The sequence below is a fragment of the Canis lupus genome, chromosome 5 (genome assembly GCF_011100685.1).
Source record: "Canis lupus familiaris isolate Mischka breed German Shepherd chromosome 5, alternate assembly UU_Cfam_GSD_1.0, whole genome shotgun sequence".
Taxonomy (NCBI): domain Eukaryota; kingdom Metazoa; phylum Chordata; class Mammalia; order Carnivora; family Canidae; genus Canis; species Canis lupus.
Window position 1 is genome coordinate 50297194 of NC_049226.1, and position 50750 is coordinate 50347943.

The window sequence follows — 50750 nt, forward strand, 5'->3', positions numbered from 1 at the left end:
ATACTATCTCTGTTCATGATGGCATAATCTTATATATAGAAAACCCTAAAGATTCCACATACAGAAAAAACCTACCTGTCAGAACTAATAAATGAATTCAGCAAAGTTGCAGGATACAAAATCAACATACAAAAATGAGTTGCATTTCTACATACTGACAAGAAGAATCTGAAAGAGGTCCTTTTTTTTTAATCCACTCTGACAGACTTAGTCTTTTAATTAGTGCATTTAGACCATTGACATTTAAGGTGGTTGCTGATACAGTTGGATTAATCTACCATATTCATTACTGTTTTCTACTAATTGCTCTTGATTTTTGTTTCTTTCGTCTTCAACTCTCTTTCTACCTTTTTCTGGTTTTAATTGAGCATTTTATATAATTCTATTTTCTCTTTTGTCTTAGCATATCAATTATAGTTCTTTTTTTTTTTATTAAGTAGTTGCCTGGGGTTTTCTTTTTTCTTTTTTGTTTTTTTTAAGATTTATTTATTTATTTATTTATGATAGACAGAGAGAGAGAGAGAGAGAGAGAGAGAGAGGCAGAGACACAGGAGGAGGGAGAAGCAGGCTTCATGCCGGGAGCCCGATGCGGGACTTGATCCCGGGACGTGACTCCAAGATCGCGCCCTGGGCCAAAGGCAGGCGCTAAACCGCTGAGCCACCCAGGGATCCCCTGGGGTTTTCAATATACATGTCCAACTGATCCAAATCCACTTTTAAATAACATTGTACTGCTTCATTGGTAGTGAAAGTACCTTTAATAGTTTTCCTACTGCCTTCCCATACAATATTTCATCATTCATATCACTTAATAATAAGCTATAATCACTGAATACATCATTGCTATTTTTATTTTGATCTGTTACTAGATCAATTGAGAATAAGAAAAACGAAAGATTTTTTGTTTTTTATCTTCACTTAGTTCTTCCCTAATGCTATTCCTTTCTTTATGTAGACCTGAGTTTCTGACCTCTATCTTTTTCCTTTTTTCTGAAGTACTTATTTTAACATTTCTTGTAAGGCTGTTCTACTGGCATCAAATTCCCTCAACTTTTGTTTTAAAAAATTGTTACTTTTTCACTTGGAAAAGCTTAATAATTTAGGATTTACTTTTATAAAAAATAGGAGCAAATATTAAAATGTTATACTTGCAATTTGAATACTATAATGTAAACACGAGGCACAAAATATCCAATGTTAAATACTGATTTCCTTTACCTGATTCTATATAAATATTGTGTCTTTTATATTTTATAGAAAGTAACTTTTAGAGTTCTGTAAATATTTATATTATGTACTATTATTCCTCACCAAAATATTCATGAAATCTAAAAGGCTGGCATTAAGGTAGTTATTTTTTTCTTCTTGAGTATTCTAAAACATGCAAGTTTAGATCAGCCTTCAGACTTCCAGGGCACTCATGATATACTAATACAGGACACACGAGAATTTTTTTTTAGCACATTTAAGTTTGTTTTCAGTATGACAGAAATGCCTTCAACTTTCAGATATTGGGAAAAAACATCCAAAGCAAATAAAAAAAGATACAACGGGTCAAATTATTTCTTAGTAAAAAATAATGTATCACAATTTTAAAAATAAATCCTTAAAAGCATTTGAAAAATATTTGTGTCTTCTAATTGTCAATGTACTCATGCGGTGGAAGAAGATTAAGACAAGTAATAGAAATTTCAAAAATCTCAAACTATTCTAATTCATAGAATAAGGAATTTGCAAATTAAGAAGTTATCATTGTTGTTTAGAAAATAGGCCTTTCTCTTAATCTCAAATTCACTTTAGATGCTTGACATGTGATTTAATATCTAAAAATACTCTAGCATAATTATTTGTTAGTATTTATAGAGTGTTACTTCTCTGGATAGACAGGATTCACAACAGTTTTTCAACTAATGCTGAACAAAACTCACTTGATAACTGTTAATCAGTAATGCTGGTTAACTTATTAGTGGCTTAACACTTTACTCAAGAACTAAGGCCTAAGGACCAATGAAAAAAATAATTTGATAATTTTTCATAGTGCAATTCGGTCCATTAGTAAAATTAAGAATTTGATATATATTCCACTTAGTTGCTTTATGTGTTTCCATGTATGTGATTTGACCAATTAAAACATGATTTGATCAACCGCAAAGCCATGTCAAGTCAAGTCTTTTTCCTTTTCTTGATTTCTTTCCTTTTTTTTTTTTTTTCTTCTTTTTAAGAGCAACTCAATGATTTGGGAGATTGGTTAGTATAAGAGAACATAGGAGAGAAACACAAAGTTGCATTTAACACCAATACCAATATTTATCTTGGTTATAACTAAGGATCTTAATAATGTTTGTGTTATTCCCTATTATTTAGAACATAAATCAAAGCCATTAACTTGAACCTGAGGTATACACAACTTTATGCAAAATACTTTTCACAAGTAACATTACATTTTAAAATATTAGAAACCAAATATCTATACCGATTTCTATTTTGACTTAATGGAACAAGAAGAGAATGATATTCAGCTAGGGAAGGTTATATTAATATTAATACGTTCTTAAAGTTAAAAATGTCTTCCTCTTCCTTTATATTTGCCAAATGCTACACAATGCCCTGAAAGTATTCATTATAGGAAAAAATGTCAATCATAGCATTGAGATTTTACTTTGGAAGGAACTAATGAGACGGAAAATAGAAGGTGAGACTTAATCTTTGTTTTCAAATAAGTGGTCTTCATTTTTCTTCTTATAGAAGTTTAAATCATAGTATTATAAATATCACTAAACCATCAGTTTTTGCGGATTTCAAGTAAAGTCCAACACTTCCTTATACAGTCTGTGAGAAGATGTCCTGATTTTGGAAACATAGAAAAGCGACTTAAATTCTGTTCTGTTCTATTGCATTATTTTATGCAGACTGTGTATCTATATGTTGAGTACTAACGTGTGCTATACTACTAGAAAACTATGCGTCATGATTTGAGTATCTCACAAATGAGGAGACACAGGTAGGCACACACAGAATGACACCGAAGGTTGGAACCTGGGGCCCTACCACTGTCTTGGGGCTTCAGAGGAGGAACCTCAGGTGGCAAACTAAAAAAGGAGAAGGACTAAGACATCTTCTTTCAATGCTGACTAAGCATCTGTTACAGACTAGGCTCAGTGCTAGGGGCTTTGATGCAATGCTTTTATTTTTTAATTAAATAATTAATAAATTAATTATTTTATTTATTTATTTTTTTAGAGGCAGGGGGAAGGGGCGTGGGGGGCAGGGAATCCTGTAGAGGAAGAGGCGGGGAGAGAATCTTGCAGTAGGCTCCACACTCAGGATCCTGAGGTAAGGGACTTGAGCAGGAATCAATGGTCAAGGTCCATGGTTTAACCAACTGAGCCACCCCGGCGCCTCTTGCTGCAATGCTTTTTAATCTTCAAAAAGTCACAAATACAGAATCTTGTTCCGATGTGTGGCAGACTGGTGGATTTATTTATTCACCACCTATTCGCCACTTAACCTCTGGGTCTCAGTTTCCTCAACTGCAAGGTGGAACCCAGAAGAGCATCTTGCCTAATTGTGTCAGAACGACAGGATTCATGTACAGAGGCGAGTGTGCCGCCTGGCATTTAGTTAAGAGCCCGAGAAGTGCAGGTGCTGCTGTTAGCATCGCCGTTCACCTGGCGGGATTCCAACCGTTGGATGGGAGAGGGAGACTGAGCACCACTGAGCTCAAGTGCTGTGGTGCTCTCGGGGAGGCGCTGAAACCACAGCAGCCCGGGGGCTCCGAGACGGGCTTTCTAAACAGAGAAGAATCGTGCTCCCAGCCTGGCCTTTTCCGAGAGCGATGCGGGAGGATGTGGTCCCAGGCTTCTGGAGGTCAGCCTGGCTGGCGTGGGGTCTGGGCTGCAGGGAAGGAAGGGGGGGAAACAGGCTCACTGGGCGGGCGTGAGGAGGCTGGTGCAAAGAGCTGGGACTGAGTTCTCACGCGAGGGCGGTGGGGCGCAGGGGCGGGGCGAGCGGGGCGGGGCTATGTGGGCGGGGGCGGGAGGGGCGGGCGGCGGCGGGAGGGGCGGGGCGAGCGGGGCGAGGTGGGCGGGGCGGCAGCGGGGGGGGGGGGCGAGCGGGCGAGGTGAGCGGGGCGGCAGCGGGATGGGCGGGGTTAGATGGGGGGCGGCAGCGGGGGGCGGGGCGAGCGGGCGAGGTGAGCGGGGCGGCAGCGGGAGGGGCGGGGTTAGATGGGGGGCGGCACCGGGGGGCGGGGCGAGCGGGCGAGGTGAGCGGGGCGGCAGCGGGGCGGGCGGGGCTAGGTGGGCGGCCGGCAGCGCGGGGCGGGGCGAGCGGGGTGAGGTGGGAGGGGCGGGGCGAGCGGGGCGGCTGCACGAGGGGCGGGTCGGGGCGAGATGGGCGAGATGATGGGCGGGGCGGGGCGGGCAGGCGGTCCTGCGAGCTCAGCAGCAGGGACAGGCAGGGACGTCTCCGGCTCAGCGCTCAGCAGAGCGAGAGGACGCGAGAGCCATGCTCGCGGCGGTGGGCTCCCTGGCGGCCACCCTCTGGGCAGTGCTTCATCTCCGCACCCTCCTGCTGGGTGCCGTCGCCTTTCTGTTCTTTGCTGATTTCCTCAAAAGACGGCGCCCAAAGAACTACCCGCCGGGCCCCGTTCCCCTGCCCTTCGTGGGCAACTTCTTCCATCTGGACTTTGAGCAGTCGCACCTGAAGCTGCAGCGGGTAGGAGCGGGCGAAGGTCCGGGGCCGTGCCCTGAGCCTGACCTGCAGGACAGGGGCCATCCCGGGGATCGTGGGCGGGAGGCTGGGTGGCTGTGCTGCTAATTAGGTACCGCGGTGAACCCTGCTTTGAGCCTCGGTTTCCCCACCGTCGACTGGCATGATTACACTTGCCCCTTCTAGAAGTGAAATAGTATTCACTGTTTACTATTTAAGGGCGCCAGACATACTACATTCTTTAACCCATTTAATTGTGTATCTTGTTAAATGTTAATGGAATATCCTATTTATAATGTGATCACTTTGTCCTCTTTAATATTTTTATCCTTGGAGATTAAAAACAACAACAACGCTGTGCTTACCTTCTCGAAGGCTATATTTCCTGAAGGTAAAATGATAATAGTACCACATAAATCCTCACCACTTTTCAGTAGCTGAGCTCCTCCCTTTCAGTCTCCTCGCTGCAATCTGTTCTCATTAAAGTAATTGTTTTAAAATGTCCCTCTGCTTAAATTTTATTAGTGCTTCCCATTGCCTTCCAGAGTTAGGACTTCTTAGGGAGCCTCTTTCCACCGTTTTAGAATCATATCCCACCAAGGTTTCCTAACTCTGGCCCTTCTGATTTCCTTAAAATTCCCTCCAACATCCAACCCTTTCTCAAAAATCCTCAGCTGGTTTCCTGTCACTCAGCTAGGTACCTCTGCTACCTGTCACTACCCAGCTGAATGACAACTCTGGGATTGGTGGCTATGAAGGTTAAAGAAAATAATCAATGGTCAAACATGACTTTTAGTAGGTGCACAACAAATATTAGTTCCCCTTTCCCTAGTGTACCTAGAGCACTTTAAACCCGTGCACGTGTACTCAAGAGCAGATGGAGAAGGTTTTATCACTTTCTTGGAGAAACACCCAACTGGTAACACTAAATGACAGGATTAGTCATGGAATTTTAAAGTTAGGCTCCTAAACCTATACCTTGTTTAAGAAATATGTTGTTTAGGGGACCCCTGGGTGGCTCAGCGGTTTAGCGCCTGCCTTTGGCCCAGGGCGCGATCCTGGAGTCTCGGGATCGAATCCCGCGTGGGGCTCCCGGCATTGAGCCTGCTTCTCCTTCCTGTGTCTCTGCCTCTCTCTATCATGAATAAATAAATTAAAAAAAAATTTTTTTTTAAAGAAATATGTTGTTTAGGGACACGTGGCTAGCTCAGTCAGTGGAATATGGGACTCGGGGTCTCGGAGTTGTACTTTGAGCCCCCTGTTGGGTGTAGAGATTACTTAAAAATAAAATCTTAAAAAAAAAAGAAATATGTTTAATTTCCAAGTATTTGGAAATTTTCCTGCTTTCTTTCTATTAATGATTTCCAGTTTGATGCCATTATGGTGAAAGGATACATATTTTGTATAATTTCAGGTCTTTTCAGTTTGTTAAGGCTTGTTTTATGACCCAGGATATAGTCCCATGCATGCTTGAAAAAATATATGTATTCTGCCATTGTTGGTCTGAGTGTTCTATATATGCCAATTATATCTCATTGGATGATCTTGTTTAGTTCTCCATACCCTGACCTCTTATCTGCTGATTCTATCAATCACTAGGAGAAGCATCTTGAAATCTCCAACTATAATTGCAGGTTTATCTATTTCTCAATCTAGTTCTGGTAGTTTTTCCTTTATGTATTTATCATCTCTGTTATTTGGTACATACACATTAAAATTGTTCTATCATCTTGTTGAATTGATTGTTTTGTTATTATGTAATGTCCCTCATCCCTGGTGATTTTCATTGCCTGAACTTTAGCTAATTTGATACAGCCACACCAGCTCTCTTTTGATGATTATTTGCATGATATATACTTCTTCATTCTTCACTTTTAACCTATTTGTATATTTGAAAAGAGATTCTTGCAGACAGCATGTCAGTGGGTCATTTTTTTTTTTTCATTCTGCCAATCTCTGTCTTTTAATTGGTGGATTTAATTACATTTAATGTAATTATTGATAAGTCAGTACTTAAGTCTGCCATTTTATTATTTATTATCTATTTTTACCTCTGTCTTTAATTCTATTTCTCCTTTTCTGTCTTCCTGTGGGTCACTTGAACTTTTTTTAAGAATCCCATTTTAATTTATTTTTAGTGCTTGTTAGTATACCTCTTTGCATTGTGTTTAATAGCTGTCTAAGGATTGCAATAGGCACATGTGTAACTTAATGCAGTCTATTAGTATCAACATTTTACCACTTCAAGTATAATAGATATCTTATACCCATTAAGTACTTGTATCTTTCCCACTTTATAATTGTCTTAAATTTATGTCTATATACATTGAGAACCACATCAGACAATATTATAAACTTGCTTTTAAATTGTTAAGCATATATTTTTTTAATTCAAGAGAATATTCTATTATATTTACCCATTTATCCTTTATGTTGCTCTTCCTTCATTCCCAATGTTCTAAATTTTCCACCAATATCTTTCCTTTCTACCTGAGGAACTTTATTTACCCTTCTTTTACAGCTGGTCTGCTGGCAGAAACTTCTTATAACTTTACCTAAGAATAGAACTTTAGTTTGCCTTCATTTTTGAAGTATATTTTCACTTAATAGAGAATTCTAGATTGACAGTTTCTTTCATGCAACACTTTAAAATGGGGCAGCCCAGGTGGCTCAGTGGTTTAGTGTTGCCTTCAGCCCAGGCCGTGATCCTGGAGACCTGGGATCGAGTCCCATGTCGGGCTCCCTGCACGGAGCCTGCTTCTGCCTCTGCCTGTGTCTCTGCCTCTCTCTCTCTCTCTCTCTCTCTCTCTGTGTGTGTGTCTCTTATGAATAAATAAATAAAATTTAAAAAAAAACTCTAAAATGTTATACCACTTTTTTCTGGCCTCTGTGGTTTCTAATGAGGTATTTACTATGATTTAAATTGTTGCTCCCCATAATTAATGAGTTGTTTTTCTTTGCCTGCTGTCAAGAGGTTTTTTTTTGCTTTTATTTCATTAAAAAGATTTTATTTACTTGAGAGAGAGAGTAAGAGGGAGAGAGAATCTGAAGCAGATCTGCGCTGAGCATAGAGACCAACACAAAGCTCGATCCCATGACTAAGAGATCATGACCTGCCCGGAACCCAAGAGTTGGACACTTAGCTGACTGAGTCACCCAGGCACCCCACTCTTTTTTGTTTGTTTGTTTGGCTTTTACTTTTCAGAGATTTGATTATGGTATTTCTTGGTGTTGATTTCTTTGGGCTTATTGGATCTGTAGGTTGATCTCTTATCAAATTTGAGAAGTCTTCAGCCATTATTTCTTCCAATATTTTTTCAATTCCACATTCTTTTTTTCTTCTCTTTCTGAGACTCTTGGGCAGTCATGGTGCAACTGTTAGATCTTTTGTTATTCTAACATAGGTCCCTGAGGTTCAGGTTTGTTCTTGTCAATCTATTTTCTCTGTGTTGTTCAGATTGAATACAGTTTATTGATTTGTCTTCAGTTTTACTGGTTCTTTTATCAGTACCCTTCTGCCATTGAGTTGTTCTATTAAGTTTTTTGTTTGGGTTATTATTTTTTTAAAAAGATTTTATTAATTTATTCATGAGAGACACACAGAGAGGGGCAGAGACACAGGCAGAGGGAGAAGCAGGCTCCATGCAGGGAGCTCGATGTGGGACTCGATCCTGGGACTCCAGGATCACGCCCTGGGCTGAAGGCAGGCTCTAAACCACAGAGCCATCCAGGCTTCCCTGGGTTATTATATTTTCAAATTTTAGTTTTTCCCCTTAGTTCCTATGTATATTGTTTATTTCTTTGGTTAAGATTTTCTATCTTATTTTATTTTATTTTATTTTATTTTATTTTATTTTATTTTTAGGATTTTTAATTTGAGAGAGAGAGAGCAGGGGGAGAGAAGAAAGAATCTGAAGCAGATTCCACAAGGAGCATGGAGCCTGATGCAGGGCTCGATTTCATGACCTTGAGCTCATGACCTGAGCTGAAATCAAGTCAGACACTTAACAGGCTGAGCCACTCACATGCCCCTTAACATTTTTTGAGAGTATTTGTAATTGTTTATTGAAACATATTATATATGCTTTAAAATTTTTATCCTATAATTCCAACATCTGTGCCATCTCATTATTGGTATTAACATGTTCAAATTGAGATTTTCTTGGCTCTTGCTAAGGTAATTCTGGAATATATCCTGGACATTGTGTTTTATATGACTCTGGACATGTAAATTCTTCCATTTTAGCAGAGAGTCAACCTGTTTATGTTCAGAATGCTCACTTTAATGGTTTGTAGTTCAAACGCCAGTTTAAGTTATAAAGCCTCTGCAGCGCTTCTAGTCTTCCCTGCTTATGTGTTATCTACCTACACAGGACTCCATCCTACATTCTCATCAGTGCAGGCTAGGGAGAATGAAAGTGGGAAAAAAAAGACAGCCCCCTGCTCAACCCTGGGTAGAGTAACCTATGCCTTAATGCAGAGAGGATGGAAGTCAGAGATCTATCCATATCTGCTCTATGGGGAAGGAACATCTCCTTATTTCTGTAGGAGAAAGGTAGAAATTAGAATTCTTCCTCTTGACTCCTCCAGTTCAGGAGTGATAGTTACAATTTAGCTCACAGACTGGGTGGGCAAGGGGCATCATTTGTTGGTAGGGTAAAGACAATTTTCCACCCATGTTTTCCACTGTTGCAGCATCCATCAGGGTTGGGGAGAATCATATCTTTTTTCATGGCCTCCAGAACAGGAAGGTAGAAAGGCTAAAATGTTTCTGTCCTATTGGGTCAGGCTTCTTCTGACACTTTGGCAGAAAAAAATAAAAGCAGGAGTTATTTTTGTCTGTGCCAATTAGGGTCATGATTAACAGGAGTAAAATGGAATGCTTTTACTGAATCTTATCTGGAATCAGAAATTTGATCTGTGCTTTTGTTTTACCACTAATACAGATGTGATTAGAAAGGATAAATGAGGGCAGCCCGGGTGGCTCAGTGGTTTAGCATCTGCCTTCAGCCCAGGGCGTGATCCTAGAGACCCAGGATCGAGTCCCACGTCAGGCTCCCTGCATGGAGCCTGCTTCTCCCTCTGCCTGTGTCTCTGCCTCTCTTTCTCTCTCTGTGTCTCTCATGAATAAATAAAAAATCTTAAAAAAAAAAAAAAAAAAAAGGATAAATGAGGGGCTCCAGGAGGGCTCAGTTGGTTAAGTGTCTGCCTTCAATTTAGTTCATGATCCCAGAGTCCTGGGATTGAGGCCAATGTTGAGCTCCCTGCTCAGCAAGGAGCCTGCATCTCACTCTCCCCACACCCTGCTCATGCTCTCACTAGCTCTCTCCCAAATAAATAAATAAAATCTTAAAAAAAAAAAAATAAAGAAAGCATAAATGATTTGCCTGTCATAAAACTGGCTAATAATGAAACTGATGCTAGGATCTTATGCATGGCCTGATGTTTTCTCATCAGATCAGACTGTTAAATTTTACTGCATATAGATTGGCATTTTTAATATTTTCGATTGTAAAACAAATGGAGTCAAATGGTGCATTTAGTTATAATTAAATTTACATTCTAGCAGCTTGGAAACATTAAGTACCAACTCTTTGCTAGGTCTTGTATCAGGATCTATATGTCCATTTTCATTTAATCTTCACAAAAGACACACAATGTAAGCATTATCTGGTGGTGTTTCCATTTTGCCACTGAGGAAACTGGCTTAAAACAATAAAGTCATTTGAGTTACTCAGCATAGATAATGGCAAAACAAGAACTTGAATCCAAGGCTATTTGACTCTTAAATCTATTCTCTACTTATGCCACTTGACTTTTCATGATAGGGGATGATTGATTTATTCATGGATTCATTTTCCTAACACATTTATGAAATGCTTACCATAGGACAGCTACAACGCAAAACAGTGTATGATGAAATGTGTGGTGTAGACTCATGGTAACCAAATGAGGTATCAGGAGATAGGATCACAGAGAATGGAACCCCTAGAGATAACCTCTTGTAGAATGTTGGAATAAACTGGGTTGAGCTTTAAGTGAGCTTTAAATGTTAGGCAAATAAGTAAGTGAAATTAAGGGGACAAGAGATTTTAAATGGGAGAAAGTTGCAGGAGCTAAAGCATGGCAACAGCACAGTGGAGAAACCAACCTGTTTAAATGGCATTATGGGACCTTTTCTTGTGTTTTTGCCTCTACTTTCTAAGTTTTCTCTGCCATAGCTGTATGATCTATTAGAGTAACATTTATCTAAATAAGAAAAAGCCTTATTAGATCAAAGTGGAAGAATGATAGATAAGGTGGATACATGTATTAGTTAGGATACACATTGAACTGCTTATAACAGAGACCCCAAAATGCAGTAGTGTAAAAAAGATTGAAATTCACCTTTCTCCCACAAATGAGTTCAGATGTAAGCATTCCTCCCTCCAGGAGAGGACAGAGAGATTGCTTTGTACCACAAAGTCATGCAAAAGCTCCAGTTCCTTCTATGTTGTAGCTCTGGTGTTGCAATAATCTTGTGTGTGAGTTCTAGTCCAAGGAAAAGGGAATAGGGAAGGTGGTGAACAAGCAGCTTTTATTTAAGGATGAGACCCAGAGATGCACACATCACTACTTCTCATGTCCCACTGGCTATACCTGGAGAAGCTGGGGAATACGGTTTTTGATCGGGAACTCATATGGCTAGTTAATACATAGAGAGTGCCATCACTCAGAAGAAGAGAGAATATCTTCAACCCTTCATTTAAGGATGAAACCTAAAGAGTGAGTTAGAAAGAGCCCAAACTTTATACCCATAAGCTGTGTGCCAAATCTTCTTTTCTGCAAACTAAAAATGCTTTCTAGGATTGTTGTAAGAATCAAACAATCTCATGAATATCAGTTGGTTGCCAGGGTACCTAGCATACAGTTGATGGCTTATTTCTATATCTATGCCACTCTTAACTTTTTTTAAAAGTTGAAAGCAAGAAATTCAAGGAAAGTCAGTGTTGTTGCATCCCAAGCATCCCGTGATGGCCTCCTTGCTGGATAGGCTCCATTATCCCACTCTGGCTTCTTCCCCTTCATTCCTTTGTCAGTATCTTACCAGAGTCCCTTTGATAAAATATGTTCCTAGATATGTCAATAACAATAAATAATTTTATTATTAATATCAGTATTATGGCTAATCTTGCCATGGCTCCCATTTTATAGATTTGGAAACTGAAACACAGAGAAATCAGATAACTTGCCCCCAAATTACACTCTGTATGATTTCAAATGGATTTGTACAACTTCACAATCCAAGTTCTTCAACACCTGTTTACATCTCCCATTCAAACATCTTCAGATTTCTAATTACAAAGAAAACAGGATTCAAACTATTTTACTTGGCCAGAAGACTCTCCTCAATCTAGCTCAGATTACCTTGCCAGCTTCCTCTCCTTTCTCCTTACTCAAATGAGGAGATACTTTTTCCAGGAGCCTTTCCTGGCACTTGGCACCTGGTTCCTTTACATGCTTCCTAACTTGGTCCCATCAAATGATTTATTGTACAGAATAGTAAAAATAAGAACTGATGCTCCATTAGACTGTGAGCTTCTTTAATTTAAGGACTTGTTGTACCCCCCAGCACCCAGCTTTGACCTACCACATAGTCAGTGCTCCTTAATGAACCCTACACGGCAGTCAAACCACATAACTCATTTGTTGAACACCCACATTTTCCTGACTTCATATTTGCATACACTGTTCCCACAGCCTAAAAGGTCTTGCCTTCACACTGCATGTGCTTTTGCTGGCACCCTGACTTTCGTTTCAGATCTAGTTCAAATACCATCTCCTCTTAGAGGTTTTCTCCTATATCTGGGATAGAGATTCATGTCTTCTTTCAATAGCTTCATATCCTGTTATGCCCAAGATTGCGAATCCGAGAAACCACCAAGGAGCTGACACTGATGCAAGCGAACGAGGGTTTATTTGCAAGCCCCAGCTTGAGTCCAAGTATACCCGACATAGCGGAGCAAGGACTTGGAACCCGAAGTGGGTTACAGCTGGGTTTTTTATGGGCTGGTCTAGGGGATTTCCAGAAGGGATGGAGGAATTGGAGGAATTTCTCAAGTTCTGTTTACATTCTGACATGGGGCTTTCAAGGGCATTGAGCTCTGTTCTCATTCTAATATGGGACTTTCTGCCACGGGCGTGGGCGTGGGCTCTGTTCTCATTCTATTTTTTTTTTTTAAGATTTTATTTATTCATTCATAAGAGGCACAGAGAGAGAGGCAGAGACACAGGCAGAGAGAGAAGCAGGCTCCATGCAGGGAACTGGATGTGGGACTTGATCCTGGGCCTCCAGGATCACACCCCAGGCTGAAGGCAGGCACTAAACCACTGAGCCATCCAGGGATCCTCTCTGTTCTCATTTTCTAATATGGAACTTTCTACCATGGGGATGGGCTGTTGTCTTTCTGATATGGGATTCCCAGCCGCGGACATTCTGCAGTTTTTCCTGTAAAGTTCAGCTCTTATTCCCAGGGGCCTAAGATGGCTGTACTGTGCTAATGCTAAACTTGAGTGGAATGGCCTTAATTTTTCTTGGCCTCCACAATCCCTCTCTACCAGTATATATTTTTTAAAGATCTTACTTATTTATTCATGAGAGACACAGGCAGAGGGAGAAGCAGGCTCCATGCAGGGAGCCCGATGTGGGACTGGATCCCAGGTCTCCAGGATCATGCCCTGGGCTGAAGGTGGCACTAAACTGCTGAGCCACCTGGACTGCCCATCTACCAGTATTATAGCATGCATCACTTCTGCTGTGCCTTATTTTTTTTTTTTCCTGCAGCCAGGATTGCCCCAAGAGACTTTGACACTTTAGGAAAACACCATATCATATTGACCTTTGTTTTTTTTTTAAGATTTTATTTATTTATTCATGAGAGACACGGAGAGAGAGAGAGAGGCAGAGACACAGGCAAGAGGAAGAAGCAGGCTCCATGCAGGGAACCTGACATGGGACTCGATCCCTGGTCTCCAGGATCATGCCCTGAACTGAAGGCAGACCCTTAACCTCTGAGTCACCCAGGCGTCCGGATGTTGACCTTTATATTTCCCCATGTCTAACATAGCAATATTAGGAGTTGCCTGGCAACTCTCAAGCATTTTATAACTAACGAGTTGAACTTGAATTTGCTTTCCAAAAAAAAAAAAAAAAAAAAAAAAAAGAAGACTTTGCTTTCCACACACTGTTCTCAGAAACTTAGCATAGTCCCCAGGAACTATCTGTGAGACCAGTGTTCTTAGCAGTTCATGGGCCCCAGGAGACTGGTGAATTCCTGAAACTGCATGCATGACTATTCATATGTATAGGATTTTACTGGAGAGCAGATCCATGAATACAGTAGATTTTCAAAGGATTCTGTGATTCAGAAGAGTAAGAACCATTGTTAATGTGCTTTATTCCTATTTCCTTAGGTCTGTTTTCTTTTTCTTTTTATCAGATAAAAATACTTCTGAACTATAAAAGCAATACAAAGTTAAAATTTTTTTCTTTTTTTTTTTAAAGATTTTATTTATTTATTCATGAGAGACACAGGGAGAGAGAGGGGGGCAGAGACACAGGCAGAGGGAGAAGCAGGCTCCATGCAAGGAGCTTGATGCGGGACTCGATCCCGGGTCTCCAGGATCACGCCCTGGGCTGAAGGCGGCGCTAAACCGCTGAGCCACCCGGGCTGCCCTAAAAAAAATTTCAAATATAATTTAGTGAGTGAGAGGGAGAGAATCTTGCCCTTCCTTGTGCCAACCCAGCCTCATACACATACATAAACACACTGAGCAATTACTCTATAGAATTTGTTTTTTTTTTTTTTTTTTAAATTTTTATTTATTTATGATAGTCACAGAGAGAGAGAGAGAGGCAGAGACACAGGCAGAGGGAGAAGCAGGCTCCATGCACCGGGAGCCCGACGTGGGATTCGATCCCGGGTCTCCAGGATCGCGCCCTGGGCCAAAGGCAGGTGCTAAACTGCTGCGCCACCCAGGGATCCCACTCTATAGAATTTGATATATATTTCTCCAGACTCCTGTGTAATAAAAGTTTTCCTGTTTGTAACTTTTTATTAGAGCTTCTACATATCAGTGAGTACAAAATTGAACTTCCCAATTAAAAAAGGTTAGAAGACAAGCAGGCCATTTAAAAAATATAATATACATATTGGGGAAAAGATGTTAAACTTTAGTAACATATAGAAACAGGATTTTTTTTTTTTTGGTCTGTTAGAATGATATGTACATGCATGTGTGCATACACACACACACACACACACACACACAAACACACACTGCTCAGGGCTGGTCAGAATTTAGAGAAGCAAACCTTCTCCCCTGCTGCCTGTGAAGTGAGAATCACTCTACTTTTCCTCTTTTCCTTTTCCTCTCTTTGTGTCTTTGTTCTGTGGGTTCTTGAGTTTAAGAACTTAGAAGTGGAATCTCTCCCAATTGTCCATCAAGATATTGGTAATCATGGTTTAAGCTCTTATCTCATTAACTTCCCCTCCTAATTTTTCTTTATTCTAAACATTTATTTTGCTTTATCTTACTATGTCAGTACTTAATCCCACACTTGCAATTTTGACCATTTGTGTTGAATTTCCTATTACTTTTGTTCACATTTTATCAGTTTCTGTGTTAATTCTTTTCTCTTCATTTTTCTATTTGCCTTCCTGAATCATCTTACTTTTTAACCCCTTGTATTCTATTACTTTCTCATTTTTGTAATGACTTGGCTATTGTTGTACATTGGACAGTAGTATACTCTACCTAAAAGAGTGTTCAGATGCCCGGTGTGTCATCCTGTAAAGTGACAGCATGATGACCAGCACAGTGCATGTGAAAAGTGTTAGACACCACCACAGTCAATACCAGGGCTCCAGGAGGTCACTTGATCTATCCATATTTACACAGTTGAGTATGCCATGAAAGTTTCTGATCCAGTTCTTTTTTGGTTGAGAAATCTACATGGGCAGAAAGCTGGAGGGGCTGAAACTCTGAAGGAGTTCACTCCAGTAAATACTAATGAAATGCTGTACATTTCATTAGTACAAGCTGAGATTCTAGGTTGTAGATGCACATTGTCAGTTAGGAGTCATTTAGTTTAACCTGAGATTTTTAGCCATTCCAAAAACATCTTTTCTGAATATCCTAAATTAGTCAAGAAATCCTTTTTATAAAACCTAAGAAGTTCATCCAGGCAGTCAGCAAGATGAAACAAAAAGAAAACATTTGCTTGATTTTTATGGATCCATTCCTACCATTTCTTAAAAGCAGAGACATGTACTTTAGAGGCAGATGAATCTGAGAGGGAATCTTGGGGCTACCCTTTCCAGCAAGATAGAACATACTGTGCTAGAGATGAACAAAGATTGGTGGAAGACTCTGGGCTGAACGAACAAGGGAAATATTGAGTTCAGGCTTGGTTTTTAATGTGGGAGCAGGGTGGAGAATGAGACTGCTGTAATCCATTGTATTTGCTTTGATGGGGACAGTGGGGTCCAAGGCATTGAGGGTGGAAAGGGAAAGCATAAACAGTGTGGATTAGGAAGGAGAGACCATAGATACACGGAGGAAATGGAGCCCTTCTGTTTGGTACCACTGCCTGAAGCTAGCCACAGCCCAGATGGACAAGAGGCAGGGATAAGGTCTACTCAGAGTCATCTCTTGAATAAACAAATCAGGAAATACCTTGATTTACTATTCACTTGAATAGTATTACCTTAAATACCATTCATTCTCATTCAACCCACTTGCACATACCTGCACATTTGTGTGTACTCCTGACATACCACGCACTCTTCCATTCTCTCCCTCCCTCTCTTTCTTTCACGTCTTTGTCCACAAACCTTACATAATGCCTGGCAAAGTCCCTTCACCACTCAGTAGCTTTGTGGTCACCTTGGTGACATTGCTTGGGCTTCGACTCATTTTCCTTTTCTGAAAGATCAGGAAAATCATTAATGCCACAGGGTGGTTGTGAGAGTAAATGAGATAAACATGTCACCCAGTGTCCATGTGCCCTCCTCTAGCACATCACCTGTGTGCTCTCGTCCTCTCTGCTGCCATGAGTGTGCGTTTCTTCATCCCTTTGCACACACAGAGCCCATTCATTCCTCGGGGGCTCAAGTGGCTATGCGCCAGGTACCAGAAAACAAATTGCCTTTCACACTGTTGCTCTCATTCTTCCTCACCAAAATCATTGAGGGAGGAATAATTTTTTCCTTTTTGTAGCTGAAGCTCAAAAAAAAAAAAAAAAAAAAAAAAGTAAAGCAACTTTCAGGTAGTGAACCATAGAGCTGAGTTGTCCACATAGCTCCAGAACTAGAGTGGTTTTCTACATAGCAGGCCCCAGCCCTATCATGAATTTTCAGTCATCTAGCACGTGTTGAGGAAGGGGACATTCTCTTAACTACTTCAACAGCTATGATTTACTAAGAAGTCCATGCTTGCAACCCCAGACTTACACTAAGTCTCTCAGTCTTCTTTGGCGAGTCAGGTATTCTGAATCCTCTCTCCTCACTAGACTCTAAGATGTTTCACGGTTAGAGACCTTGTTTTATTATAGTTACATCTTCATGCCTCATTCTTGGGTTCACTCAATTTGTGTAGGTTCAATATATGAGTGAATGTTTACAAGGAACATATAGTGAATTCAATCCAAGTCTAGTTGAGAGGAGGGGAAAAGCAAACAGAAGAGAAAGGTACCCATCATGCCAAGGTACACAGAGACTCTCCTTGGTACAAGACCTTCCCCAGCTACACACAACCCCTCTATTCCTGGACATACAGACACATGCATATTCAATTGTGACTATTTAACTGTTTTTCAGTTTGTAAAGAAATATGGAAACGTTTTTAGTGTGCAGATGGGTGACATGCCTTTAGTTGTTGTAACTGGATTGCCCTTGATCAAAGAAGTTCTTGTGGACCAGAACCAAGTCTTTGTGAACCGCCCTATCACACCTATCCGTGAACGTGTCTTTAAGAACAGTGGTAAGTTTCTTAACGAATGTAAGATGGGTAAGTTTGATATTCTTATAGTCTGTTAAAGGTACCTCTGTCACTAATTTTCCAGCACTCTCAAGGAGTGGGTGCATTCCTACAATTAAAGAAGGCTGGATGCCCATATTTCCCTACTGAAGGCACCCCCTTAGAGAATTTGGCAGGGTCTTATCAGGTATCTGGAAGAAGCTGTGTCTCCTGCATGAACTTGCTCTGGAAAGCTTGATAAATAAGTAAATGCATTACTCATTGATAGCAGAAGAAGAGGCAATGTATTCTCGCTCTCTCTTTCTGCTTCCCACTCCAATCTCTTCCACTAGGAAAATGGATGTGGATCTGCTTCCTTCTGCTGCTTATGTAAGTCCCTCTTCTTGCTTTCTAGTTCCTTATGCTTTCTTGTTAGGGCTGTGCCCACAGAGTATCTCAAGCCTTCCATTCTGTATTAGAACAGTTTGGCAAGAATGCTTAAAATTATCATTAAATAAACATAAACACTTAAAAAACTAAATGGATAACTCAAATCTATTACTCTACCAAACACCTTTTTTTTTTTCCAGGTGCTTCCCAATTCCTTTTTGAAATAGTTTATCTTCCAACTCTACATCCACTCACTCCATTTATTATGTGAAAAGCACAGTGCTAGGCACTAGCTACACAACAGTGAGTGCAGATCAAATCCATGTCCTTAGGTAACTTACATTCTATTCAGAAATATAGTATCAATTAGCTCTAATAACTTAAAGCATTAGGCTTATTAAGATATGTGCAGGATGCATTTATTAGGGACAGCTAATCTAGTTCTGGGATTCAAGGAAAGCTAATATACATAAATGACAATCAATTTAATAAAGTCAGGAGGCAATAGGACAGCTGAAATAGAATAGGAAAAGTCCCTGAGGGAGGAAGGACAGTGAACTTGAGGAAGTGAAAGGTAGCCAGTGTGTCAAGTGCAGGGATTAATTAAACTGGAGGTAACTAAAGGAAGATGAACTGCTGAGCTTGGCCAGAAATCGTTCATGCTAGCTCTTGTTAAGGGTGTTGGGTTTTAAGCTAATAACAATAGAAACTCTTTAATTATTTTATTTTGTTTTAATTTCAAGATTTTATTTATTTGAGAGAAAAAGATAATGAGCAGTGGGGAGGGGCAGGGGGGAGAGAGAGAGAGATAAGTACACTCCCACTGAGCAGGAAGCCCGATACAGGACTCCATCCCAGAACCTGGAGATCATGACCGAACCTGAAGGCAGGCACTCAATTAACTGCCTAAGCCATGCAGGCACCTTACTCTTGAATGATTTTAAATAGAGAATGGAATGATCATATTTACATTATACATTTTAAAAACTTATGTAGGTTGTAATGTAGAAAATGGTATATGGGGAGCAGAAGACTACTGTAGCATTTTAGGTTAGACAAGCTCATAGCTTAGATTAGGGAGATGGCAAGAAATGATGATAGGGTAGGCTCAACCAGATTAGTGGCAGTGAAGATACATGAACTTAAGGTATCTAGGGGGATAAATCCAATAAGATATGATGACCTAAATCAAGGAAGATGGGAAGCAGAATGAAGTATTAAGGTAGACACCCAAGTGCAAAGATGATGGAAAGGAGGGAACGTTTGGAGGACAGATGTTTAGTTTGGCTTGGGTATGGAGTTATATGGACATGATGAATCCAATCATGGATATGGTGAGTTTGAAAGGCTTTTAAGTAGGCGAATCAGGCAGACCGTTGTGTATATGTGTCTGGAGCTTGGGGACAGAAATAAATGGTCACTATCAATAGATGTTATTTAAAAGTATAGGAGCTGATGAGATTTCCCAGGAATGGGGTTCCTGGGGAGAAGAGAAGAGGCTGTAGACTTTATCTTGAAGAAGTCCATCATTTCAAGATTTGATAGAAGATGAACCAGCAAAAGATATGGGAAGGAGGAAAATCTAGAGGATGTGCTGTCCTGAGCACCACTGGAAGAGAGGGCTTCAGGAAAGAAGTGCCTTATGCTGCTGAAAGATCAAGGAAGATAAGATTGAAAAGTTTCCCTGGATTTGACAGAGATGGCCATCTTGTGGAGATGGTGGAGGCCAAAGCCAGACACTATAAGGAGTTGGAAAGTACTCTGAAGGTGAAGAAAAAAATGTAGGATGGCCTTATTGGAGTTGTAAAACAAATGGTGGACTGTTGAACACAAGGTGGTTGTTTTTTTGTTTGTTTGTTTTTCCCACTTTGCCTTTCCATGTGCTATTCTTTCTGTATGAAATACTCTTCCTTGCTTTTTTGAGTCATTTCTTTGATGTAGTTTTGGAATGTAGGTGAGGTTTGATGGGGGGAAGATCTGGAGCCCATGACCAAGAAAGAATTCTTGAGACGTCTTTGGTGCAAAACGGTGTTATTAAAGCTGCTACGCCACGGTTGTGAGGGGTGACTGATTATACACTTGGGAGTTGAGGGACGTAAGGAAATGGATCAGATAGTTATTAAAGGTGGTCATCCTATGCTTTGTCTACATGCATTTTACATCAATAGAGGTAGTTCCCTAGGACAAATATGACTAAAGAATAAAGTCATCAAGAAGCCCTCTTTGAGGTCTAACCTTGACAATATTCTAATTACAAGGAATCATTGGCTAGTGGGAGAAGACTTGTCTCAAGAGATAAGGCCATCCTCAAGTGCATCATCTAATCCATTTATTAAAAATTGTGGTCATCCAATATCTCCACGAGTCCATAGTTAGCCCCAGAGAGAGGGTACACTCTGGCTTTTACGGAGTGATTTTGTCATCCCAGCCATAGAGAATTGGTCAAAGTGCTAGCTGGGTTATGTAATTGTTGGGGAACCAATGCCATTTTTTTTTTCCAGCTATTCAAATAATCATATGCCCATGGGGTCCTGTTATTATCCATAATAACAAGCAAGAAGATGGTCTATAAACCATTGTAACAATTTCTCTCAAGTTTACCTCAAGTTGTCTAGCATCAGTTTTTAGGGCTTTAGGAAAAAAGGCAGTTTTAGTTTTTAATGACTAAGTCAAGAGAATGGAAGAAGATTGGAAACCTTATTTGGAGAGCCGTAGCCCAAGATTTGAGGAAACCAGAATTCAAGATCTAGCCTAGTTTATAATAAATAGTGTTAAAATTTAGTATCTACAAAGATGTGTTATTGAAACATGTTCTCTCTGTAACGACCCTTATTTTTAATCAGAGATAGCCAGATCAGGACTAATTTATTTGAAAAACAGGTCTGGTTTTAACAAACGTGGCCTAATTATTTAAATAAACTTAACAAGAAAAATGATTATTACATAGATCTTTTAGAATCTGCTTTGCTGGAACTTTCATAAGGAATCTCTAGGTTGAACTCTTAGTAGCCTCTGCAAGCCAGAAGCTAAGCCAGGTACTTGCCATCAGACGTGCCTACAATACCTGTAGACGTAGGTGGCTTCCTCTTCATGAGGTCCCAAATATATCCTAAGGTTCCTACACCTGCCAGGAAGTGACATTCTTCACTCACCTCATGAGGCTGCTGGGAACTCTGTAAGCAAGGTATCAGGCCAACAGTTCCAAGGGGCTTTATATAAGGCTCCTTGTTTCATAAAGTCGATCTTAGTTCCTTAAAGCTGTTTGGTTATATTAGAGTCTATGCATGTCTCTCAAATATGACATTCCAGTCAAAGCCTTGGTAAAATGACCAATGTTTCCAATGGTGTCCTGTTGCAAAGAGAACAGATTCTTATTGAATTTATGCAAATGACTAGGATTGCCATGGAAGAAAGAATATTTACTGAGAGACCTTTTGAATTTCTGAGGGTTCAGATAGAAAAGTTAAATGCTTTAATTTGTTTTATTATTATCATTTCTGTATATAATTGATGTCTTAAAAGAAAGTTTCCTTAGTCTGGAAGACCAAATACTAGAGAACCAGCAATGTTTCAACCAAGAGTTACAAAATCTATAATCATTTTTCCCAATCACTTAGTCCCTGATACTATTCTTATTTAGTTTGAATGCAGCTTTAATTAGCTCTGGAAATTCTTACCCATTTCCATTTTATGATCTTAAAGATATTGAATACCTGTATTTGTCCTAAAAGTCCTTTACATGAATCTCCTTAAAGATGAACCATTTTATAGAATAAGGCCTATAACTATAAATGACAAAAGACTCAAAAACGGACATGGTTAAAGATCTGATGAGAGTTTACAATATAGCTGGTAAGGAAATCTGGTTATTTCTGTGACACATAACACTTCATTAACCAAAATATTAAGTAATGGCCTTATACTGGAACATATTAAAACTTTAGGAACTAGGTATCATCTTTAGAATAGTTACAGCATTTACCCAAATTTAACCTAATGCTTATCATTTGTTTAGCAGTGCTTCCAGAGTAATTTAACATACCAAATAAAAATAATATGTCAAAGAGACTTCATTTACAATTTAAATCTTGGGAAGTTTGTTAAAACCTTAGAACGTAATAGCACATGCCCAAATAGGATTACAGATCATTACAAAATTCAATTTTTTAAAATTTAATCATGGTGACAATAAGAGATTTCAAAGGTAAATATGTAGGTTTATGGAGTTGTTAGCAAAACTTAGCTTTTTTAATATTGAGACGTTTTAACCAAGTAATCAAAGACCTGATAAGGACAAAACATAGAAACTGGCTTTCTAAATAGACAAAAGAAAAAACTTTATTTACATTTTCTTATCAAGAGCAGATGAACAATTCAAGAAAACTTTGTCTTTTTAATCAGAAAGCACTTTTAATCATATACCACCAATGCACTTTAAAATCCATTCATTTCTTTTTTTTTCTTTAAGATTTTATTTATTTATTCATGAGATACATGGGAGGGGGGCATGGGGGGTGGGCAGGAGACACAGGCAGAGGGAGAAGCAGGCTCCATGCAGGGAGCCCGACATGGGACTCAATCTGGGGGGCCTCCAGGATCACACCCTGGGCTGCAGGCGGCGCTAAACCGCTGAGCCACCCGGGCTGCCCTAAAATCCATTCATTTCAATTTTAGTCTGTCCTCATCACACTAAAATTCCTTTCCAAAGATTTCCCTTCACAAACCTTCTACAACTTTGTTTTGCATTCAGATTTTGTCCCAAGCTTTTTCTTTCCAGTCTTATTTAGGCAAAATCACCTTCTTTTACCTTCAACAAAAATATATTCCCATACCTTAGATCGTTCTTACATTTGCATTACTTCTTTTATTTCCACGTCTTAATTACATTTAGCAGAACTTGGCAATCCTAGAAACCTTAGTCTCCAGTGAAAACTGAGTAGTAATCAAATATGAACTGTTACACCAAAACTCTTTAGAAGCAAATTTGTTAATCAGTTAAGCACAAAGTATGCTTACCAATAGACTCAAGATCCTTAGTTTTTTTTGCAATAAGAAGTCAAAAGCATAAACCTATGTCCAGTAATCAATGCTTTAGCACTTCATCCTTATTTGGAAAAGACTCAAATGTTCAATGAATTCAATTCCATTTATCATCCAAGCAAAACTTTAGTTTCAGGTTAACAAAGACTTTGAAAACTATGTTAACAATTACCCATGAAAATTTTGAGACAATTAACCATCATTTTAAGTCATCTTTTTGCTAACAAATTGCAACAGAGGTAACATGAACCTACTTGATGTTGAGCAAACTTTGGTAGAATAAAAGTTTCATATTTAATGCTGATAACTTTAAAGACAGATCTATCCTAATGAAACCAACAAATGTAACTTAAATGCTGAATTATGTTCCCCCTAGGCCCACCTAAAAGTCAACCAATTTGTTCCCCCTTGTCAATTTTTCACCTGAGACACTGGTGGGGAAATCTGGAGTAGGTGGTGTTAGGTCTCCAAGGGGCTGCTCTTCTTTGCTCCTTGATAGAGAGGGGGAGAAGAAGCCATGGTGCCGGAGGTGCCAAGAATGGCACAGGAACCATCTATACAGGCCTCATGCACCCAGGGTGGTGCCCAAACAAAAAGTGAGGGATGAGAAAACAGAAGAGGTAAAGTGCTGCCAGAAGGCAGAGAAAGGGTTCTCAGTTCTAGAACTTGTCAGGTCCAACAGACGAACTGACGACATGTTTTCCCCCCATAAGGAGGAATAGGCAGTGCATGTCTGGCCCTGAAACAAAGGGAGTTTCAGCAGCTGCTTGGGAATATTCCTTAAAATCCCCAGTTCGCTCCAATTATAGCCATTAACCCAGGAAATGAGGGAGAAGCCCCTACATCTATTAGGGGGAGAAGGAATACTGAAAGAGTGAGAGTCAGAGTCCCCTTCAGCTGGAATGCCCTGCTTCCTCCAGCAACCTTGGTCTATGCAGAGGAGGCCTATTTAGATAATTATCATTCAGTATCAGGAGGGGGTTTACTGGTCTAATTATGATCAAACATGCTCTGCAAGAGGTCCTTAAGTTGGGGTCCTGGAGTAGAGCATGAAGGCCTAGGTGATGTAGGAAAGATGTTAGGGGGATGCCTGGGTGGCTCAGTGGTTGAGTATCTGCCTTTGGCTCAGGGTGTGATCCAGGAGTCCCAGGATCAAGTCCCACATCCAGCTCCCTGCATGGACCCTGCTTCTCCTTTTGCCTATGTCTCTGCCTCTGTGTGTGTGTGTCTCTCTCATGAATAAATAAAATCTTAAAAAAAAAAAAAAAAGGAAAGGAAAAATGTTAGGGTTTGGCCAACAGCCAAGAAAGAATTCTTGAGATGTTTTGGTACAAAAAGGTCATTTTATCAAAGCATAGGTAAAGATGATTTTCCAACAATTGTATAACTCAACTAGCATCTTTACCAATTCTGTGTGGTGGAAGTGAGAGAATTGCTCCTTAAAAGCCAGCGTATACTCCATTCTATGGTGTTAACTATAGGCTTGTGGAGATAATGGATGATCCCACTTTCTTTATGATTGGATTGGATGATGCACTTGAGGATGCACTTATCTCTTGAGACAAGTCTTCTCCAACTTGCCAGTGATTCCTTGTAATTAGGATTCCGTTAAAACTGGGCCTCAAAGAGGGCTTCTTGATGGTATCATCCCTCAGTCATATTTATCCTAGAAGCCACTTCTATTAATGTGCAATTGCAAACAAAGGCTTTAGCCAAGCATACAACAGTCCTCCTGGTAGGAGCCTCAAAGCTTACTATGGGACAGTCTCTGACTTCAATGACTTCACATCAGGTCCAGAATGTCTAGAGACCAAGGGCCTCCAATACATGATGGGAGGCCAATTTATTAAATACAAAGCTACGCTCATAGAGATGCCTGAAATATAATTAAAACCTGTCAGACTTTAAACCCAGCTACCTGACCATATTACTTTATAACGCATACCCGTTCAGAGGTTATTGATCTTGTTTATTCTAGTCAACGAGATTTAAAAGAGTCCCCTATCAAAAATACAGGTAACAGTTGGTGTACTGATGACAATAGTGTCATAGAAAAGGGAATAAGAAAAGCTGGGGTGTGCTATAGAGCTCACTCATGCATTGAACTTACCAAAGCCTTAAAAATTATTATTTGTACTGACTCCAAATATGGTTTCCTAGTCCTACATGCCCATGGACCAATTTGGAAGAAAAGGGATTATTATAAAACTATAATTCGCCAATCAAATATAGGCCTGAAATCATTACTCTTCTTGAGGGTGTACACCTGCCTGAGGAGGTGGCTGTAACTCACCTCAAAGGACATCAAAGGATGTGACCTTAGAATCTAAAGGAAACAATTTGGCAGATTGTGCGGCCAAGCAGGCAGCACAAAATAAGCAAATATTAAGTCTTTTACCAGTCTTAACAATAAAGTCCATAAGACCAGTCTATTCAGACCAAGAAAGGCACAAGACTGGCTTGTTACTAATGAGGAAAAATCTTTATACCCAAAAATAACCAATGGAAGGTAATACAGGGTTTACAACAGGGGCTACTCATTTGGGTAAAAAGACCACAGAGGTGACAGAAAACTTTGCTTAGAGAAATTGTCCCTAGATTTGGACTCCCTTGGTTCCTGCAAAGTGACAGCAGACTTTATTACACAAATTCAAAAGATGGTCCTCTAAAACTGAATAGCCCTTGATATCTTGACTGCAGTTAAAGGAGACCCAGAACTAGATGACTGTCTCCTAACAGGACCCAGTGGCTACGTGGCTCCAACTTGAATCCATGGCTTCCCCAAAGCTGGATAGGCCACTGTACTCTGGGTTTTGCCTGGATGCACAAATGCGTTATTAAAACCATTACCAACCCAGGCAACCTTCCAAATTCAACAACGGTGGACACGTTCTGTGTCTCGTTGGTATGGCCACCTAGCATCCACCTTTGTTCCCTCTTTGGGAACTGGACATTGTTGTTTGGCACATGGTAGCTCTTAATAAGGACATGGTCAAAGCCCTACGTGAGACTACAAAACAGAATGGCATTAGATGTTTTAACTGCTACACAAGGTGGAACTTGAGCTTACATAAAAACAGAATGCTGTATGTATGTTCCAGATAATCACAAAATAGTTCTGGGTTTCTGTCAAGAATACTCAAATTGGCGCTTTAAACGGTCTTTTTCTTTCCTTTAATGATTGGTTAAACTCCTAGACTGGAAGAGGATTTTTGTCAACTATCAAAGGACTCTTATTTGGTCTTCTTTTCCTTTTTGTTAGACTAATCATGTTTTGCTGTTTTCTCTCACGTGTCTTCACTTGGTGCTGAGACTCCTTCACTGCCATAACTACTTCAAGCTGACAGGCAATCCTTTCCACTCAGGAAGATCCACACATGCAGTCTCCCTTGGATTCAGCTTCCTCTGCTTTCATAACTCCTATATGTATATAAGCCCCAGCTGACCATTGTTGACCCATAGGTAGGGACATCTCTATAGCCCTATTCCACAGGAAGAAGTTACAGAATATGAGACCTTCCATCCTCAGCAGCCTTAAAGACTTAGGGTCAAAACTGTTCAGGGGAAAAAAAAAAAAAAAACTGTTTAGGGGAGAATGATGTGGGAAACAAAGGAAGAATAAAAGTCATTACATTTCCTTACTATCTGCAGCCCATTGATAAGTCCTTGAAACAGGCAGAGTAGCCTTCCTCTAGGGACTCAGCTGCCTCAGTGTAATACTTTCCTAAGGGTAACAGGTAATCTTAGCTTAACTCCCCAGATCCTGTAAGTCTACTTTAACATATAAAAATTATTTTGGAAACTTCCTTAATCTGTACCCCATAAGATACATATTGGCAATTACTCTCCAAGCATACAGCCCACTGATATGTATGTATTTGAAGGGTCTCATAACTAAGGTTTTATTAGATGGTAATAAGTGACCTTTCCTAACAATAGCTAGCCCCCTTAGGGTCCTGGAAACCTTGCTTCCAAAATTCCTTAGACACTTACGCTATCCCTGGCCCCCACCCAACTTGAAGGTCTATAATGGGCCATTCCTCATGATTCTGGTGTAGCTCTTTCTGCCCTTGGGTCCTGTACCCATGCTTTAATAAAGTGACCTTTTGCATCAAAACGTCTCAAGAATTCTTTCTTGGCTGTTGGCTTCAAACTCTAATGTCTTTCCTACATCATTAGGTATGAGCAATGAAGGTACCCGAGGTCCATTTGCCCTATTGCCTACAACAGAGATTTAACTGACAGACCCCACTAAGGCCATGCAGTGTTACAGGAGCTCAGTCTAAATTTTGCAACCCAAATTGTTTCCAGTGGGTTAAAAGGCATCCCAAGGGAGAGTTCTTGGGGACTGAAGAAGCCTACTGAGGCAATGCTCCTGGAAAAGTAGAGAAGGTTCATTACCAAATCCCCCTGACTCCTGGGTGGTGTCCCATGCAGGGTATATCAGGTTCCATGTGTCAAAAGCGATCAGAAGCATTGCTCAAAGGAGGAATCAGTATTGATCACCATCCTGCTTTACCACGAAGGCATTCCTGCAGTAAAAAGGTCCTGTTAGAGGGAGGCCAACATCCCTCCCCGTCCCCATCGCATCCTAGGCTACAGACGGGTGCCTGGTGAATGAACTGAAATACTGTGCCCTGCCTTCCTATGCCCTGAAGCCCGCTTTATCACTCACTGTGAGGGGCACACCTTATTTCCTATGCCCTGAAGGTTGTGTTATTTCCCTGTCATTTTATTTTTTATTTTATTTTTTAAAATATTTTGTTTATTTATTCGTGAGAGACACACAGAGAGCAGGAGAGACACAAGGCAGAGGGAAAAGCAGGCTCCATACAGGGAGCCCGATGCAGGACTTGATCCCAGGACCCCGGGGATCACGACTTGAGCTGAAGGCAGACGCTCAACCACTGAGCCACCCAGGTGTCCCTCCCTGTCATGGAAAATGCTAGAAGTTTTACAAGGGGAAATTACCCAATTTTGTAGCTTAAGTAGTTAGTAGAGGACATCGATGGAAAACGGCAAGGGTAGAAATCCACCACTATCTAAGCGACATTCCAACCCATTCAGTCCTTATAGCCAACTTCCCTAGGAAATGGTCCCCGGTTAGGTTTTAATTACATTGAGTACTGGTTTCGGCCAGCTCCCAGTGGAGGTCCTGCAGCCAGAAGCGAGTAGACCAGGGATGTGAAAGGGATCACATTAGATCAATCAGGAGGAAGCCTCACGTGGGAATCTTAAGATTGGCAGCAGTGCTGGTGACTTAGGTGGCTGTCTTGTGCCCAAGACAGACAACTTTGTATAAGGACAGGACTAAAGAGAGGGCATCAAGTTTCTGGGTCTTATTATCATTTTGGCCAGAGTACTAACTTCCAGCCAAAAGACAGACTTTCTCCTCCTCATAGAGTAGCCATGGACTAGAGGGTTGGAGCCTGAACAATCGATCAGAAAATGTTCCAATACGACCACACCCCTTGAAAAGTCCCTGCAATGAGAGTAAAGGAAGAGGAGAGAAAGTACTCACCAAGTTTACACCAAAGCTCACAGTCCAGATGAAAAGACTCAAAACCCCATGTTCGGTGTCATATGATGTTTTGGAATGTAGGTGAGGTTTGGTGAGGGGTGAGGTCCAGAGCTGATGACCAAGGAAGAATTCTTGAGATGTCTTTGGTGTGAAATGTGATTTTATTAAAGCAGGGGGACAGGACCTGTGGGCAGGAAGAGCTGCTGCCCTGGAGTTGGGGTTCTGAGGGGTGACTGATTATACACTTGGGAGTTGGAGGAAGTGAGGAAAAGGGAGGTTTCAAAAGGATTTTCATATGTTAAAGAAGACTCAGAGGATTCTAGAGGCTTTGCCAATGTCAAGGTTGTTTCTCCCTCTAACAAGGCACTAACATTAGGACAGGAGCTTCCTGGAGGAATGTCACACAAATTCCATCCAGTAGTTGGGGGTGGGGTATCAGTTTGTGCTTTGTCTTCAGCTTGCCTTCTGCTCCCTCATCACCTTCATCTTTCAAGATAAGACTCTACTGGAAAGCCTCGCCTCCTTAAGAGTATGGATTTTATCTTATCCATGAGTGCATTCTTAGCATGTAGCATAAAACAAATACTTCAATATACTTATGTGACTAGTAATCAAAGTGTGGGCTTTGGAATCCAGCAGATCTGAATTTGAATGCCTCTTCAGGTACTTATTGTCACCCTGTGAAGTTGATCTTTTGTGCCTCAGTTTTCTCATCAGGAAAGTGAGAGAGGGGGAGTAATGTTTACACCTGTCTCATAGAGTTTCTGTTAAGTGCTAACTTACAAAATGCAGTAAGAACATTCAAGTTCTTGCATTGCAAGCAATCAATAATGCTAGCCACTATATCCACTTCTTTGGGATTATTTCCCTGAAGAGTTTTCACATGCCTTAATGCCCTCTCCTTCCTGCCAATGCTTATTTCCATACCAATTTGCCAGACATTTACATTATAGAATAAGAAACCATAATGTTGGCTTTCTTTTTTTCCAGGATTGATCATGTCTAGTGGCCAAATATGGAAGGAACAAAGAAGGTTCACCCTGGCAACACTAAAGAACTTTGGTCTAGGAAGGAAGAGCATAGAGGAACGCATTCAGGAGGAAGCCCATCATCTCATCCAGGCGATAGAGGAGGAGAATGGTGAGTTGTCTCCTAGGACAGGTGCAGGAGATTGTGACTCATTCGTTCACTGAAAAGATACTTATTAAGTCCCTAAGTACCTACTTGGTGCCCAGCACTGTGCCAAGCACTGAAAGTATTACAGTGAACAACTAACCATGACGCTGCTGCCTTCATGGAGCTCTAGGATTAAGCACAAGAAGACTGGTATTAAAACATTACTGATTTTAAACCCTGGTCATCAGACTTCCCAGGTATTAATCGAGTACTTGCTGTATGTCAGACCCTGTGTAGGGGGCTGTGACCGGAGCCTCATAGGCAATTCTATATTCAGTATTTCATGTCATGTAGAGCAGACTCTCAGTGGAACATAGAACAAACCAATCTGAAGGATCCATCTCTTCCTCCACCCCCAGGACAGCCTTTCAACCCTCACTTCAAGATCAACAATGCAGTTTCCAATATCATTTGCTCTATCACCTTTGGAAAGCGCTTTGAGTACCAGGATGAACAGTTTCAGGAATTGCTGAGGTTGCTGGATGAGGTCACATGTCTGGAGACATCAATGAGATGCCAGGTAAGAGGTTCTCTTTCCATATCTTGGGTAAGAATATTGGAGTTGATGTCAGACACAGGTGGGTCCTTACTTTTTTGTTTAAGCTAAAATACCACCTTTTACAATGGAATTGGCAGCCTGGGTGGCTCAGAGGTTTAGCCTGCCTTCGGCCCAGGGTGTAATCCTGGAGACCCGGGATCGAGTCCCACATGGGGCTCCCTGCATGGAGTCTGCTTCTCCCTCTGCCTGTGTCTCTGCCTCTCTGTGTGTCTCTCATGAATAAATGAATAAAACTGAGAAAAATACAGTGGACTTTAACTCAAGCTTATTTGAAGTCAATCTGTTGACTTTAGTGTTTTTTGATAATATTATTGGATATTTGCTACCCCTAAAGAACATTTCTAACATTCATGTAAAGTATAAAACTTTACATGATATGTAGATATATATTTATGCATCCATGTTGTTTTATTTATAAGTATGATATTGCCATTGCTTTTGAGTCTCGCCCCTCTGTGTCCCTCCCTAACTCAGCCACTCTGCCACCCTAAAGTACTCTTCACCGGCCTGTTCTTCTGTCAGCAGATTGCAGATTCATCTGTTAGCTGCTCTTTTCTTTTTAAAATTCTGAATAGTATTTCATTGTATGAATATGCCACTGTTTGTTGCTCAGTTCTCTATTGATGAATATTTGGGTTGTTTCCAGTTTGAGGATGTTATGAATAGCTGCCATGAACATTCTTGTACAGTTGTTCATGTGGACTGCCCACTCATTTCTCTTGAATTTATACCTGGACATAAAAGATGCCTAAAGCTTTCAAAAGCAGTTATGCTACTTACATGCCCATCAACACTTGATATTGTCAATTTCATAGGGTATAGACCTTTGGGGTTCAAACTTCACTCTTTCTTTGGTGGACCCTGTGCTCCATTTTGTCCCTCTAGGTCTATGAGTCTGTCAGAAACTCTGCTCAGCTTCTTGGTCTTGATGGACAAATATACAACTTTATCTCAGTTAAATTTTACAAAAACCCTTTAAAAATGAAGCATCATGGGGTGTATATGGAAGTGGATAAGCAAATCCAGATAGTGTTCCACTGGCTCTGTGCTAGGTGCTGTATGGATGTCATGTCATACAGTCACCAGAATTATCTCAGGGCCCATTCTCAGCTAGTTAAACAAAGGAGCAACAAATTGTATCATCATCATCATTATTACCAAAATATTATACCTAGAAAACAGCCGTGCTGATAGACCTGTATTTGTCTCATTTTAAGCCTAGGTAACTTTCCATTATGTCATGCTTCTTTCTACCAGATATTATTAGAGAAAATATTTTTTAAATACTTTATTTCAGTAAAATATGTCTTACTTACATGGATATTACATCAGAGTGGGGCAGACACAACACATTTATTTGTGATAATTACCATGAAAGAAAATAAAGTAGGGTAAGGGAATGGAGAGAGGGTAGCAGTGGTGCTTATAGGCTCATCAGGTTAAGACCTTTCCAAGGTTTAATTTGAGTAGCACCTTAATGAAATGAGGGGCTGGGGTTCTATAGATTTCAGAGGAAGAGTATTCTAGGTGGAAGGAATAGCAAATGCAAAGGCCCAAACAAGAACATGTTTGATGTCATCAGAGAGGCCAATGGTGCTGCACTGGAGTGAATAAGAGAGAGTAAGATGGCAGGGAGCGATAGCAAAGGAGGTGACAGGTGTGTGTAGGGGCTGGTACATGCAGAGCTTATATGCCAGGGGAATGAGGTAGAGCTTTGTCTGAGAATCATGGAAAGTCATTGGAGGATTGAGATCCAAGGGGTGAAATGATCTGATTAAACTATTGAGTGATGCCTCTGGTGGCTCTGTGGAAAACAAACTGGGAGTGGGTTAAGGATGGCATCAATGAAGCGGATGGAGGTTATCACAGCACCCAGGTAAGAAACGGGATTTGTAGTAGGGACAACGTGGCTAGGGTGGTGAGATGTGGTCTGAAACTGGATACATTTTGGATGGAATGCTGAAATGCTTTGCTAGCAGGTGAGAAGAGGGTGAGAGAGAAGAGTCAAGACAACCCAAGTTTTAAGAGCAAGTAAATGAGAGAAATGGAAAAAGAATATCAATGGTTTTGTCTTAGAAAGTGAAACACGGGCACCAGATTGTCTCTGAGTGTTTGGTTTTTCTCAATTAGCTCTACAATGTCTTTCCATGGATTATTAAATTTCTCCCTGGACCCCATCAAAAACTCTTTAACGACTGGGAGAAACTGAAATTGTTCATTGCTCATATGACTGAAAACCACAGGAGAGACTGGAATCCTGCTGAACCAAGAGATTTTATTGACGCTTACCTCAAGGAAATGGAAAAGGTGAGGAAACCAAAGTTTTTTTTCTTGTTTGTTCTTAAAGAGCAAATGCGGGTATACTAGTTTCTTATTGTAACCTGCTGTAGTAAGTTACCACAAACCTGGGGGCTCCAAACAACACAGATTTATTCTCTTACAGTTCTGGAGGTTAGAAATTTGAAATTAGTGTCACTGGGCTGAAATCAAGGTATTGGCAGGGCTGGTTCCTTCTGAAGGCTCTAGGACAGAATCTGTTTCCTTGACTTTTCCAGCTTTTAGAGGCTACCTTGGCTTATGGCCCCTTTTTTCCATCTTCAAATCCAGTATGTAAGTCTTCTCTGCTACCATCCTTACATCTTCTCTTTACAACCCTCCCCTCCTTCTGACCCTGCTTATAAAGACACTTGTAATTACTTTGAATAATCCAGAAAAATCTCCCCACATCAAGATTTTTAACAATCATATTTACAAAGTCCCTTTTGCTGTATAAGGTAACATCCACAGGTTTCAGAAATAAGGATATGGCAATCTCTGTGGGCCATTACTTAGTTTACCACGGGGGAGTCAATATAGAGGCAGTATTTCATAGTGTGTGGGAGCAGCATTAACTCAGGATTGACAACGCAAGTAGAAATAAAGGTTGAATGGTGTTTGGCTTGAGGCCTTGGGGATGCCCAAATACTGCCTGTTCATCTTCTGTTCTCTGCCCTCTACCCATATTTTGAAGGAGCTTTATACAAAAGGAAAACAAACAATTGAGCTTTAAAGGACTCTTTCACTTTTAGCTGGATCTGTGCCCAGTTGCCTGTTTCTTCCCTCAGCCCCCAGCGCAAAACCAGAATAGCTGAATTGGATGCCAGAGTTCAGCCTCAGAGCCTGAGTGGGACTTTTCCCTTCCTCCCTGATCTTCCTTTCATCCACTTTCCAACATTATAGGAAAAAAGCATGGAAAAGCCAAATTGGATGTATATAGCCTTTAACACAGTAACTGCTGTGGTCAATATACATCCATGCATCAGCGTCAGTGTCATAATCTCTAAGTCATCAGATTAGTTGTGCCTCCTCTTGCAGTTGACAGAATGGTAGATTTCTATCGATCCTCTCTTTTATCTCACCTTATTGGATAGCATTAGTAGAAGCATTGACCTCTCCATAGAGGAGGAGACTTCACTTGCTAAATGTTGTGCAGGTATGCGGCCACACATTGAGAGGATTGTTGACAAATTGAAACTTCCAGCGGAAGGTAATAAAGCTGATGGAGTGCCACGAGGAATGGTTGATGGAATCAGAGTGGTTTCACCTCAAAAGGAAGAGATAACAGGGAGATATGAGAATTGTTTTATATAAGAGGAATTGTTTATTCTTCCTGGTATCAGTACAAATGTGTTGAGTATTTGTTATATGCTCTTCACATCTCATGTAATTCATAATGCTGTCTTAAAGGGTGTGTGTATCTCATTTCGATTTCCTGAAATGGGAAACTGCAGTGCAGAGAGATTAAGTAACTTGCCCTAGGTCATGCAATGTCGCTAATATTGGAGTCCAGGCCTGTTTTTCTACTAAACCGCTCCTCTTCCCATTCACTAATAAATTCTCCCATAAATAGGCATAAAATAAAAGAGTTGTCTTGATTTTCATCCACCAAAGCTAACAAAAGCTTTTAGCACTTGGGGCAGGAGGATGCTAGTGATTTTGTTGTAATAAGCCTCTAGCTCTTGAGATGGCCAAAGGGAAAGATATTTTCCCTAGGGAGCTTCTCTCCCTAGGGAAAAGAGAAGGTGGACCTTCTCTCCCTAGGCTGAAGCCCCTGTGTTTTGTAACAACCAAGAACCATCTGAATAAACCAATAAACATTGTACTTTCTAGAATAGGGGCAATGCTACTTCAAGTTTCCATGAAGAAAACCTCATCTACAGCACCCTAGACCTCTTCTTTGCTGGAACTGAGACAACATCTACAACCCTGCGCTGGGGTCTGCTTTACTTGGCCCTCAACCCAGAAATCCAAGGTGAGCATGTGAGTGTGCCTGAGCCAGATGGAGTGGTACCTCCTGGAGGGTACTGCCCCCCATGTTGAGGCCAGAAGATAGCATGGTAAAATGAAAAGGTAGGACAGTCACGAGGTGATGTGGACTTGAGAACAGTACCTTCTTCAGTTTTCCTGTTAGGGTTGTGATGGGTTCACACAATCCCAATATAACAGTCCCTGGCCCCAGGAAACTCAGTCTAGAGGGGAAGACGGTAAAGTCAATTGACACTGTGATGAGTTCCAGGAAAAGACATTCTTAGATGAAATCTGGTTACAGCCTACTGTCCTTTTAAGTAATGCCTTCCATTGCCCTGTGGATGATGTTCAAACTCCTTAGTGTAGCATATCATGCCCTCTAAGGTGCCTCCATCTGTCTGCCCAACCTTTCGGCTCCACTCACCCTGCATGGTGGCCTCACAAAATTCCATGTTGTTCTTTGCACCAACCTTATTTATACCTCTGCCATCATGTCTGCTCTTTCCCCTACCACTTGTGTGTGTAGCTCCCCAATTTCTCTACATGGTAAGTCACCAGCTGTGCTTGAAGAATCTGCTCAAATACAACCTTCTCTAAGATGTTCCCCCATGCTTACAGGAAATTACTTTCTCTAGAGATGACTTTATTATTATTAGCATTATTTTCTTCCTCTAGAGATGACCTAATGCCCCTCTACTACTGTGCTAATTGCACATTATTCATATATCTTCCCCCAAAGACTTTTGTCCATTTAAAGGCAGTGACTTATAATATTCGCACACACACCCCCCCCAGGACCCAGAACAGTTTGAGCACATGAGAGATGGGGTATTAGGATACTGTTTTTCAAAATGTAAGTAACAGTTTATTAATAGGACGTAAAATCAATTTAGTGGATCAAGACCAACATTTTTTCCTAAAATAAAAGTAGAATAGAAAAGATCAGAGTATTTCACATGTACTAAGATTACGGTTGTTCATGAAACTTTCCATAATCATACATAAAAGCATGTTTTATATGTGTCTATATTTATGCTTATGTGTCTTGAGTCATAATGTAAAATGAATTTGGAACTATGAAGTACATTTTCCTAAAAAGGTGAAAAGCTACCCCGCTAGGACATAGATTTGGCTTCTGTAATAAGGTCTCCAAAATAACAATAGCTTGAAATAACAGACGTTTATACCCATCTTCATAGCAACTTTATTCACAATAGCTCAAAGATTGAAGCAGCCCAAGTGTCCAACAATGGAAGAATGGATAAACACAATGTAGAACACAGTGGAGTATTATTCACCCTTAAACAGGAAGGAAATTCTGACACGTGCTATAATGTGGATGAACCTTGAGGACATTATGCTAAGTTAAATAATATCATCACAAAAAGACATATTGTATAATTTCATTTACATGAGGTTTCTAGAGTAGTCAAATTCATAGAAACAGAAAGTAGAATGGTGGTTTCCATGGGCTTGAGGCAGGAGAAAATGAGAACTTACTGTTTGTTCAATGGATATCTAGTTTTAGTTTTTCAAGATAAAAAGTTCTGCAGATTGGTTATGCGATGTGAATATATATAACATCATTAAACTGTATGCCCAAATATGGTTCACATAGTAAATTTTATGTCACATATGTTTTACTACAATTTTCAAAACATTTAACTGGCCAGTAAAACAGAAATTCTTATTTCTCGCTAAAGTAAAAACAAAACAAAACAAAGCAAAACCCCAAAAACCCAAGCTGGTCTCTGCAGAGCCATTTTGGTTCTAAGCTTCTTCAAACATGTTCCTTTGTTGTATCTAGAATGATGCCCTTGTTTGCACTCTCAAAGATGGCTTACCTCAAGGGCTGCCTTTCCATGGGTAGGATGGGAAGAAGGAGGAAACACACATCCTTCCTTTAAGGACATGTTTTAAGTATTAAACATCCTTATATATCCCATATATTCCATTGACCATAACTTAGTCACATGATCACACTTAGTCACAAGGGAATTTGGGAAATGCAGTCTGTAACTGGGCAACCAGGTGTCCAGCTAAAATCTCTATTTAAAAAAAAAAGAGGAAAACAGGTATATTGGGGCACCATTAGAAGTTTCTTTGATTTGTTGGGTGCTACCCGAATCAGTTCATGTAAAGTTCAAGACAGCCTTCAGAAGAAGGTAGATTAATCTCACTAATAAGAAAACTAAAGCCTAGAGAGTTTAAGTAACTTGCAGCAGTAATGTTGTAGAGTGAGCGTTCACAACCAGTTATGTCTAAAACCAAGGCCTGCTTTTCACTCTGACGTACCCCCTGAAAAATCAGTCTATAGAGCTATAGTTTTGGGTTTGGTTTTGTTTTAGTTTCAGCCATTTTGATCCTGGTTATTCCATTCTTTACCTTAACCAGGCTTAAGAAAGGTTGTGGAAAAACAGAATAATGGAATCTTCTTTTCCAGAAAAAGTCCAAGCTGAGATCGACAGGGTGATTGGCCAGTCACAACTGCCAGGTTTAGCTGTTCGAGAGTCCATGCCCTACACCAATGCCTTCATCCATGAGGTGCAGAGAATGGGAAACATCGTTCCCCTGAATGTGCCCAGGGAAGTGACAGGTGACACCACCCTGGCTGGATACTACCTGCCCAAGGTAACCAGAGACTCCCAGCCTCAGATCTTCAAGCCGGTTTTTTAAAATGGTAAACTCTGAACTGGGAGGGTGACACGTACTCTTGTCCTAGGGAATCACTTATATGGGAAAAGAAACATTCTGAGATTCTAGCTTCTTTTCCCCCATGTGTAGTCTTTGGAATATTATTAATTCAACTAGGCAGCCATAGATATTATGAAGGGGAAGGGGGATTCATAGGGCAAATATGTTAAGGCAAAACTGGCTTTCTTTGCTATATAGGATGTCTCAGGTTGTTTTTGTGTGTGTGTGTGTTTTGTTTTTACCATGTAATGTGAATTTATGAATCTTTGTGAGGGTACAGCAAACAGCAGTTCTCAGTCAGACCTTGCCATGGCACCCCTTTCTTTGCCGTGGTGGAGCTTCTTACAGCACCACCTACCAGACTTGGAAAATTCTGCTAGAGGAATCCTGCAGTTATAAGATATTAAAATATGAAGGGACATTTTGAGACTACCTGAGCCAATATCTCATTAATGCTGGTGTTTCTAGCATGATGTTCCCCACGAGTATTTTTCCAGCTTTTACTTACAAGCCTGTAGTGGGATTGTCTCACAAGGGAAACTAATGCAGGTGCGTGCAATATGAATTATTAGAAAAGGAGAGAAGGGAACCAATGCCTATAAAGCAAACTGTGTGCCAGTGGACTCTAGAGTTTCTTTCAAAAGGCCTTAATAGTCCTCAGAATAAGGGTTATTCCCATTTTATAAATTTGAAAGTTGAGGCTCGGGAGTGATTAAGTTTGCGTTAGGTCCCTCAACTGCAAAGTGACAAGAGTTGAGTTCCAGAAGCAGATCTGTTTTGTTTCCCAGGCTGTCTTTTTTGTATTACAGCATGCGCTCTTCACTGGAGTTGCTTCACTTGCACCTGAATAGAGTCTCCCTGCAATTGTTCTTAGTTGGTCCCAGTGAAATTCCTGTCCTCACAAAGGACATTCTGTTCTCTCTCTGCCAGGCTTAAGATCTGGGCAGACAGCTCTCCTCTGCCCCCTCGTGTCCTCTCTGGACACTGCACATTTACAGTTCTTTGCTTTCTCAAGGCCTTGGTCAGCCTCTGAGGATCCATTCCAGTTTATCTAGGTCCCTCTGTGTACGTCTTCCCTGGGGTCTCTCCCAACAGGCAGAACCAGAGCTTACCCATTCCTGTACCTATTCCTACAGCTGTTTCCATTCACTGTTTTCTTACTGATTGACATCTTGTGGGTGAAGGCTGAGGTCTAACTTATTTTACAGGTGCTGTTTACATTTTTCTAGCAATTCATTTGGCTCAACAGCCTCATCCGACCACTGATTTTTAACACCAGCTTTCATTAAAATCCTGGGAACTGAGAGACCTAATTGACTTTATCTTGTAGAGGCCAGGAGCCATGGCTTTAACATGAACTAGACTTTGTACAAATCATGGCTCTAGCTCCTCCCACTGAGTGACTCTGGGCACATCACTTAACTTCTCAGAGCTTTGCTTTATTTACCTGTAAGATACATTCAAAACTACTTCACAGGTGGAGGTAAAATAAGGTCATGCACGTAGTGTTTAGGAGAGAAAGTGCTCAAGATAGCAGTTATTGAGACGTCTGGGTGGCTCAGTGGTTGAGCATCTGCCTTCGGTTCGGGTCATGATCCTAGGGTCCTGGGATTGAGTCCCACATCCCCTGCAGGGAGCTTGTTTCTCCTTCTGCCTATGTCTCTGCCTCTCTCATGAATAAATAAATAAATAAAATCTTTTTTAAAAATAGCAGTTCTTTCTTTATTAGTTTAACAAATGTCCATTAAGTATCTAAAATGCTCCCATCTGGGAAAACAACGCTGAGTAAAAATTATACAGGTATATACTTACAAACCATGATAATGCCCAGCTGGGAGAACTCCCTGGTTTCCATTAAGATACAGGCCTGCTGGACTGGAAAGGAGGAGAGGTCGGAGAGGGCTTCCAAAGGGAAGTATTGTTTGAGCTGAGGAGTAAAGGGTGATTGGGATTTAGCTCAGTGACACAGTAGAGAAGAAGGGCATTCTAGGCCAGGTGAACAGCTTGTAAAAAGTCTGGAAAATGAGTGGGAACACAGCATTTTTGAGAAGCTGAAAGAAGGCCTCTGTGGTGTGAGTGCAGGCAGAGAAGAAGAATGGTCCAGACAAGGGTCAGGAGGTGGGTCTCTTACCTAAGGGTGGTGGGAAGCTATTGAAAGGTATTCAAGGTGTGGGTGGGTGGCTGGATGTGGCACCATTAAATCTGGTCCAAAGTTCATTCTGCTTTCAGAGTGTGGAGCAGATTGAAAGGGAAAAGAGGCTATGAGCCTAGCTGGGCAGCTGTTACAGGAGTGTAGGCAAGCCAGTTGGTAGCCTGGACTAGGAGGCAGGGGTGGACGTACAATGAAAGTGACGGAATCAAGAGGTAAAAATTGAGCAGCGTCACTGAAGGACTAGACTAGATGGAGGCAGAAAGAGGGAAAGGGAGGCAATATGGAGGACACCTGGGTTTCTTGCTATGTACCTGGATGGATAATGTTTCCTTTCACTAGAGGACCTAACTCTATTATATTAAACCTCCTGTAGAGTGTGCCAGAAGTGGAGGAAAGAGAGTGGGAGAAGCAGAGCTGAATGAGACATCTTTTACCTGGATAGAGCTGCCCTAGTTGCCCTATATGTCCCTGTAGAAAGATCCATTCTGCAGTCAATAGAAGCTATGCTCCCTGGTAAATTTCCCTGCAAACCTGTCATTTTAAGCTGTCCCATCGCAAAGAGCAGGGTCCTGAGTCAGTGGGTGTGTGGGGAAGTGGGCTCAGAAGACGGTGAGTTGGGGAGGGTGATGGAGTCTGGGGCATAGGATGTGGTCAGGCCCCCGTGTAGGAGTCAGGGGACTTCTGCCCTTCTGAGTAGGTGTGAGCATGGGTCAAGCCTTGCCTGAGTCTTTGCTGTCTTCTCTAGGGGACCGTGATCGTGACCAACCTGACTGCACTGCACAGGGACCCTGCAGAATGGGCCACCCCTGACACGTTCAACCCAGAGCATTTTCTGGAGAATGGACAGTTTAAGAAAAGGGAAGCCTTTCTGCCTTTCTCAATAGGTGAGTTGTAACAAGTAGGTGTGTCAAAATCTAGAAGCCCTTTCTTAGCCCTCACTCTACTCTTTTTCCTGGCATCCTTGGCTTTTCAAATATCTCCAGATAGCCCTGCTCAGCATGACTCCCTCTTGATGTCATTTGTACCTATATCTATATCTATATATCTATACCTAATCTGTATCTATGTCATCTATCTACATCTAGTAACTTTCCGCAGAGCCCACACTGTGAAATGCATGCTAGTCTGCTTATCACTAACTTAAAAATAAATACAGATTGGTTTTCTGATCCGGTATCATTTTGCTGCTGATGATATTAAGGCTCAGAAGGGGAGGGACTGAATTTGAACCCACGTGGTATGACCTGCAGCTGAGGATGTAGCACCGCCCTGCATGCACCTGGGCTGATTCGGATTAAATCTTTGCCTTACTTCACCTGATTCTGTGTCATCTTTGCTCACATTGGACAAGTCCTTTCCTAATAGGAAAGCTGCTGTGAGACGTAGGAGTACTTTCCAGTCTTCTATCTACAGTAGCTTCAAGTTTTGTATTTCAGTACCGAGTCCCAGCTGTAGATTCCAAGGCTTATAATTATTCTTGCCTCACTGGTGCTTTGCTGTTGAGAATTTTATCACACCCTCTTAATTACAGACTTCATTTGCAAGCACATTATCTCATTTAATCTTTGCAGCAACCCTGTTATTAATAATCAGACAGAAAAGTGATCAGTATTTCCTTTCTTAATCTAAGGAAACAGAGAATAAGAGAGAGTTGTTTCTTATCTAAGGTCCTGTGCCCAAGGAATTGGTGGAAAGGACCTAAGACTCCAGGTTTTGTACTTCTCGAGTACTGCTCTCTTTACCACAGCTAGGCTGTAACTCATCTTCTCACTAAAGGCCCTTCTACTTTGGTTCTGAGTTCATTCCATAGGTATGGGGTAGTATATGTATGCATAACAAACAGGCCACAAACTCAGTGGCTTAAAACAATAAATCATTACAACAATATTATTGCTTGCAAGTCTATAGTTCAACTAAGTAGCTCTGCTGGTTTTAGCTGCACTTGTTTATGTGTTTGGGAGGTCAGCTGGCTGAAAGGCTGATCTAGGATGATCTCAGCTGGAGCAAACAGGCTTGCCATGTTATCTCATTCTCTAGCAAGCTAGCTTGGTTTGTTTCCATGTTGGTGATAAGATCCCAAGAGGGAGACTGGAAGCTCACAGTGTCTCTTATGGCCCAGACTGGGAACTGGCACCCTGCCACTTCTACTGCATTCTGTTGGTCAGTGCAAGTCATCAGATCAGTCCCAATAAAGAGAGGGGAAAATACTAATTTTTGGTGGGAAAGGGTCTGAAGTCACATTGCAAATGATGTAGATACAAGGAGAAGAGGAGAATTGGAGCCGTTTTTGCAGTTAGTCTTATCTCTCTTCATGATGGAGAAGAATGAAGTTCAAAGAAGGCAGACAGTTTGGGGATTCCCACAGGAGTTGTGACGGAATGGGCGTTAAACAGCAGAAATAGAAATCTGAAAAATCAAATGAGTTAAGAAACTGTCAACACACTCTTTTTTTCCCCCCACTGCACTCCCATCTTTTGCTTCTCCTTTACAGACAGCCTCCCTGAAAGAACAAAATATGGATAGCTCCTTCTCTTTTCTTGGGAAAAGATGACCATGTGTGAAATTACTACCTCTGCATAATCAGCACAGAATGTGAAGCTATTATTGCAAATTCCTATTTTCTTTTCCTCACTGAAGTCCTTTCAGGTTGTTCTGACATGGCAGCAGGCAGCTTCACGAAAGGCAAGAGTTCGCTTCCCCATTTTTCAACTAAAATCATTTGATCATAGGAGATGAGGTTAGGAAGAACTTTTCCCAAAACACCTAGGTCATTTCTCTCATTTTACTAATGAAGTAATTGACCTTGTTAGTTGGTGATAGCCAGTTGGTGGGAGCACCAAGCAGATACCAGTTTCCTGTGACCCAGGCTGAAGCTCTGAAGGCAAGTAGTCCTCATTTTCATGCTTTGAAAACCAAATTCCTACTTGCCTTTGTTTTGGTATCATTGCCCAACCATCCACATGATCAAATTCAAGGAGAGATCGAATTCATGGATTTGACAGGTGGGTAAAATTTAGCTCTGAGATATGAATGTGCCCCAAACTCACAGCTGGTTCCCTGGTTCCTGACTCTTTGGGCCCAGTTTTGTCATCATAAATGGATTCTTCTGGAAGAATCTCAGTATTTACAGGACAGCAGACTAGGTAGCCTTTTAACGAATTTCCTCAGAGTACTATGTGTGATGAGTAAAGAGATAAAGATGATGGGAAGAGAGATGAAGTAATGTAATAACAGCATAATTGTGCAGCACATTTACTGAACACTTCTGCTGGTGTTACCTAATTTTATTTCCTCAATAGCCCCTTATAGGCAAAGGACACAATGGAGGCATGCATACGTGAATGCCTTTTCAAGAGTATGTAATTACATGGGAAAATACAAAGTAGCACATGCAGCACACAGAATTAACTACAGAGAATTATACCAATTATGGTGTCCAGGGGAATCCCCACAAGGACAATGAGGAAATATGCCAAAATGTTAGCAAGGACTCTTGTCTGGATTATGGGATTACAACCATCTTTTACATCTTTCATTAGCTTCTTTACACTTTTTTCACGCATTTTTAAAAAATGTCTGTGGTAAATACGTATTATGTATAGAGAAAGTAAGTTATCGCAAACACGTGCACAAGAGATAGTGGTAGTGAAACTGTGGGAGGTTGTTGCAATGGAGAAGACAGCAGAAGCCTAGAGCAGGTGTGAAATGAGGTGAGGCCTGCACAGGGTGACTGTGGCAGTGATGGGAGATAAGTTATGTGCAAGGGATAGTGACCCAATTAGTAAACCTACTGACAATAATGGGAGGAAATTACAAATAGGGAAAGAGAAAAGACAGAATGAGCTCTGTGGCACTGAATTGGAATCAGAGGCTATTGGTATGAACTCAAGATTTTTGATAGGTAAGTAGGTAGGTATATATAAATATAGATCTAAACATGGATGCATATACATATATTTAAATATATACTCACATTATATAGATACATAGATCCCCCAGCTCTAGCCACTGATGTGCATGAGAACAACACTACCCTGATATCAACAAGCATGTCTATTGCCCAGATCTTGGTTTTGCCCAGATCTTGGTTTCTAGATATCGTTACCCACTAAGAGGAACTTGGACTTCTAGAAATATGGCTGATTCCAGGGGTGGGGAAGGGAAAGGATAAGATGAGCCTGAAACACACTGCTGTGCCCAAAAGCTAAGGAAATACCAGCTTGAATAGGCATGTAATGGCCAAACTGGAATATCTTGAGCATTAAAACAAATAACGATAAATTATAACCCTTTGAATAAAAGCAAGAATCTTTGAACTCATACTGATACAAATAAATGGGGGTGAGAGAAAAATGGGGATGAGAGCAAGCATTTCCTTTAGTAGAATTCTAATAGATGTGGAAGGAATGATGGATTTTTAAAAATCATGATTTGGCAACCATCAGAGTAATAAATAATTTAGCCAAGAAATGGCAATGGAAACTAGTGGATGAAAGGTTAATGAGGAATGGTTCATTAACAGAAAGTATTTATTAGTTACGAAGAGAAAAAGAATCATTTTACAGGGTAGAATTTCGTAGACACCACCTTAATCAAGTGATCAAAGTTAACATCCCAATAATAGATCAAATAAAAAATGTGTACCATCCAATAGGATGAAATGAAAACACAGCCTCACTCTGGTGTTATTTCTATCAGAAATGCATGACCTCACAACCTTAATCTAATCATGGGAAACATGAATTATTTTGTCTTATGAATTATTTTCATAAGAAAATTCATTCATTGCACTTATGAATTAATTTGTCACCTTCAAAAAAGCCAGTCATATAGACCTCTTGTGTACACACACATACACACATGGGAATTCACCCATAAAAAAATGGATCTTGCCATTTGCAATAACATGGATGGAGTTGGAGAGTATTTGCTAAGTGTCAGAGAAAGACAAATACCACATGATTTCACTCATATATGAAATTTAAGAAACAAAATAAGTGAACAAGGGGAAAAAAGGAGACAAACCAATAAACAGACTCTTAACTATAGAGAACAAGCTGATGGTTACCAGAGGGGAGGTGGGGGGGATGGGTGAAATAGGTGATGGGGATTAAGAAGTGCACTTGTGTGATGAGCACTGAGTAGTGTGTATAGAATTGTTGAATCACTATATGGTACATCTGAAACTAATATAACACTATGGAATTAAAATGAAAAGCTCAGTAAAACAAAAACAAAAACAAAACCAATCTTGGAAGTAGAGAAGTCACTGGTATGACACATAAATGTAACAGTTGATACTCAACTGGTCCTTTTACAATAAAGGGAATTATAGGGACAAGTGGCAAAACCCGACTGGGCATCTCCGGGACGGGGGGCAGGGGGCAGAATTGGTGATAATGCATCAATGTTTTCCTGAATTGATGGTTATATTGAGTTATATTAGAGAATGTCCTTGTTTTTAGGAAATACATACTAAAGATTTCATAAGTAATGTAGACAATGTACTTTGAAATAAACAACTCAGAAACAAGTTCTTTGTATTATTCTTGCAAGTTTTCTGTACTTTAAAAGTGTTTCAGGGACGCCTGGGTGGCTCAGTGGTTGAGCATCTGCCTTCGGCTCAGGGCGTGATCCCAGGATCCTGGGATCGAGTCCCACGTCGGGCTCCCTGCATGGAACCTGCTTCTCCCTCTGCCTGTGTCTCTGCCTCTCTCTCTCTCATGAATAAATAAAATCTTTAAAAAAAAAAGAATTATACAGGAACCTATTTTATAATGCTGCCACCCAAAAAGTTTTATTTAAAGGTAGTCTTTTAAATTGTATTCTTCCATTTTTTAAGAATAAACCAGATGAAGTTAATGGTATTTTACAGCTAAAATGTTTACTATTATCCAGGTGATGTGTTCAAATACTTTGTTTTGCTATATGTTATTCTTTGGTTTCTTTGGATTCAGTATATAGCCCACACAATATATAAAATAAGGTTCCCATTTTTAAAATTTTTTTTCAGGAGTAAGGGACAGAGGGAGAGAGAGAATCTGAAGTAGGCTCCATGCCCAGCACAGAGCCCAATGCCAAGCTCAATCTCATCACCCTGAGATTATGACCTGAGCCGAAATAAGGAGTAGACACTTACCTTACTGAGCCACCCTGGCACCCCTAGAATAAGCTTCCCATTTTATTTATTTTTTTAAAAAAGATTTTTATTTATTTATTATGAGAGACACAGAGAGAGGGAGAGAAGCAGAGACACAGGCAGAGGGAGAAGCAGGCTCCATGCAAGGAGTCCGATATGGGATTCGATCCCGGGACTCCAGGATCACGCCCTGGGCCAAAGGCAGGCGCCAAACCGCTAAGCCACCCAGGAATCCCAACAAGGTTCCCATTTTAAATACACACACACACACACACACACACACACACACACACACACACTTCCCCTGATGTCCAAATCACATGGCTAGAAAGTGAGAGGAGTTGAATTGGATCTCCCTTCTGCTTCTAGTTCCTCCCTCACATAACAGTGGGATGTGGCTAGGATGGTGCCAACTGTGAGCCAAGCGATCCAGCAAAGGCCCTGTACACTGCACCTTCGCCCTTGGAAGCACTGGATTTTTGGAGTCCAGACTTATACTTTGGCCCCGGTGGTTGTCAGATTAAATGAGCCTCTGTATATAAAGCTCTGGGGCCTACCAGTCCCTTCCAGAAGAAGGTTTTACAAGAAATGGAGATGTCAATGCCTGCAAGACCCTACATCAGAAGGGTCTGATGACCTGTCTTATGTTTTATCTTTCAGGAAAGCGGGTATGCATTGGAGAACAGTTGGCCAGGTCTGAGCTGTTTATTTTCTTCACTTCCCTTGTGCAAAGATTTACCTTCAGGCCCCCAGACAATGAGAAGCTGAGCCTCGAGTTCAGAACGGGACTCACCATCTCCCCAGTCAGCCACCGACTCCGTGCAATCCCTCGGTCCTGAAGGAGAGGGTGAGGGAGGGAGGGAGAGGAGTAAGGAGAGCAAGAAGAATTGGTGTGTCCTCTGAGAATACGGGAATGGAAAGTGACTCTGAGGGATGAGGATAGGAATTAGAGGATGCATGATCCAAGTTCCAGCCTTGCTGTCTCCTCTCACGGAGCTTTGAGCAGATCTTTTATGTTGTGAATGATGTTCATCTATGAGATGAAAAGCAGATGATGATTCCTCCACTAAAGGAAGAACTGTCAGAATCAAAGGGAATGATGGACTTTGAATGGTTTGGGAAATCATATCACTTATAAAAATTATAGCTGAAATCTGCCTCTTTCCCATTTGCTTTTTTAGAAATGGATTTGCTTCTAGCCTTTGGAGGTGCCTCAGGTGAAAGTGGTGCCAAACGGTTGCTAAGAGTAAAAATCTTGACCCTGGTCCAGCCAGAGGCTGACCACTAATGCTCTGACACTTGTGCAAGCTTTATCTTGCTCTGGCATCAGAATGGCCCTCTGGGAAGTCAGGAGGGTAGCTCTTACTCCCTATTTATAGGCAGGTATCTATGAAGAAGCAGTTTCTGTGACTTACCTAAGGAAATACTACTGTGGCTTTGGAATCAGGACCGAGCAGAGTGTGACCACTATCAACTAAACCTGGGGAACAGGTTTGGGAAAAAACGTGGAATTATCTTCTGTCCTAAGGGTACTTCTTTGCCTTAACTCCACCATCACGCATTCTGATTATTCTTGAGCTGTTTACATTGGGTTTAACTATAGGGTAGGTGTGAACTTCTCATGCAAATAGATGATCAGCTTTTGAATGGTGTTACCAGCCCAAACTCAACTGAGCCCTGGTACAGTCTTTTATAGTAGAGAACCAGCAATGCCAGGATCCTGCTCAATACCTCTGCATGTAGTTGCCGAGGGGAGACAATGGCCGGAAAATTGAAGGCCACGTAACATTGATGGTCCACAGAGTTTTGACACCAACCCCAAATGCAAGCAAACACACAAACACTTGCTAAACTGGACTTAAACAAGCCCATGTGACCCTAATGGATGATGAGAAACACATGGCCCAGTCATCGCTGTTGCATCCCTAGCTGACAGTTGGCCTACCATCAGAACTGTGCAAAGACCATCTGAGATGAACTGGACCCAAGCATCTCTAGCTGCTGAATCCAGATGCATTGAGTGATCCCAGCTGAGATGAGAACTGCCCGACTGAATCTAGCCGAAACTGCCAACCTTAGATTTATGAGTTAAATGGTTATTGTTTTAAGCCACTGTTTTCAGGTGCGTTGTTAGACAACAATAGTTACCTAACACATTCCTTGAGGGCAGAAATAGTACCTGTCTTGTTCAAGAACAGTCCCTGGAACATGACTGAGCTCAAAAAAATCATGAATTAATGAATAAAATAAGGTAGAAGAATTATGAGCTGGTGCTCAATTGGACCGATCACTCCAAATTAGATCTCTGCCACTACCCCTCTGTCCTTGTTACCTCATTTCAGTGACGTATTTCTCAGTCCTCATGCCAACTTCTGTAATAATCTTTCAGGAACAAAGTGGAGGAGAGTGCAGACTTGTTCTTACCTTACTGTTTCTGTTCCATTTCCCAGGTGGCTTTCTGAAATGGGGCCACCTCTTCCTTTTCCCCGTGCTTATTGCTCAAGAATAGGCTGATATCCCTGGATGGGTATTTTGTCCAATATCTGGGTCACACTGTGTTTTTGTGCATTCACCATGAGCTATGTGTTCTCTAAAAAGCTAAGAACATTTCCTTCTGCTTTTGAAGCAGATAAGAAATTAAACTAAGCAAAAATAAGGGTTACTTTTAGGGGCTGTCACGGAATCATTGATGATACCCGTTGCAACAGTCAGGGTCAGAACACAGGCTTCTTTCTCTTAGTCCAAATATATCAAAGGTCCAAAGATATCAGAGGGCTTTGATGTTCATAAAACGTAAAAGATTCAGGGGTGTGGAGGACTGTAGCATGAAGAGTTAGATGACCTGGGTGCCGGGCCTTAATTCAGTTCTAGGTTTTACCATTTATTAACTTTTGCTTGTGAATTAAACAGACTACTTTACTTTCTGGAACTCCTATCTTATTCTGCAAAATACAATGAAATAATACCTACTGTGGTCAATTATGAGACTGATCATAAGAGCCACTATCCCTCTCTGGGTTTTTCTTTGTGGTGCTCCTCCCCATGGGACCATTATGTATAATTGTCCTGATACATCCAAGAATGGCCACGTTATTTGCTCAATAAAATGAGCAGAAGTTCCACAAGTTCAACATGTTTCTTTTTTCTCTGCCGTGAGACCAGCAATGTCCCAGATAAGGGTCTGTCAGTGTATATCCAGGTGACAAAGACATAAAGCAGAGTCACAGTTGATTCAAGATGGACATGCAATAAGACAAATCTATTTTTTTTTGAGCCACTAAGATTTGGGGACTGTTAGTTATGCAGCATAAGTTATCCTAAACTGTCTGATACATCAGCATTTTAATCATTAGGACCATATTATATTTATGTTTGTAGTTACTGTGAACACCAAATGCATGTGTGTGTCTCTCTATATAAACATATATATATACATATATAAACTATATATAAAATTACTTTAATACATACTAAACATAAATTTATATTATAAATATATATTGTATATTATGTAATTATTATATTAAAGTAACAGTGCGCTTGGCATATAATAGATTTAATTGTAGTTGTAATGCTGTTATAGTTATTTCAGACAAAAACTAGTTATTTCTACACCTTTTTGTCTACACAACCCCTCGCTGGGTTCATAGAACAGTATACTCTCTCTGTTGACTATAGAATCATAAATCCTTGATGGGCTGCCACATTGGAACTCCAGGTGCCATCACTGGTAGCTTGGGGAATGGTGCCCTCTATGTTTGGACTGTGCAAGGCCATATGTGTGGGCCTGCTCCTTGGCTGGGTCTATGATAATTTTTGTGATCTGAAACCTGTTCACCTCATCAATCGCATCTTTTAGTGCTTCTGCCAAACTATGAACTCCTATCAATTCCTGAGACAGGCTAGGTCCTTTGTAATCTTCATGTCTTTATATAAGCTATTTTTCTTTCCTCACGAAGTATCTCATTACACATGGCAGACCCAGACTAAATGTCAACTCTTCAAAGACATTTTTCTGGACTCTCAGCCATTTGGTTGCTCCCTCCTTCATTCTCTGAGGATTTTGTTCAGAAGTTTTAATTTCCTTTATCCATGCAATTTCCCAGTTACACTGAGCTTTTTGGAGGCAGTTGTGCCTTGCTCACACAGGCTCAGTCCCTAACAGTTTTGGTGCATAGTAGATGCTCGGTTAATATCTGTTGGATCTGCAGGATGCGGGAACACAGCCAAGTGATTATGGTAGAGCAGGAGTGCTAAAGGTGTAGGGTGTCAGACATTTCCTGCTGCTATGTAGCAAGCCTCTAAACTCCGTGAGCCTTAACTTAACAATTCAAAGACTGTATGCTAAGGTCCCTTCTGGCTCCAGAAATCTTTTTTTTTTTTTAAAGATTTTATTTATTTATGAGACACACACACAGAGAGAGAGAGAGAGAGGCATACACACGCAGAGGGAGAAGCAGGCTCCATGCAGGGAGCCCCACGTGGGACTCGATCCTGGAACTCCAGGATCTTAGCTCAACCGCTGAGCCACCCAGGGGCCCCTGGTTCCAGAAATCTGATGTGTGGAGAGAACTTCTGAAATGGCAAAGTAAGAATCTTCGAAAAGCCACTCCTCCATATAACCAGCTAGACAACTAGCAAAAGTTGTCAAAATCCACATTTCCAGAACTCTGACAAGTAACCAAGCTCTTGCAACAGTCTGACCATTTGTTTAAGGTGAAAAAAAAAAATTAAATAAATAAATAAAAGAGCTGAATCTCAGTAAGAACAGGAAGCTCTGTGGCATTTTAACTTACCCTATTTCCATTCTCTTCTCCCCAGCTCTGCAGTCCCCTTAAAAAACGGCAGCCTCACAGCTATGGAGCTGAGAAAACCGAGCGCCAAGTAACTGCTGGAGGGAGTAGGATGGGTTTTGGAGCATCCCAAAGGTCCCTGATCAGAGAGCTGTCACTATTTGACCTTTCTGGCAGTTTCCTGAAAAACCCCATTCTCAGGGCTTGTCTTTATTTCACCTGACTCAATGTTAGATCTGTGTAAACCACACTGTAAGGCATTTATTGAAAAAAATCGGTAACAATTGTGC

At 40.9% G+C, this 50750-nt stretch overlaps 1 protein-coding gene across 1 annotated transcript; it reads left to right on the forward strand.

Moving 5' to 3' along the window:
• Positions 1-4413: 4413 nt before the first annotated feature.
• CYP2J2 (cytochrome P450 family 2 subfamily J member 2) lies at positions 4414-48789 on the forward strand. The gene is made up of 9 exons (XM_038537369.1): positions 4414-4716; positions 17571-17733; positions 29651-29800; positions 30196-30356; positions 32526-32702; positions 34545-34686; positions 37126-37313; positions 40274-40412; positions 46328-48789. The coding sequence occupies exons 1-9, from the start codon at positions 4507-4509 to the stop codon at positions 46504-46506; spliced, it is 1509 nt and encodes a 502-aa protein (XP_038393297.1). The 5' UTR covers positions 4414-4506; the 3' UTR covers positions 46507-48789.
• The last annotated feature ends 1961 nt before the right edge of the window (positions 48790-50750 follow it).

Bases quoted from the DNA above. Each gene is read 5' to 3' on its own strand.
- CYP2J2 (XM_038537369.1), top strand. From the start codon at position 4,507: ATGCTCGCGGCGGTGGGCTCCCTGGCGGCCACCCTCTGGGCAGTGCTT. The intron at 34,687-37,125 runs GTGAGCATGTGA...CTTCTTTTCCAG, and splicing joins CCTCAACCCAGAAATCCAAG to AAAAAGTCCAAGCTGAGATC. The intron at 37,314-40,273 runs GTAACCAGAGAC...TGTCTTCTCTAG, and splicing joins CTGGATACTACCTGCCCAAG to GGGACCGTGATCGTGACCAA.